Raw genomic sequence first — 70,987 nt, 5'->3', positions numbered from 1 at the left:
CGGTGGAGGGTGTTTGTGCTGTGTCCCATTGGTGTTGTGGTGGTGGCTATGCTTGGGGGGAGGGGACACAAAAAATGGGGGTTTGAGAAGGGTCAGTTTGGGGGAGTGAGAAATGTCCCTCTTTTCATCTGAGGAATGTCGGGTATAGAATTCTGGGAGCTGAAGTTTGTTAAGGGCGCTGTGATGGCCTGGGAATCCGATTCAGAGGCTGAACCGGAGGAATCCCAGCCTGCACAGGAGTCCCCGCCTCCAGGGCCGGCTGAACTGGGGCAGGGCCTTGATGCTGAAGCGCCTGCACCTGTGCCGGATCCTCAGGAGGAGGCACCAGGTGAATCCACTCTGGCTCCGGAGGTGGTTGAGGACTCAGTGCCTACAGTTGAGTCTCCCCCTGGGTCCAGTAACCCTCCAGCCTCTCCTGAACTGCAGAGGCTCAGGGCAGAGAGGCGAAGGGAACTGGTTTCTCCCAGGAGGAGTGCTCGCCTTAAGGCCAGGAGAGGCAGGTCTCCTGTGGGCCGGGACTGCCCCTGGCCTCAGAGAAGATAAAGGCCAGTCAGCCCGGTCCCAGGTTGCGGGAGCAACGTCGTTGAAGAGCTGTTTCGGCCAGCACCCAGTCCGGTTCCCCCAGAGTTCCTGTCCTTGCCCGGCTCCTCGCTGTGGACCCCGCTTCGCCCGTGGAGGACTGCCTGCCGACCCTCGACTCAGGTCCTGGACCTCGCCCCACGGCAACCTCCCCCCGGGACCAGCACAGGCGCTGCGAGTTGTTAAAAACGCCCCTATTTGCCTTCCAGAGCTACAATTCTCAGAGTTCCCTGGGAAGAAGAATTTATTGTTAAACCGCTCTGGCATTGTAGCTCTCGGAGGGGAATTGGGGACTCCTAACATCCCTCAGCACCTTTAACTACAATTCCCAGGATTCTTTGGGGGAAGCATGATGCTAGTGTCACTTGAAAGGGGCACAGTCTAGACTCTAGAGAGAGGTTTGCTCCCTCAGAGAGGACAGGGAAGTTACATTTACAGTGGTACCTCAGGTTACATACGCTTCAGGTTACATACACTTCAGGTTAAAGACTCCGCTAACCCAGAAATAGTGCTTCAGGTTAAGAACTTTGCTTCAGGATGAGAACAGAAATCGTGTTCCGGCGGCGCGGCAGCAGCAGGAGGCCCCATTAGCTAAAGTGGTGCTTCAGGTTAAGAACAGTTTCAGGTTAAGAACGAATTAAATACTTAACCCGAGGTACCACTGTATTTCCAAAGAACCTCTTTAGGATCAGCGGGTGAATTAGCATCCTTTCATGGAGCCCTACAGTCCGCGGAAGGCTGTAGTCCTGATGACATGTGTGTGCTAACTTAAGGCAATGGCTGTGGTGTGCAGCTCATGCCTGCAGCCTTCCTTCCACCGAGCCCCATATTATGAATTTCCCCCAAACCCCAGGACACTATCATAGAGCAGTTGCAATAATCCTACTTATGAGCTACTAGTTTATGGGCCTCCAGCTATAAAGCAATACGGGGTCTGTAATTGTGGTGTGGAGTAGAGGCCTCATTACTGTAAACATTGCTACAATTTAGTTGATGCTCTTGGCTTTGTTCCTGGGTGGTTATTAAACTAGCAGACAAACTGCTACGTCCTTGACAAAGTGTTTTAAAAATGGGGTCATGCAATAATAGCAAGGAGGATGGGCAATGGCTCCCTTTTGCGTAACTCATTTCCATGTCAAAGGTTTGTATTTGGTTCCCTGGATTTGTAAGGAAGAGGAGCAAACCTGTGAGAGGAGTCTCTTCCCATCATTCTGGCAGCAACTGCAAAAGCAGCACAATCTGAAGATGTTTTATAAATCATTTTAAAATGACGGCCTAAAGGAGGATGACCAACCTTCTTGAGACAATAAAGGCACATAGGGCAGGGTGTTGAATTTACAAATTCATTTTTCAAATATATTTTTCATTATTATATATATATAATAACATGAGATATGCAACAAAATGTTGCAGTACACCATCATCTGCAAACAGGAGTGTTCCAGCTTTGATGCCGTCCTCAAGGCTAGTTTAGCACAGTGATTCCCAAACTCCTCTGCCACAGACCACTTGAAAATTGCTGAGGCTCTTGAAGGACCACTTAATAATTCCACACATACACCGCATGTAATGTGCCGTGCTGGATGCTGTACGATTTTTTTGTTTATTTTTTGTTTATTTCTTATATATTGTATTTTATTGTATTACAAATTGAATTCCATAGAATTCCAATTGTAATGCAGTTCAGTGCAATGCAATGCAATAGGCAAGAAAAATACAAGAACAATCAGGTTAAGAACAGTTTCAGGTTAAGAATGGACCTCCAGAACGAAATAAGCTCTTAACCCAAGGTATCACTGCATTGTTGTTTTCTGCTAGCTAACACATGAGTGTTTAACCTTAGATCAAGTGATTAAGGTATTGAATGGCAAGTTGCCATTTTGAAGGGAGTTGCCTTTGGTTCTTTGTTCCCAGGCTCCATGGAATAAGGGCATGTAAATGGCTCTCCAGGAGCTCAACAGCCTGGGGGGCTGGAATGCAGGCAATGAAGCCTGTGTGTGTGTGTGTGTGTGTGTGTGTGTGTGTGTGTGTGTGAGAGAGAGAGAGAGAGAGAGAGAGAGAGAGAGAGAGAGAGAGCGCTATGTTTGTAAGCTCTGATAATAAGTTATTTTATTTCTGAGATGATGCTGAGCCAATGCTTGGATAAGCATATGTTATTTGGATGTATCTTTGATGTTTCTGTTATGTTTTGAAGAAAGTTCTTCAAGTAAAAAGTTGAACAATTGAATGGGTCTGGACAATGCTTCATTTCCAAAAGGAGTCAGTTTTCATGCATCCAGTCTCTTTAAACTGCAATATTAATATCTGCAATAGGAACTTGGCTCACAAAAAGGCTTTATCTAGCCACCGCACCAAATCAGCTAAAGCAACTACAGAATGTACTGTTTTCCTTTCCCCAGGCAGCTGTGCTGAGGAATGTTGACATTCCCAGCTTCCTTCAGCAAGGACACATTCCGGTGGCTTAGGAGGCAGCTGCATCCCAAGACCTTGAGGGAAGGGAGCATCCTAGAGGAGCAAGATAGAAAGAAAGGGGGGGTCATATTTGTGCAGTTTCTACAGACATGTGTTTAGTTTTGGAGCTGAAAAGTGGTTGAGAATGTGTAGGTCAGCCTGTACAAAGAGTGAGAACCACTTGCAGAGCTGATGAGAGATCTGCTGGCAAGGACTGTAGCTCATGCCTTCCATGAGATGGTCCCAGGTTCAGTCCCTGGCATCTCTTGGTAGGGCTGGGAATGTCCCTTGTCTGAAAACCAGGAGACAGTACTGAACTAGATGGACCAGTGCCTTTTTCTCTGGGGGGACACAGGGGTACGCATACCCCTAAACATTTGTGAATCTTTGTACTTTTGCCCATTTACTGTATTTATTGCCCCTGATTTGAACTATAAAATGGTGTTTTTCATGAGTCAAAATGAGAGTACCCGTAAACATTTTTTTAGAAAAAAAAGCACTGCGAAGGACCAATGGTCTGACTCAGTAGGAGACAGCTTCCTATGTTCCTAACACCCCCACTCCACAATCACTTTGCCCCCAGATGTCAAATGCATCCATAGTGGCTGATAGGAGTCAGTGTGAGGAATGACGGACAGGCCTAGGCAAGCTGTTTAGCGGAGAGGGAGACAAGGTGAAGTGCCTCCTGCCTCCACTAGGGGCAGTGTGGATTAACGGAGGGGGAGGCACCTCACACAGCGGTTGAGGTCCCCCCCCTTAAATGTGGCTGCAGCAAGGTTGAACAGAGAGGGGAAAGGAGCGTCACAGAGCCCTTTAGCAACCTGCTCTGTGAAGTGCAGGCGTAGCCATCAATTCCTACAAAAATGGCTGGGCTCTGAGGCTGTTGCTGCGTAACCTCAGCCCCCACTGGGCCACGTCCTCCTGGGCCCAAAGCCCACCTGGGGCTCACAGGCAGGCTCTGCAGAGAAGCTCCTCCCCAAGATTGTCTGCAGTGGGGTTTCATGGAGGGGGGAAGAGGAGCTTCACGCTGCTCTGGGAAGCCCCTTCTCTCTTTTAAATGAGGGAGGGGCTTGGGACCAGCTTTTGGGGGAGAAGTGGGGGGCAGGAGGTGTCAAGCGGGTTGGTTGGCAAAAGGATAGGCAGGAGTAGCAAGTGGAGCTAGAATATAAATATATTCTAGAGTACACAAAAATATAATATTCTAGTATGGTGTAGTGGTTTGAGTGTCAAGTTAAGTCTGCTGAGACCCAGGTTTAAGTTCCTGCTGAAAGTGGGTTTGTTGCCCTAGGACAGGGGTCAGCAACCTTTTTCAGCCATGGGCTGGTCCACCGTCCCCCAGACCATGTGATAGGCTGGACTATATTTTGGGAAAAAATAATGAACGAATTCCTATGCCCCACAAATAACCCAGAGATGCATTTTAAATAAAAGGACACATTCTACTCATGTAAAAACACGCTGATTCCCAGACCACCTGCAGGCCAGATTTAGAAGGTGATTGGGCTGCATCCGGCCCCCGGGCCTTAGGTTGCCTACCCCTGCCTAGGACAACAGAGCACTTTAGCCAACTTCATTTCTGCTGACTCTAAGGCCCCCTCTGCACTCTGCATCAGAAGGACTGTGATACCACCATAAACAGCTTGTTGAGGGTGCTTAGAGTTGTCAGGAGACTCCTATTCCCATCTCAGCACTACAATTTTCAGAGTTCCCTGGGAAGAATGATTAATTGTCAAGCCACTCTGAAAATTGTAGCTCTATGGGGAGAACAGGGGTCTCCTGACAACTCTCAGCACTCTTAAAAACTACAGTTCCCAGGATTCTTTGTGATAAGCCATGGCTGTTTAAAGTGGTGTGATACTGCTTTAGATGTATAGTGCAGATTTCCAGTATGCACCTGAATCCCTCTTGCAAGACTCTGACAGTCTGGAGGTGCCCTGAGATAAAGTAGGAGAAGAAGCACTTTTTTTAGCACGGCATTAATGCAAATAATTATTATTAACAGGTAAACAAGAGTTTACGACATATCTTCTGAGTCTTGGTTGGTCTCTGGCAGCTGCAGAAAGTAGGCCTGGGGCAGGGTCTGCAAACTTTAAGACAAAAAGAGCCACTTGGACCCGTTTCCAAAGGAAAAAAAACTGGGAGCCGCAAAACTCGTCATTATAAAAATAACTTTTTTGTCACTTTTTTATTATTTCTTTGTTTGACCCCTCAGAATTACTCCTCCTCATAGAAATAAATGTTAAATTAACAAGTTACCTTTTTGTGTGTGTGTGTGTTCTTCACTCCCCTTCAATGCAGTGACCAGCGTACATGCCCCCTTTCAATGCAGTGACCAGCGTACATGCCCCTTACAATGTAGCGGGCGCGTGGGCATGAAGGTGACGCCGGGACGGTGCGTGGCTAATGCACGCACCGCCCCCATGCGACGTCACAGCCAGTACAGCACCCGCCACAGTGGGGAGTGTCGGGGCGCACAATGCGCCTCCTCCCCTCACTAGTATCCGCCCCGGAGCCGCGGCAGAGGTGTAAAAGAGCCACATGCGGCTCCGGAGCCGCGGGTTGCAGACCCCTGGCCTGGGGGCTTAGCCTTGTGCCAAAAGCTGAGAATGTCTTTTTGCTTGGAACAACCTTTGCACTTGGCACCTGGGACACCAGTCCTTGAGGAAGCGAAGCCAGCTCTCTCGCTTCCTCACCCCACTGCTGCTTTGCTGCCCTTCCTTCCTGCCTCCCTCAGCCAGCTGCTGTCATGAGGAACACACATCTATCTTGTAAGGAAAGGAGCTGGGGTGGGTGCGTGAGTGTGTCACAGCTGAGCACAACAGGAGACCACCTCCAGCGTCAGCAGCAGGCTCTTTACCTCATCAGCTCCAGGATTTGTGGCAGTGGCGGCAAAAACAAAGGCCCCTTCCTTCTCCTAAGCCACCTGCAACCCACATCCTGTCAGCTTCAAGGCCAGGGCAGCTGGCTGGGAGGAAGGACTTACTAGGCCAAAGTCATGGGCCGGGAGAGGGTGACTCATCCACAGAAGCCAAACACTTATGCTCCAAGCATGATTCTTCCTATGGCATTGTCTGCCTCTGAGGTTCAGAGACAAAGAAGCATGGTGGCTGTGATTTGGAAAGAAGAAGCTGGATGTGGAACAGGTTATGGAGCCAGGCAGGGGATGAGGAGGAATACTCTCATACTCTAGAAAGGAGGGGCTGTAACTCACCATGAATGTCTCCCTTCTTCTCACATAATGACAATGGTGCCGCCCCGGCAGGTGTCAGAACTCGTAGAATCATAGAATCATAGAGTTGGAAGAGACCACAAGGGCCATCGAGTCCAACCCCCTGCCAAGCAGGAAACACCATCAGAGCACTCCTGACATATGGTTGTCAAGCCTCTGCTTAAAGACCTCCAAAGAAGGAGACTCCACCACACTCCTTGGCAGCAAATTCCACTGTCGAACAGCTCTTACTGTCAGGAAGTTCTTCCTAATGTTTAGGTGGAATCTTCTTTCTTGTAGTTTGGATCCATTGCTCCGTGTCCGCTTCTCTGGAGCAGCAGAAAACAACCTTTCTCCCTCCTCTATGTGACATCCTTTTATATATTTGAACATGGCTATCATATCACCCCTTAACCTCCTCTTCTCCAGGCTAAACATGCCCAGCTCCCTTAGCCGTTCCTCATAGGGCATCGTTTCCAGGCCTTTGACCATTTTGGTTGCCCTCCTCTGGACACGTTCCAGTTTGTCAGTGTCCTTCGTGAACTGTGGTGCCCAGAACTGGACACAGTACTCCAGGTGAGGCCTGACCAGAGCAGAATACAGTGGCACTATTACTTCCCTTGATCTGGTACTTCTCCTTCTTTCCATTTCTGGGCTAGTAGCATTCTCCCTGCCGTCGTTGCATACATAAAAAGTCTTTTGTCCTCTCTCACCTATTATACCTACAAAAAGTCTTCTGGTTTATTAACAAATGTATTTTTAAATATTTTCTTTAATTTATTATATATCATTTCCCAGAAAGCCTTTACCAGTGTACATGTCCACCACATATGATAAAAAGTATCTCCCTTCCCTTTGCATTTCCAACACAGATTTGAACTCGTTTTGTACATTTTTGCAATTTTACTCGGTGTTAGATACCAACGATACATCATTTTCATATAGTTTTCTTTCAACAAACAGCATGCAGTAAATTTTATTTCCTCTTTCCATAACTTTTCCCAAGATGAAAGTTGGATATTATACCCAAAATCTCTAGCCCAATGTATCATCACTGCCTTAACTTCTTCATCTTTTGTATACCGTTCCAAAAGTAATTTGTACATTTTTTATAACACTATTGTTTTCAAACAGATCTATTTCAAACCTCGATCTCACTGTATCAAAACCATTTTTTTCTCTACCTTAAAAACATCATTTAATTGGTGATGCTGTAACCACTCCGTTAATAACGCTCTTACATCTTCAAATTTCCTCAATTTTAGTTGGTCTTCTGCCTCTATTAACAAATCTGGTCCAATTCCCTCTCATATTTAATTTTTTAACTGAAATTGCTTCCAATGGAGAGAGCCACCATGGTGTTATGCGTTCTAGTAAGTTTTTATATCTATCTCATACCTCGTAGATTGATTTTCTTACCAAGTGGTTCAGGAATCCTTTATGTGCTTTCGTTTTATCATACCATAAATATGTGTGCCACCCAAACCTGTTACCATGACCTTCCAAATCTAGTAAATCTTTATAATATAACTTCAAATCAAGCAAGGAGAAGCCTCCTCTTTCTTTAGGATCAATTAGTAACTTTTATTTTATTCTTGGTTTCTTTGCGACAGGGGACTCTTTTGTCCAAAAAAGGGACGATCCCGTTTTTCTAGGGACAAGTGGCAACCCTACTCAAACTGGACATTTGAGGAGATGGGACCTAAGTTACTGAGCAACTGTGGACTGTCCATGCTCAGGCAAAAAGATTACTGCATTGCAGGCGGTTGGACTAAATGATTCTTGTGGTCCCTTCCAACTCTACAATTATATGATTCTCTGGTCCTCTCCTCCCCACCATGTGCCCCAAAAATGGGCTAGGGCCATCTTTAAGAACCCCCGGAACAGTGCAGGGGATGGCAGAGTGGGATTGTTCCATCTGGCAAGCCAAAATGCTTGCCCTGGTGAAACAATTGCCTCAGTGCAATGTTGCATTCCTCCCACTGAAATTAATATAACTGGCTAACTGAGGTCATCTCTGAACTGAGATTGTGAAGCTGAGGCTCCAATACTTTGGCCACCTCAGGAGAAGAGAAGACCCCCTGGAAAAGACCCTGATGCTGGGAAAGATGGAGGGCGCAAGGAGAAGGGGACGACAGAGGACGAGATAGTTGGATGGTGTTCTCGAAGCTATAAACATGAGTCTGACCAAACTGTGGGAGGCAGTGGAAGACAGAAGGGCCTGGCGTGCTCTGGTCCAGGGGGTCACGAAGAGGCGGACACGACTGAATGACTAAACAACAAACAACAAACTGAGGTCAATTAATTTCAATGGGTCTACTCTGAGTAGAAGTCAGTTGGCTACAACTGCATATCCTCCGAGTGCCTCTGTTTTCCAGGGACAGTCCTGGGATTACAAAAACCACCCCAGCTTCTGATTTGATCCAGGAATGTCCCTCTTTCCCCCACCAGTGCTGCCACCACTGAGCTCGGGGAGGAGGAGGAGCCGGTGCTTGTCCTGAGCGATGGCAGTGGTGGCTGCTGCTGCTGTTGCTGCTACAAGGGCCTCGAAATGCTGCTGCCGGCTTCCTCCCTCGGGCAGCTGGGCAGCTCGTAAGGGCTGCTGGAGAGCAGACAAGAAGGAGGAGACATCTACTGCTCCCTCAAAGGCCCTTTCTCCTCTCCTGCCCCTCCATTATTTATTTAATTGTTTAATTTCATATATTTATATACCACTTAATACTGAAGATACTCCAGGTGGTTCACAAAACAACAAATAAAACATGTACATATACAAACAATTAAATGGAAAGGCTATAATACAATATTACAGTCTTTAGACAACTTACGGTCTTCAAACAAAAACATCTTGGAGGTCCCGGTCCACAGAGAGGTTAGGCTGGCCTCAACCAGAGCCAGGGCTTTTTCAGCTGTGGCCCCGATCTGGTGGAACGCTCTGTCACAAGAGACTAGGGCCCTGCGGGACTTGACATCTTTCCGCAGGGCCTGCAAGACAGAGCTGTTCCACCAGGCCTTTGGCCAAGGCACAGTCTGACCCCCTCCTTTGGCAATCCTCACAGAACCCTAGCCCAATTGGTTGCCATTAATCTGATTTGAATTCATTTTATAATGAAATTTTAGAGCAGGTTATTCTGTATAGCCTATGGAACAGCCTTCCTATTGCTATACTTCAGGGGAATTCCATGGCTGGGAGCCAGGCCTCTTCTCCCTCAGCCATTGGGGGCATCAGCCATTCTGTCCAAAAGACCAGCTCCATCTGGCACCTTCTCCCCCTGAACAATACAAGCCAGTCCTTACAAAGAACAACTGCTTAAGAATTGGTCCCCGAGTTTGATTTTCCCTCTTCTCCCCCTACCCCTTTTCCCTTGTGTGTCTCTCTTTTTTATTTACTGTACTGTAAGACCATCTTGTTTTAACTGATTGTGTGTAAGACACTCTGGGAGCCCTTTTGGCTGAGGAGCAAGGTACAAACACTCTAAATAATAATTATATCTGCATTTTCTGGAAAGAGTTGAAGACATTTTTTGTTCCCACAGGGTTTCCCAGGTGGATAAATGGGTCATGGCTTCAGTGTGGTTTTAAATTGATTTGTTTTTGTTTTTTACTGTTTTCAATTCTCTGATGTGCAAATTGCCTTCAAGTGGTGGTTTAGAAGGTGATTAATAAATCATTTGCAATAATAAAAGCAATAATAGTAGCAGTAAAAATAATAATAAGGCACTTGTTTTTTCCATCTAACATAGCATGGTCTGCTCTGACTGAAGGCTGGCCAGAGGGTTTATGGTGCATGTGCAGAGTTGGCCTGCAGAATCCCCACAGACCACCTGCAAGAAATCAAAATCTCAGCTCTTCCTTGCCCTGGAAACAAGAGGGCTTTATCATTAGAAAGGCAGATTGGCAGAGCTTGCCTCAGAGGCAAGCTAACACTCAGCACACGAACTGTTTATTAAACTCATGCCGCAAAGTTAAGAAATGAAGAATGGAACACTCTTGCCACTGGGCAGTGTGGCAGAAAAGAAATATGGCACACTTGCAAGTTTGGGTTGGTGGGAGCTCAGACACGATTGGATCTCTTTTGAAGATGCCCCCAGGGACTGGATCGTTAGGTAACATTTCCTGAAGCCCCAAATCAGATCCAGACCCCAGATCAGTAGCTTCATTTTCGCCCCTCCCTCATCTGGTGCCATATCCACGTCAGCTTGCACCTCCAAAGCACCACACGGGGTGTCAAATTCTCCAGCTGCAGTGCTGGCTTGCTTTGTGACATGTTCACCATCAGAGTATTCAGGGCTTTTTTCCGCTGGAACTCACTGGAACTCAGATGTATTCAAGTCTCCAGGGCCAGATGAACTGCATCCAAGAGTATTAAAAGAACTGGCAGATGTGATCTCAGAACCACTGGCAGTCATCTTTGAGAATTCCTGGAGAACAGGCGAAGTCCCGGCAGACTGGAGGAGGGCAAATGTTGTCCCTATTTTCAAAAGGGGGGAAAGAGAGGACCCAAATAATTACCGCCCAGTCAGTCTGACATCAATACCAGGGAAGATTCTGGAGCAGATCATTAAGCAAACAGTCTGTGAGCACCTAGAAAGGAATGCTGTGATCACAAATAGTCAGCATGGATTTCTGAAAAATAAGTCATGTCAGACTAACCTGATCTCGTTTTTTGACAGAATTACAAGCCTGGTAGATGAAGGGAACGCAGTGGATGTAGCCTACCTTGATTTCAGCAAGGCATTTGACAAGGTGCCCCATGATATTCTTGTAAAGAAGCTGGTAAAATGCGGTCTTGACTATGCTACCACTCAGTGGATTTGTAACTGGCTGACTGACCGAACCCAAAGGGTGCTCATCAATGGTTCCTCTTCATCCTGGAGAAGAGTGACTAGTGGGGTGCCACAGGGTTCTGTCTTGGGCCCGGTCTTATTCAACATCTTTATCAACGACTTGGATGATGGACTCAAGGGCATCCTGATCAAATTTGCAGATGACACCAAACTGGGAGGGGTGGCTAACACCCCAGAGGACAGGATCACACTTCAAAACGACCTTGACAGATTAGAGAACTGGGCCAAAACAAACAAGATGAATTTTAACAGGGAGAAATGTAAAGTATTGCACTTGGGCAAAAAAAATGAGAGGCACAAATACAAGATGGGTGACACCTGGCTTGAGAGAACTACATGTGAAAAGGATCTAGGAGTCTTGGTTGACCACAAACTTGACATGAGCCAACAGTGTGACGCGGCAGCTAAAAAAGCCAATGCAATTCTGGGCTGCATCAATAGGAGTATAGCATCTAGATCAAGGGAAGTAATAGTGCCACTGTATTCTGCTCTGGTCAGACCTCACCTGGAGTACTGTGTCCAGTTCTGGGCACCACAGTTCACGAAGGACACTGACAAACTGGAACGTGTCCAGAGGAGGGCAACCAAAATGGTCAAAGGCCTGGAAACGATGCCCTATGAGGAACGGCTAAGGGAGCTGGGCATGTTTAGCCTGGAGAAGAGGAGGTTAAGGGGTGATATGATAGCCATGTTCAAATATATAAGGATGTCACATTGAGGAGGGAGAAAGGTTGTTTTCTGCTGCTCCAGAGAAGCGGACACGGAGCAATGGATCCAAACTACAAGAAAGAAGATTCCACCTAAACATTAGGAAGAACTTCCTGACAGTAAGAGCTGTTCGACAGTGGAATTTGCTGCCAAGGAGTGTGGTGGAGTCTCCTTCTTTGGAGGTCTTTAAGCAGAGGCTTGACAACCATATGTCAGGAGTGCTCTGATGGTGTTTCCTGCTTGGCAGGGGGTTGGACTCGATGGCCCTTGTGGTCTCTTCCAACTCTATGATTCTATGATTCTACCAACAAAAGAAGAATAGCAGACGAAACTGATGGAGTAGGCAGAGATGGCGAAACAGACGGGGAAGATCTGAAACCAGGAAGATCAAGTATTTTTAAAAGACTAGAGCAAATTCTTAATTTATTTAAAAGACCACTGTAAACAGTTAAAATCATTGGCAGGGATGTAATGACACTTGTAATATAAAGCGGTATAGAAATGAAATAAATAATAATAATAATGTGGAACTGACTGCGGTAACTAGGGATATATAATAGATGGAGAAAAGATGCAGAAAATTTAATCTTAAATATGGAACCCATGGAGGGAGGGAGGGAGGGAGGGAGGGAGGGAGGAAGGTCCGAAGGTTCAAAAGAACCTTTTATTTTAATGTTTGAAATGGTTAAAGTTAAAATGCATACAATTGTGTAAAACCAATAAAAATATTATTAATAAAAGAGTCCCCAGTCCCATTTGGATTTCAAACGGGATGCCTGCCTGCCCCCCCCCCCGTATTTAAACTCCTCCTCCTCAAAACTGCATGGGCAGAGGGTGGCTGGGAGAGAGCGAGAGTTTGTGCAGGCAGGGCAGAGGGTGGGTCCAGTTCATTGGTTGGTGTTATAAGAAAAAACAGTTCCTTTATCCCTTATGGGTATCCAAGAGCCCATATAGAGTCCTTATGCAAGTTCTCTATTAGTAGGAGAAAATAACAGAGGCCAACCAGAGAATATTGAGAAGCAAAGCAGCTAATAAGTCTGATCTTTATTGAACTGTTGCAACAGAATCCCCCCTCTCCCCCCACGCAGGGAGGGAGGAGAAGAACCGAGAACAATGGTGTGCAAGCTCTTATATAGACTTTTGAAATTGCCTCCCCTGTAGCTCAAGGACCCCCCCCCAAAACATAATATATACGTAACAGAAAGAGGGGGTCCCCAGCAGAAATAAATCACAGGGGGCAGTCTGCAGCAGAAAACCTGTCAATGGTCAATCATTGCTATATCTGGGCAGCCTGGTCATTCTTTGTTGTTGTTTAGTCATTTAGTCGTGTCCACCTCTTCGTGACCCCCTGGGCCAGAGCACGCCAGGCACTCCTGTCTTCCACTGCCTCCCGCAGTTTAGTCAAACTCATGCTGGTAGCTTCCAGAACACTGTCCAAGCCAGGTCACAGGCTCACCCTTAAGACAGGATTTGTGAGCAATGGGGAGAACATTTGAGGTTACTGGAAGAGTCAAAATGGCTTCAGGATTGTTCTCCTGTACTATTTCAGACACATGGCTTATATACTTATGTATGTGTTTGCCACGTACATTTTTATGAACGTTTATTTTATATATATAAGACCTTAGAATTCTTATAACAGTTGATGTTGCCCACCACCTCTCTTCTCCCCACTCTCTGTCACTGTCCCTGCAACTGCTGTATTATCCTCCCCAACCCCAAGAGAAGCCCTTTCCTCCTTGACACCAGTGGGCATGAGAGGGTGGCAGCTGGCCCAAAATGGCGGCTGCATTACTGTAGGTGCGGCTGACAAGCGACAATAGAAAGAAGGGGGAAGGAGCAACCTCCTTTGCCTCCCTCGCCCTCTCCTTCCTCACCCCCATTGGGGCATCTCTTCAGCCACCACTGCCGCCCCCAGTCCAGCATGGTGTGGGTCTGCCACCACTTGGACTCCTCCGCCACCCTGACCTGACTTTCCCTCCTCTTTGGTGCTGGAGTCTCTTCTGACACCAGCTTGGGAGAGAGGCTACAGCTGTGGCTCAAGCCCCCTGTGGGAGCCGTCCCATGTCGACTGCTGGCCCCAGCCCATCTACGTGACTTGAGGCCGGGGTGGTGAGGGAGGCAGCAGGCCAAATGCGAGGAACCCCCCTCCACAAAGGGGGGTTGGTGTCTTGAGAGTGTGCGTGTGCCCCTCAGTCCCCACCCTCCGACCTGTCCCATAAGTTTGAGTGCTCCTTGGCACACCCTGCCCAAGCCCACACACCAAAGGAGAGACACAACAAAGCCAAAGAAAAGACAGTTGGGATTTTGTAACTGCAGCATGTTTTATTCTTTCCTAGCAGGGTTTTTTTTTTGGGGGGGGAGCCATATAATACAACCAGTTTTATGGCACATACCCCCTCCCTGGAATATAATTGGATTACTGTTATTATAGTTCAAGCAAAACAGAAGAAGAAGTCTATTTCACAGACCAAATGAGCCTCTGCACAGTTAAAGGGCACATCTACACTACAGAGCCAAACTGCTTCAGAAGTCAGAACTTTGCTTCATGGGAGGCTGGGAACTGTAGCTACCAGCACTCTCACAAAACTACAGATCCCAGGATTCTTTGAGGGCGGAGGGAGGATCTTGATGATTAAACTGATATAGAACTATCAGATTTGCTGTGTGGTCTGACAGTTTGCATGGGGATATCTTTTTAACTGACTGTGACATAAATATACTCTCCAAGTTAGTTTCAAGGAGAAAAACACTTGTTGTATAAAAAAGAGGCTAGCAATGTTTTTCTAGCCCTTCTGTTGCAAAGAAAAATGTCCCTTGTTGTCCTGCTTGCTTGCCCTAAAACAACCATCTTGTGACCAGAGAGCCAAACTCTCACCTAAACATCTTCAGCAACTATAGTTTCCAAGATTCTTCAGGATGAAGCCAAGACAGTTAAATGGTTTAGAAATGATATAAAATTGTAGTGTAGCCACTATATTTCTGAGGAATTCTGGGTCAGAAAAAGGCTGGCCTCCACTGCCAGTTAGGGACAGTTTCTATCTCACCCCAGTGATTTTGAACTTGGCATCAAACCTGGAGGAGTTTCAATAAAGAACCTGAACTTTTACACTGCTTTAGTGAGTCCCTGTTCCTGTCAGTTCCTGCCAGGCTTAGAGGGAGACCACGGAACTCCTCCTTCCACAGGCTGGTGCCCTCCAGATGTTTCAAACTGCAACTTCCATCTGCTGTGTTGGCAAAGGGGCAGCTGGGAGTTGAAGTCCAAGACGTCTGCACCAGGTTGTGGAGGGCCAGTCTACATCAGGTTTTTTCTCTCCACATGTTCTGGTTCACTGGAGAAAAGCATATCTGAACATGGGCAAAGTTTTTTCCTGTCCTCAGTAAGCAAGCTTGCTCACAGCTAACCCAGGAACATGGACACACACCTTGCTTTTCATGTGCAGCCTCAAGTTTATTTAAAGGACATTGCTCATGTATTAGGTAAAGGAAGTGGCAGGAAAACAGACTTTCTTCTTCTCACAAAGTAGACCCATGCCTATGCAGTTAAATAAAGTACATTTTTCAAAACTGGTTGAAAACACAAGCACTGTTTGCCCGCAAGTTCCTAGATCTAGGAGTCAGCAGACATCACCATATTAAGAGATCAGGCATTAGGATACATTCAACATCAGTTGAAAGGTTGGAAGAACACAGTTAGCTTAGACAAATATTCTAGAATGTTTGCTCTATGCTTGTAAATATCAGAGTGTGTCCAACTAACTTTTGCTCAGAGTGGACCCATTGAAATCAATCTACCTAAGTTAGCCATGACTGTGAATCTCAAAAAATTGACTCTATGGCTAGCATTAGATACGACCTTGTATGTCTTTCCTATGAATGTTATGAAAAAATCCTCTGGCTTGATCTGTGCATCCCAAACATCGCAGCATTTTTGCCAGGGCATGAGACTCAGTTAATAAATGGTCTAGAAATGGACCAGGGTAGGGAGTGAGATAGCTCAAAGCTATCTCCATAAAAGTTAGCCCCAGGAAGTCTAGTGGAATTTTACCTGTGAAAAAGTTTGCGAAATGTCTTAGTCACCTTCTGAAGGTTTAGTCTGAGGTCCAGATTTTTATTTTTATTTTTACAACAGTAACATATTTGCTAGCAATAACACTTTCTTTTGCATTATGGATTTTCTGATCAGAGTGAAAACCCAGAAATGTCCCACGTCAAATCAGTCTTCGTTCAAGCCACAAACCAAAATGGAAAAATGTTCTAGACTGCAGTAGTCCATGAAACTTTATGCCATAATAATAATATTTTTTAGCTTTTGAGGTGCCACAAGACACTTCACGGTTTTTACTGATTGAAAACATAATGTTAAGGAAAGCATGGCAGAAAGATCAATTACAACTAATTTATGAAACAGAACAACTCATAAGAGCACTCACACTGGTCAGGAATTCTGGGTGATTTTGAAAGAAATGTGAGCCAATGTAGAAGATGATTAAAAAGTGACTCCTCACTAATACAAGGAAATGCCATCTTTACTATTTTCTTTTTAATTCATTGTTACAATCATGCACTCAAACCTAATGACATTTTTAAACACACATACACACATACACACTTGTGCCATTTGGTTTTGGCCCAGGTGATGAATGAGTTAAAGCTTTAGACCTGCTTGCCAAAAGCGTTGTGCCTCCAAATGTTTGGGGCTGAGACTGCCACTATCCTGACTATTGGTCATGCTGCCTGGGAATTATGGGACTCTCTGTTTCTTACAAGATGGCAACTTTTTCTTTAGCCTGATGAGGGAAACTGATTACATCCTCATGTGACTGACATTTGCTCAGGCCATCTGATGAAAAGGTGCCCTCTGAAGGCCAGCTCCTGTCCATTCCTGATTTAAATATTAAGGCTAAAATGATAATACCGTTCTGAAGAGTCTCCCTGTGTTAGAAAAAAAGGGGACAGTAAGCTACACATCACTGTCCTCAGCTGGATTATGCAGTGCCAGCACTCATTGACTCATCCTTTTAATGCAGTGCATTTTGCATCCAGAGAGTTTTAGGAATGAAGTATTTCTCACCCCCTTCTCCCCAGTAAATGTGCAATAAATGAGAATTGCTGATCATATACGGTAGTTCCAATAGGCAAATGAAGTCAGAGCTCTCAAAGCCAAAACCCTTCAAGCTCCAAGTCTTAATACACATTCCAAACTCATAAGTCCTTTATATTAAATGGACTAATTTTCATGGAAATAAAAGGGCAGAACCAATCAGAACAATATATCATCTTTCTCAGTTTCTATTATGGAAACGCTTGCTTTATTATTATTCAAAAGAAAGAGAGAAGATCAAACAATGTTTCAATTGATGCAATTATATTGACAGGACATGATAGCAAGTTTTTGAGTGGGGCAAAACATTTATTCAGGTGGGGAAATGCAGACTAAACCATCCAAGGTGGGGTAGGGGAAGGCCGTTAAAGTTTTCTGCCTTGGCCGTTGGGATGACTGGGAGGCTCTCTCAAAATCTTGATGTATTACCCAGACATTTCATACTAAGGATTTCAGCTGAACCAGTTTGGATCTTACCAGTTCTATTTTTTAAAGCTCTTCTTCAACCAGGATAATTCCATTTGCATGGAGATGGAGACTCACTTAGGGCAGAAACTCACTTCCAGGTTCCTACCTTCAAAAAATGCTTTTCAAGGGACACATCTACCGTGGATTCCCAGAGCACTGCATACGTTTCTAGAACACAGGACATCAGCCCATTGGTTCATCCAGCTCTGTGCTGCCTATATTGACTGGCAGTGGTGGGTCTCCATGATGTGAGACAGGAGTCTCCTTCCAGTCCAGCCTGGAGATTGAACCTGGGACCTTCTGCATGCAAAGCAGATGCTCTACCACCGAGCTTCAGTCCTTGTACCAGGGAACACATTTAGTTCATGGAGGACAATGACCAGGCCTGTCAAGCCCAAGTTGGTCCATCTGAATGGAGAATACAACCTAGGACACACCCAATGTTCTCCTGAAGTTCAGTCTAGCACAAAAAAATGCTAGGGTGCTGGGGAAGCTTTCTTTCGGGAAATGTTTCTTTGCCATGATCAATCTTCTCTTTGAAGGACCATTTGTGAAGATCTGCTTCTAAGTTGCCCAATGCTGATGAATGCAACTCTGAACAGAGTTGGATGATTTATTTAGGGGCCCTTGGATCTTCTTGAGAGGCTAAGCAGACAGTAAGTTGCTTAGTTATTGTCCCAGGACTCACAGTTTCCATCCGTTTTAGTGGAGTACAACCATATTCTCAAGGAAGTTTTCAAGCTCCAAGTGTTAAGATGGGTTAAGGATCAAAGAGAACAACTGATGGGCAAGCTTGGATTTGAACTCAAGACACACTGTTCCCCAATCCTCTGGGTCATTCCCTCCCCACCTCAGTACATATTCTTTGTACCCCAGATAATTGCAGATGATCCCTGATACAAGTTTGGTATGAGATGGGTTGGGGGGTGGGGTAACCAGAGAACTGGAAATATGCAGACAGCGGAGATACTTCCAGCTTGGCTCAGCTGAGAAAGGGACTGGTTGCTGTTGGAAGGCACTGCATGGGATCTTGGCAGTCACGCGTGGGTACTGGTGCCAGCCCCGCTATGGAGCGAGGCCTTGGAGATCTCCGTGCTGACTGTGGAAAGGGGGAAGCTTTCATACTTGTCCTTCTCACTGCTGCAGCTGCAGCGATACAGCAATGCCTTGACTTCCTTTTGGAAATTGCTGTTGAGGAAACCATACATGATGGGGTTGATGCAAGTGGAAGCCATGGCCATAAGGTGGCAGAGGGAGAAGATGAAGTTGTGGTAGCACACTGAGATCTTCTCATGGTCCCAGTCATAGAGGGCATTGAAGACAGTGAGTGGAAACCAACAGGCAGCAAAAGCAACGACGATGCAAGCCAACATAATGTTGACCTTCCTGTGGCTAGTGGCCCGGGAGCCACCCTTGGAGCGCTCCACCATGTCCTTGCGACGCTGAAGGCGCAGGAAGATGCGGAAATAGCAGGCCATGATGAGGAGCAGGGGCAGGCAGTACTGGAAAAGCAAGAGGAAGGTCGTGTAAGCTAGGCGATGCTGCTCCGATGGCCAGTGCTCAATGCAGGCCACGTGGTTGGCAAACGGGTCAAAGGGAAGGCTTAAGTTTTGAAAGGGCTCATTGGTCAGGATGGTGAAGGAGAGGAAGGGCAGGGAAATGAAGCAGGCCACCACCCAGGTAATGGCCACAGCCAGGTACGCATGGTTAGCTCCTGGCTTCCGCCCAGTCGGATTGATGATGAGCTGATGCCTTTCCAGGGCAATCCATACGAGGGAAAGGATGGAGACAGTGACGGAGATGCACTGGACAAAGGGGCTGGCCTTGCAGAGCACTTCTCCTAAGATCCAGCGGTCCATCAAGGTGTAAATGACCGTGACAGGCATGCAAACAAGTGACATGAGGATGTCAGAGCAGGAGAGGTTGGCGATGAAGATGTTGGTGACGTTTCTCATCTCCTTCTGCTGGATGATGACACACACCAAGCAGAGGTTGCCAATCAACCCCACTGCAATGACTGCGCTGTAAGCTACGATCAGGAAAGTGCCGTTCCCCACAGAGTCGCTGCAGGACATGTCGTTTTCCTCTAGCAGGCTCAGCTGCTCTGAGAAGTTGAGGTAGAGGAGATTCATCAGCTGGTCCATGGCCCGTCCCAACTCTACCTTAGAGATGGAAGGATAGAGAGCTCTCTAGTGCAGGTGGCAAAAAAGGCTGCGGCAGCGGCAGCAGCAGCTGTCCCTCCTCATGAGATGCTGCACTCACTTGCCCTGTGCCAAGGAAGAAGACATCCAGTCATTAGGAGGCACTTACTTATTGACTACATTTATATATTGCCTTTCTTCCATGGAGCTCAAGGTGGCATATAGAAGTGCCCAGGGGGCTCCTAGGATTGCTTCAGGCATTCTCTGCTGCTTTCCCCAGCCACTCTGGGTGGCTTACAACATATCTAAACAAAAAAATTTTTTCCTTCCAGTAGCACCTTAAAGACCAACTAAGTTAGTTCTTTAGTTTGGTCTTTAAGGTGCTACTGGAAGGAAAATTTTGTTTTGTTTTGACTATGGCAGACCAACACGGCTACCTTTCTGTATCTGGAACATATCTAAAAACATCCTTAAAAACTTCCCTAAACAGAACTGCCTTCAGATGTCTTCTAAAAGTCAGATAGTTGTTTATTTCCTTGACATCTGAAGGGAGGGTGGGCGCCACTACTGAGAAGGCCCTCTGCCTGGTTCCCTGTAGCTTCACTTCGCGCAGTGAGGAAACCAGCAGAAGACCCTTGGAGGAGGACCTAAGTGTCCAACTGTCCGGGTTGAGTGATGGGAGTGGAGAAGCTCCTTCAGGTATACAGGGCCGAGGCTGTTTAGGGCTTTAAAGATCAGCACCAACACTTTGAATTGTACTTGGAAACATACTGGGAGCCAGAAGATCCTTTAGGACCAGTTTTTCAGTATATGGTCTGGGCAGTCACTCCCAGACCCAAGTCTTGTTAGCTTCACCAAGTGGTTGGCTGTATCAGGAGTCTTCAGAGCATGCCCTACTGCAGCCTTCCCCAATCTGGCACCTTCCATATGTTCCCATTAATCCCAGCCAACTGATGGGAGTTGTAGTCCAAAACATCTGGAGGGTGCTAGTCTGGATCAGCTGTCCAAGGACTACTCATCTTCTGCCCCACATAGTTTAGTCTTACGGCCCATCCATACCTTGGCTTAATGCCCATTGGGAACCCCTTGTGCCCCCTTTAATTCCCCCTCATCCTGGTGACATTCTCCTCCAACTACCACCCCAAATTTTCTCCTCCCCAAATCAGATATTCCCTATGCAATGAATGTTGCTGTGGGTTAAACCACAGAGCCTAGGACTTGCCGATCAGAAGGTTGGCAATTCGAATCCCCGCGACAGGGTGAGCTCCTGTTGCTCGGTCCCTGCTCCTGCCAATCTAGCAGTTCAAAAGCACGTCAAAGTGCCAGTAGATAAATAGGTACCACTCCGGGGGGGAGGTAAACAGCATTTCCGTGCACTGCTCTGGTTCTCCAGAAGTGGCTTAGTCATGCTGGCCACATGACCCGGAAGTTGTATGCCGGCTCCCTCGGCCAATAAAGTGAGATGAGAGTTGGTCACAACTGGACCTAATGGTCAGGGGTCCCTTTACCTTTACCTTTAAGGAATCTCCAGATCTAGGGAGAAGAAAATGTGAGGCTGCAGTAGATGGAGGAGAACACCAAGTGGGCTAAGGAGCCACAGGAAGCATGGGGAGATCACAAGACACACTAAGCTGAGGTATGGATGGGCCACACTCTGCAGTGACCCCACCTTATCCTAGAAGCTTCTATTGGGTAAGAACACGCTCACTGAAAGTATTAAAAATGTGTTATTTGTCTTGAGACAGCCCTCTCCTGTGGTTGCCATTTACTGTGAAGACAGACATGAGATCTTAAGAGTGAGTTATCCACCTGCTGTAAAGCAGAGTTCCTATTCATTGCAATGGAGGCAGAGGAAATGAGAACACCCCCCTCCGCCCTTTCTCTGCATGGCCTGGTACTCTCTACATTTTTCCAGACTATCCCCGCCCTGTTGTTCAGGAAAGTCATGGCCATCACTTATTGTCTTTTCCTGCCCTCTGTTCCCATCTAGCCCATCAGCTATGATAATGCAGCCTTACGAATGAAGTCCACAGAAGTTACAAGCCTGCAAAAAAATTGTTCACAAGTCCCTGTCTAGTGATAGTTGTTTTTAGCGTGTCTAAGGCCTGCAAAAAGGAAAATGAAATTGAGAGGGAGAAGACAGACTCTTCCAACCTAGAAAAACATTCTTGCCAGAGGCAATTTTTACTTGCCCCAGGCAAGCAGCTATTTTCAAGCCTACATAGTAACTGCTGAGTATCAGTATCGGAATCAAAGTTTATTTCAGTCACAGACCAGCATAAGATAAAACATATGGATAAACTGAACACATAAGACTTAAAACAGGTGAGGAGTAACTGCTGAGTAGGATATGGCCAGGCAACTATCACAAGCACCTGTTGGCCAGTGTCAGAGCAGGAAGGCAACTTCCACCATTTATATCTGCAACATCCTCTGAAATGTTAAAAAGAAATATTATTTCCAACTTCTTTCAATGCAGAGATCTTGCCTACAATACTGTTTCCAATGCAGGACACCCAGGTAGTCTCTTAAACGGTAAAATGGGAGGAAATGCAAGCAAGTCTGCTTCCGCTGGTGTCCACATCAACATCCCATTTCATGGACACTTTGCTTTATTTGTAAAATGTTTGTCAATTGGAGCTTGTGTGCTTAGGTCCTCCCCTTCAGCGCTGCAATGCACAACCTGCCCTCTTTCAGAAAAAGCTGCACAGGGCTGCCCCCCCAGCCCCCCTCATCATTTCCTTTCGATTCCAAGACCAGCATTTAATGGTAGGAAGGGATAGAGGAAGGAAGGCAGAGTACCCTTCCCCTCTTGGAACTCGGTCTGCAGGCTAGCCTCGGAATGCCAGCGCTAGCTGGGGAGCAGGTGCCCCCCCATGCCTCCCAGCCGCCCCCAGCCCAGCAGGCCAGCCGCCGACCACTGCCCAGACAGATGCGCACGCGGCCGAGCGGTAGATTGCTGCAGCTTTTGACGGGAGACGCTGTGGTTGTCATCCCTCCACTCTGCCCCAGCTTTGGAGAATTAGCTCTGAGGCTGGTAGAGGCTGGCAAGCCCAGCAGAAAATGCAGCTTCGGACTATTACACAAGTTCTAGTGCTGTTGCTGCTACAGGGTCAGGGGAGTGAGGACGGTACTCCTGGGGCACCCAGCCCAAAGTGCAGCCCCCAGGTCTATGAAGAATACACAAGCAAGCGCGCGTACACACACACACACACACACACACACACACACACACGCCCCTCACTCACCTGATGCTGAACTAGTTCTCGTGTCAGCTCAGCCTCTTCTTAAACCCGGGCAGATCTGCTCTGAAATATGCTGCAACACCCTCCCGGTACACGTGAATGCGTCTCCCAGCTCAGGGGTCCTCCTCTTCTTCTTTTCCCTCCCCCAAATGATGGGCTCCAGGGTTTTCTGGGAGGGGGAAGCAAGGAGACACCCAGAGAAAAGGCTGCCTTAAGAAGAACTAGGGAAGCCCCCCCCCGACCCATATAAAAAACTCCACCCCTGGGAGGAGCGTGGCTTGGCCCCACCCGGGACTCTGGCTTCCAGGCGGAGAGGGGATGCTTCTTCCACGTGGGTACCACTCCTCTCCCCCGCCCAGCCGCGCGCTCCAGTCTCTCAGTGTGAGAGCACGTGAAGGGGGGGGGCTGCTGTTGCTGCTGCATGCGGGGGCGGAGGTGCCCCAGATCCAGCTCTGGCAAAGGTCCAGCTCCCTGGCAGGCTGGCAGGCAGGCGAGCGAGCGGGGGTTTTACTCAGGCGAGCATTGATGGGCGGAAGGTAGGGAGGTCAGGCGCTCCTGGGAGATCTCTGGGCGCTGGGAAGTAGATGGGCGAGGATTCCTGGCTCCCAAAACGGTTTTGCAACTGGCGACACCACCGCTAAAATAAAGAAAGCTAAGGTGGGGTGAGCAAGAGTGGATTTTTGTGCAGAAAGACTGCGAGCTCTGCTCATCTCTGGGATTCCAAACAAGCCCCTTCTGCGCCAGGTTTCGGTGGGTGGTTTCTAGTAGGAAGGCAGTGAGTCGATCCTGCAAGCCAGAGGTCTTCCCTCTCCTGACAGCCAGGTAGTGGACAGCCATGCCAACTGGTTAGGAGGAAGGAAGGGGCTTGGCTTTAAATCACCCATCAAGGGACGGCTGGGCAAGGCAAACTAGCAGGCACCTGCACTGTCTATGGTGAAGGACAGTCTTCTCCAACCTGGTGCCCTCCAGATGTTTGGCTACAACTCCCATCAACCCCAGCCAGAATGGCTGTAGGACTCCAGGGCTGATCATACTGGCTGGGGCTCAAGGGACTTGGGATTAAAATCTATTAAATAATAACTCACATGACCACAAAGAAGGCATGAAGGTAAAAGACCCTCCCTGTTCTTTTATCCCAGCACTGCATAGAATATCGGAACAGGTATTAGGGACCTGAGTTCAAATCCTGATGTGGCTCATCTCAAGATGGAGACACAGCATAAGAACATAAGAAGAGCCAGTGGCCCAGTTTCCTTCTCTCATAACGGCCAACCAGATGCCTCTAGGAAGCCTTGCAAGCAGGATTTGAGCACAAGAGCACTTTGCCTCCTGCGGCTTCCAGCAACTGGGATTCAGAAGCATCACTGTGGAGGCAGAGCAGAGCCATCGACAGCCCTGTGACTTCCATGAATCTGTCCAATCTTAAAGCCATCCAAGCTGATGGGCATTGCTGCCTCCTGTGGGAGCAAGTGCATGAGGAAGTCCTTTCTTTCACTGTCCTGAAGCATTCAGCTCCATTAAATATCTGCAAGTTGTAGTGTTATGAGAGAGGGAGAAAAACTTTTTTCTATCCACTCCTTCTATGCCATGCATAAACCTCTGGTATGTTCCCTCTTACTCGCCTATTCTCTAAACTAAAGAGTTCTAAATGCTGTAAAAGAATTGAAAGGGAGTTTGAAAGAGGCTTGACTTCCTAGGAGAACCTTCCCAATCCCTGAATGCTGTACATGTGTTGGATTGCAAGTTGTAGCCCAAAATATCTAGAGGACACTAGAATGGGGGAGGCTGAGACAGACAAGAATTTGCTTCGGAGAGCTTTGAAAGAGGGAGTGAAACTATGATGCCTGCGTTCCATCCCACTACTGCCTCTGGTAAACAGGTTTTGCAGGGGTGGGTTGAACGGTTTCAGAAACCTGCAGAACCTCTTGTACCAAACGGCAGCAATAGAAGCACATCTGCACAGGCTCTCCAGCCCCTTCCTCTCTCTTAGGAGCTGCTTTCTCCTTTCTGTCTAAAGACACTTTGTGGCAGAAACCGAGAACTTTCTGATTCATCACCATTAAGGTTGCTCTTAGTGCAGCTTCAGACATCACAATGCAAAAAACTGTTAGCTTGCCCATTGCTATGGCACTATGACTGTTCCAATCTCTTTGATGGGTATGCTTGGATAACGATTGCGTTTCCAAGCACCTGTTTGTTGTGTTCACACTTCTGCACATTTCAGAAGAATGTACAGTAGTTGAATATGTAAAACCATGGTGCGTGTAGCTGCAGTTCCACAGGAGGCCTCTGGGCGGCCTCACCTTCCACCTTCACTTCCTGATGGCACAACAACAGCCAGTTTCCTGGGAAGCTAATGAGATACTTTGGCGCCAGTGATGCCAATATTGCCACTGGGATTCATCAGCACAAATGCTCCTGCTTATCTGGAGAGTCAATCTATATTGATATTCACCTCAGTAAAAGACAGAGCCTGGTGTTGATTTAATTTTCTGAAGCAGTAAGTGCTTTTGCTAGGAGAGAGAAAAGCAGCCTTGTGTTCCAGGAGCACGTTTTTCAGGGCTTTCTCCTCTTATCCATGCACCAACCCATCTTCCTGCCTGCCTGCTTGCAGTAGTCAGTTGAGTGCATGTATGAATCAGCAAAGTTGAGTTAGGAACAATTTACACCTTGCAAACTTGCAAAATTAATTTAAATCAACACTCATCATAGTTTTGAACACCAATCTATGAGACTTCCAGGGGTGCCTGCACTTTCTCAGGATTTAGTTTTCATGGAATAAAGGTTAGTGGGCACTATGGTGTCTTTCAGATCTATGGTTTTCTTTCTGCAGGTCTACAACCTGAGCTTCCCATTAGGGTTCCAGGGAAGGGCTCAGCGGCCACAGCCTGGGTTCCTAGGATGATGTGGCCTCCAGCCTGGAAGCTGGAGGCACAGCAGCATGTCTTTTTTGGGGGGGGGATTTGATATCCTGCTTTATCACTACCCGAAGGAGTCTCAAAGCGGCTCACATTCTCCTTTCCCTTCCTCCCCCACAACAAACACCCTGTGAGGTGAGTGGGGCTGAGAGACTTCAGAAAAGTGTGACTGGCCCAAGGTCACCCAGCAGCTGCATGTGGAGGAGCGGAGACGCGAACCCGGTCCACCAGATTAGGAGTCTACCGCTCTTAACCACTACACCACACCGGCTCTTGCTCCAGTGTCAGCCAAACACTGACACTGTTTGCACATAACTTACGCATCTGCAGCTTGCCTTGGCCTCATGTTCTCCATCCCAGGATGATGTGGCCTCCAGCCAGGTAACGTAGGAAAAGGCCACTTATTTGTCTCTGTGGCAACAAGATGCAGGTGGTGGGTACCTAGTTGAGTGGCTAAGGTTGACAGAGAAACTGATCAGACAGGTCTCCTGCTATAGAGTCCACCCTCACAGATACAGGATCCTCTGTTGCAAGGGACCCACAGTATCCTCTGGAACTCCAACGTACCTTAGCCCTGAAACTCAGAGCATAATGATAAAGAGGGAGATGCATCTGGGACTGTGCAAAGTTCTTGTCCCTAGCCATCTGGGATGAGGGGCAGGGGTTTTGGTTCAGGTAGAGGATTGGGACTTCATGGCACATTGGACAATTGGTTCCTCTTTGTTATGGTTTGTTGTTGTTTGTTTGTTTGTTGTTGTTTAAAAAACCAGTTTTCCTATCCCTGGTGCCCTCTAATTGTTTTGAACTACATCTCCCATGCTGGCTGAGGCTGATGGGAGTTGTAGCCCAAACATCAGAAAGACACTAGGATGGGAAAGGCTCTTTCCAACATTCACAGCCAGGCTTTGGGTTCTGCTGGTGTCTGTGCTAAACTGCGCAGCCACCTGAAGCCAATCAGGGCTCTGGACAGTGTAGGCCGGCATGGCCAGAAAACTCCAGGAACCGCTTGCTGGAAAGTCAAAGCCTCAGAAGCATGAGGTTGATATCTCTGCTCAAGAAAGTGGAAGCAAAGGAGTTCCCAGGTCTTGGGGCTTGACCTGGAATGCCAGGGTTTTAGCTTCCAGGAGAAGTAAAGTCCAAGAGAAGGGACCCTGCGTCTTGGAGGCGGAAGGCTATTTTCTGCTTGGCTTAAGAGGTTTTGCCATTTTCTCCATTCCTTATCCTTCACCATGAGACACCTGGTCAACCAGGCTCTTCCCTGGCCACCGTGTCCAGGTCTCATCCATGGAGATGAGCTCACCACACTAAAAGCATGGCCTCTATCCACAGGGAACCACTAATCGTCACTCCCCACGCCCAGGGTTCCGGTGATCGACTTTGAGTCTAGAGGGTAGGGCAGTCCATAAGGTATTCTGGGCCTAAGCTATTCAGGGCTTTGTACGCAAGTGCAAGGGATGCGGATGGCGCTGTGGGTTAAATCACAGAGCCTAGGACTTGCTGATCGAAAGGTCATAGAATCATAGAATCATAGAGTTGGAAGAGACCACAAGGGCCATCGAGTCCAACCCCCTGCCAAGCAGGAAACACCATCAGAGCACTCCTGACATATGGTTGTCAAGCCTCTGCTTAAAGACCTCCAAAGAAGGAGACTCCACCACACTCCTTGGCAGCAAATTCCACTGTCCAACAGCTCTTACTGTCAGGAAGTTCTTCCTAATGTTTAGGTGGAATCTTCTTTCTTGTAGTTTGGATCCATTGCTCCGTGTCCGCTTCTCTGGAGCAGCAGAAAACAACCTTTCTCCCTCCTCTATGTGACATCCTTTTATATATTAGAACATGGCTATCATATCACCCCTTAACCTCCTCTTCTCCAGGCTAAACATGCCCAGCTCCCTTAGCCGTTCCTCATAAGGCATCGTTTCCAGGCCTTTGACCATTCTGGTTGCCCTCCTCTGGACACGTTCCAGTTTGTCAGTGTCCTTCGTGAACTGTGGTGCCCAGAACTGGACACAGTACTCCAGGTGAGGTCTGACCAGAGCAGAATACAGTGGCACTATTACTTCCCTTGATCTAGATGCTATACTCCTATTGATGCAGCCCAGAATTGCACTGGCTTTTTTAGCTGCCGCGTCACACTGTTGGCTCATGTCAAGTTTGTGGTCAACCAAGACTCCTAGATCCTTTTCACATGTAGTGCTCTCAAGCCAGGTGTCACCCATCTTGTATTTGTGCCTCTCATTTTTTTTGCCCAAGTGCAATACTTTACATTTCTCCCTGTTAAAATTCATCTTGTTTGTTTTGGCCCAGTTCTCTAATCTGTCAAGGTCGTTTTGAAGTGTGATCCTGTCCTCTGGGGTGTTAGCCATGCCTCCCAGTTTGGTGTCATCTGCAAATTTGATCAGGATGCCCTTGAGTCCATCATCCAAGTCGTTGATAAAGATGTTCGGTGGTTTGAATCCCCGTGGCATGGTGAGCTCCCGTCGTTCGGTCCCAGCTCCTGCCTACCTAGCAGTTTGAAAGCACCCCTAAGTGCAAGTAGATAAATAGGGACCGCTCTCCAGCGGGAAGGTAAACGGCATTTCCGTGTGCGGCGCTGGTGCTGGCTCGCCAGATGCTGCCTAGTCACGCTGGCCACGTGACCCGGAAGTGTCTTCGGACAGCGCCGGCTCCCGGCCTCTTGAGCGAGATGAGCGCGCAACCCCAGAGTCGGTCACGACTGGACCTGTTGGTCAGGGGTACCTTTACGCAAGTGCAAGAACACTGGACTTGGCCCAGTAGCAAACAGGCAGCCAGTGCAGTTGAAAGAAGGTCATGTGAGCCCCAGACTGAGAAAACTGGCTTTGCCTAAGCACTGAAGCTCTCAGGGACCAGGGAGTGTGGGGGGGGGGGGGGATAAATGGGGATGGAAGCTCCAGGCACCTGGCTGGCATGGAGCCAGTGATGTCAATGGAACTTCCTGCCATTCTGTGAACTAGGGGAAGCCTGGCGGGTGAAGGATGCAGCTTGTCCAGGAAATGCCTTCCCTGCTGTAGACCTGAGGGATTTCTGCAGTGGCCGGGGGGGGTGGGGTGGCGGCATTCAAGGGACCCCCTGGAATGTGGGAGAAAGAGCAAGCAGAATGTTGATAGGAAGCCAAAAGAAGTTCTCATTTATTTATTTTGTTAAAAAAGGAGGAAGTGGCCTCTGCTAGTTTGAGAAGGGAAAGCAGAGAATTTGATGCTACTCAGAAATTCCTCATTAACACCTATAGCATAAAGGCGGCTAGGCTTAATTAATAGATGCAGCAAATAAAGCTTTGGCTTATCAATAAAATGTGACCAACTTTGAGGAAAGGCAAATTTTAATAAACTGGACTGAGAGTGGCAAGAGAGGCCTCTGAGGGGCGTGGTGCCTGCTTCTCTCCAGCCTCCTTTTACTCCCCCACCAACCTGGGCACAGTGGGGGCTGGGGGTTATACAGGAGGCAATGGCAGCAGTGGAGGGGAGGCTGCAGAGGAGGAGGAGGAGGAGGGGGGGGGGAGGTGGCTTTTCTGTTTTGCCTCAAGCGGCAAAACATCCTGAGCTGGCCCTGCCCACCCCCCCTGGCCACTGGCCGTATTGGCTGGGGCTGATGAGAGCAGGAGTCCAAGAGGATATGGCAGGACCCAGGTTCTCCATCCCAGATATAGTGGGTGAGCTGCCACTCAGTGGGTGGCAACAGGTCCAGTGCGGTCAGGATGTGATCCAACCCAGACCTTGGAGAGAGCTCTTTGGAGCAAGAGGCTTCAGAGAACTTCACTGCAACTGAAGACCTGGAAGAACCTCTATGGGTGCCAAGACAGCCAGGAGAGCCCCATCTCAGGAATGCCTTTGCCCTGTCTTGATCCCAAATTCTCTCCCTTCCCCCCTCTGGGCCTAAGGAGTGAAGGTGACTGGAGCCCAATGAGCTCACAGAAGGCTCTGTCACAGGAGAAAGGGTCTCCATGAGCAGAGGGGAATCTCCAGCTTGTGGTCGTCTTGGCCACTAGGCAATCTTTCCCAAACCACACTCTCATGGGTGACATCAGTTGATGGACCAGGTTGAGAGGTTCGAATCTCTGCAGGCTGCGCATGCCAATTCCCCACAGCCAAAGCAGAAGGATTTTGCAGCACACATTTGATGAGTGGCCAAGGTGTGTTTTAAATCCCGCTTAGTCCCTTGCAGAGAGCAGGAGTGAACTTTCCACTCACCAAATGATGCGTGGAGACTTCAGTGCTGCTTCAAAGTGCAGTGTGGGACTGTTTGAAAGCCCTTTTGCAAACAGCCCCACATTGCTCTTTCAACCTCCAGTTTTTGTAGAGAAATTATTCAGCCAGACCTAGTCCAGACTGTTTCCCTAACTAAGCTAACAGTTAAAACACTTTGCACCTCTCAGTTAAACTTATTCTGGGTCCCTCTGCAGCCTTCTCCTCACTCCTTTCTGCCACAGTTTCCCAACTGTGCTCTTCAACACTTTCCCATGTTCCAGCTCTCTTAAAGTGTTCCAGCCCTTTCTCTTCCTTGCAGCTCTTCAACTTCTCTAATTACCCTATTGCCCAGCTTGACTTTTATACAGCCTTTTCACTCTTCCTCCCAGTGTTTCAGCCCTGGTTATGTTTCTCTTTTATTGCTGGATTCCTAGGCTGAACCTTTCACCCTCCTGTGTATTTTCTACCTTCCTGTGAACTTTTGACCCTCCTGTGCAGAAGAGCCTCATCTAAAACTAAAAGCAGCCTATGGCTTCCAACCCCAAACCAAATACAATAGGGCTGAAAGTCCTATGTTGCAGTGCGGGGACCAAGAGCTGCTGCACATCCCTGTATGTTCAGAGCCATAGCTGTCAACTTACAGATTTGAAAATAAGGGGCCAGCAGCCTTGAAAATAAGGGACCAGCAGCCAAAATAAGGGACCTCCAGGCACTCCAGTCTTCCTGTCCTCCTGCAGTCTGGTCAAACTCATGCTGGTAGCTTCGAGAACACTGTCCAACCAACTTTGTAACCAGAGGTTCAACTGAATAGAATCTGAATCACATCCACCACAAGGCCTATGCAGCCTCAACTTAAGATGGCTCCCCGGCCTGGCTTTGCACTGCAAAGTTTGCAGCAGCACGTGCAACAAAATGGCGTCCAGCATTCAAAAACCCCCTCAGCTTACATTAACTAGCCACACACAAGGCATGCAAGCTCCACCCCGCAGTCGTTCTTAGACTTCTTATTGGGTGAGCAACACAGCCAAGCAACACAGTTGGAGCCTCCCTCCTCCCTGGCCGGCAGGGAGGGAGGGAGAGGAGCTGCTTCCTCTGAAATTTAAGGGACATCGTTTAAGGGACATTTAAGGGACATCCATCAATAAGGGACAGCAGCGGGACATGGCGCTGGAATAAGGGACTGTCCCTTCAAATAAGGGACACTTGACAGCTATGTTCAGAGCACACACAATAGCCCTGTGAGCTGGGTGGCATGTTGCTCATTTATGATAAATACAGGCTATATAACAGGGTTGTGTGCCAGAGAGGAAAGTGCTGCTGTGCTGGAATAAAAAATGTTAATGCATCTGCAACATGAAACAATAGAGTGTAACTTAATTTCATCCCCAACCATGAGCAAAACAACCAAATACGAGTCAGATTCATTAGCTGGAGACGTCATGAATTGGCTGATTTAGCATGTAAGAGTTTTTCATCCTCTTAATTGAGGGAAATTGGTGTGTTTTCTCCCTTTGATGGAATGAGTCACTCTGGATTTATTTCCTCTTCATTCCTTTATTTGTCTCATTAAAATTATTCATGTAGTTTTCAAAGCACCCTAGCCAGATTGGATCGATGATCTCCACAGCCTTGCCCCCTTCTCCATTTTGGCTCTGGCTTAATGTAGTAACATACGAAGATGTGTTATATACCATACCCTCCAACATTTCTACGATGAAAATAGGGACGTCCTATTCCTCTGTCACCACCATCCTCATCACCACCACCATCATTTTAAAATTTATACCCGGCCCATCTGACGGGGTTGCTCCAACACACATAAAAATATAATAAAACATTTAAAAAAATCTTTCCCTATGTAGGACTGCCTTCAGATGTTTTTTAAAAGTTGTGCAGTATCTCCTTGACATTTGTTGGGCGGGGGGGTGGGGGATTCACAGGGCAGGCACCACTGCTGGTCTGGTCAGTTCTTGTACTTGCCATGGTGGGAGCGCCATCTTGTCTTTCCCCACAGGTGGCCAAAACTCTTGCTCTGGCTCTGCTCAGTCACCCCCAAAGCTCCTATTCGTTACATGTCTGGTACCCCAAGCTTTGTTCAATGTGCTCCATCAGACACCTAGCAAGTGCCAAGTCATTTCTGTTTGCTGTTACAGTTTACATGGAAACCTGGACTTGCAGGAACATTTTTTTAAGCTGATAGAAATCTCTCTCTCTCTCTCTCTCTCTCTCTCTCTCTCTCTCTCTCTCTCTCACACACACACACACACACACACACACACACGACAGCTCAACACAGGAATCTACCTTATGCTATTATTATCTAGCCCTGAATTTTCTACACTGACTTCCTGTAAAGGGAAGTTTTTAATGGTTGTTTTATTGTGTTTTTAATATTTTGTTGGGAGCTGCCCAGAGTGGATGGGGCAACCTAGTCAAATGGCCAGCATATAAACAATAAAATTATTATAATAATAATTATTATGAAAATAATAAGGGTTTGGCTTCTTCAGTCATGTTTTCTGCTTCCTTGAAGAAGGACAAGAGATGGGCTGCACCTCACAGCGGCTGGCAAGAATGCGTTTGCTAAGAGTCTCCCAGACCTGATCCAGAGAGCTTTAAACTAGATCTTGAGGGGGAGGGAGATGACATTACAGATGTGGGGAGGGGAGCACCAGTAGTAGAGCGGCCCCCACCCACTGGCTGGCCGGCTCTGAGGGCGCACTTGGTGCCCTGTGAGTCCAGCATCGCTTTGCAAGACTCACAAAAACAGGGCTGGACTCGCAGGGGGCCCTGAGCTCTTGCATCCTTCTCAGCCGGGCTCCAGCTGGAGGTTCCCTGAGAAGGATGCAGAAGCTCAGGCGCCCTGCGAGTCCAGCACCACTCTCGTTACTCAGCTCCAAGCAAGTTGGAAACGCTGTAGCCACTTCCCTCTTTGCCGGCAGAAAGCAAGAATTGCTTCCAGGGGGAAAGGTAGGGAAGTTTTTGTGAACTGGATGAGAATGTGATCCCCCCCCTTTTTTTAAAAAAAGCCTGCTTGATGTGCCACAAACAGCTTACCCTGGTATGGTGGGCGAATAACTTACACGGACTGATTTGCAAGGCTGGTGACTAATTTAATGCACTTCACAAATCAAACACGTTGCTGAAGCTGATGAAAAATTGACACCTTTCATAAATGTTAGATTTGCAAAGTGAGTCAGTGGATAGGAGGCTGAACAGGAGAGTCCCCAAGGCCCTGAAATGCAAGTGGCCAGAGAGTCTGTAACCCTCCTTGGCCAGTGTCGGTTTTGAACAGGAATATTGCACAGCCTAGTTCTCCTCATGCCAACTGAGAGTTCATGGGGGGAGGGAGAGGGCGTTAGTCCATGAAACCCTCTGCCAGAATGGATCTGCTAGTTTTTAAGGGGTCAGGACACACTTTTGTTATTTCGCTACTACAGGCCAACACAGCCCGCCCCCACACCCCCAGAATTCATTAGCATCAGCTATATCTTAGGTGTAGAGATTTATTTATTTTGAGCTTGCCCTGGAAAAAACAAGCTGCAGATAGAAGCCATCTGGCCCCCTGCTTTTTTGCAGATTGCCCATGCTTTTTTAGAACATTCCTGTAGGAGGGCATCTGGGATCCCAGATTTGCAGGGAACTCGGGTCCTTGGCACTGCATGATTGCCTGCCTGGAGGGCTGGCCGGAGCAACAAGGGAGAGACTGACAGTGGTCCTGGCACTGTTTGTCTTCTGTCTGTTTGCTTCCACCCCTGCTCCTTTTTCTCTGGAGCTTCTATCCTTTGTTCATTCAGTTTTTACAGATAATCCTGGCAACCTCACTGACATCCCATTGCATTCGGTGTTTTCCATGTTGTTCCCCTGTCTTTTTAAAAATATAATTTTGTAGCACCCTGCTTGTGGTTAACGCTTAGCTGGAATGAAATATTCAACGCAGCAATAGAGAAATTAAAATAATAATTTATTTGTCAGACAAATAAATGAGAGACACAGTGGTATATGGTTACCAAAGCTCTGCCCACTCCAGCCCTGATGGCCAGCACTTATATTCCCTCAGCCCAGCCCCCTTGCTCCTCCTTTGGCTGCCTCTGTCCAATCAGCCTGGTTGAAATTCCTATTGGCTGTTTGCTAGAACCAATCATAAAAGATACACCCATTTCCTATTGCCTTTTATGGGAGACAAAGAGCTATATTTCCTTCTATCTATAAATGGCAAATAAGTAGTCATATATCTTACATTTGCCTCAACAAGGCACCTTAATTACCAGATAACCTTTGGCCCCTGTTGCCCTATTCACTGCAAAACAGATGGCTAAAGCAGATGGTGCATGGTTTTTAATTTCATTTTAAAGAGATCTTGGGTTCACCTTCTCACACACCATCTATGAAATAAGAATCTAACATAAGAATCTAACATTTCTTACTTTCTAAATCCTTTGCATACTTACATTTAAGCCAATATATTTCATACATTAACATATATAGCTTTTTAGAAGGAAAGGAAAGGCCTTTTCAAAGTAAAAAGGAACTTAATAAAAGCTAAGTTCTCTAAGTTCTCTGAAGCTTCAAAGCAGCTTCAGAGAGAAGCCTCTTTCCCTAGCCAGCTGCTGTTTCTAAAAGCAACTTCTTCAATTTACCCTTTAACCTTATGAAAATGTGGCTCAAGTTTAATGGGAGGCACAATAATTCTTACTATTTACCAACTCTTAATTGTGTTTTTGCAGCTTGATTGTATTCTGTAATTTGTATGGTCAGTGTGACCTTTTGCTCCCAGCCTGTAATTTCCTTTTACAACCCTGAGGTACTCGTCTCCTGCAATAAATCAGTGGGGCCCTTGAACAGGAAGATAAACAGCTGCCAGAGTATTCAGCCAACTGCTTTATGCCTGGCATGAGAGATACAAACATTTGCAAATATATTTTTTAAGCTCATTTTAAAATACAGATCTTGATCTGATGCCTCATAATACAGATCTTGATCAGATGCCTCAATTTGTGATTATTTATTTATTGATCTTAAAATGTGGCTGCAGTGGTATCCTGTCCCACATGGACTGGCAAAACATTGTAGAAGCTTTTGGAAGCTATTGTCCCTTTCCTTAATATTGTTGCCTGCCACCCCAATATCTGAGTGGTGCCAGAGTTCAGGGGTTCCAGGCACTTCCCCAGGGTTCATGTTTCCTATTGGAAAGAGGCACAGTAGAGACTGTGGTGTCTTCATGATATATGGTTTATTTACACAGATATACAACCTGAGCCTGCAATGGAGGGGTTCTCCAGCTCGCTTCTTTTCAAATCTACCTTTTTCCTTCTAACTATCTGTGAGTTGAGGGAGGGCCCCCACCCCCACCAATCTGTCATCTCTCTCAGAACCCTTTTCCTTTGTTCCCCTTAATGGGCCATCACACAGGCCATCACCTCATCAGCAAGACAGCCTGCCTTATATTTTAACATTTGCTGGTTAGAAGGGTCTTAGCATACATAACAACTCCAGCTCATAACAATATCGTTCCTCTTGCTCCTTTCTTTTCTTTTCTTTTTTAAAGATATTTATTGAGATTTTCCACCTTAATACATTAAAAAATCAAAAAAGAAAAAACAAAAAAGTTAAAAACACATAAAGTTTACAATCCGTATTTTCAATAACATATTTCCCTGACTTCCCCACACCTCCCCTTCTTATATTCCAATTCAAATTGTTAGTTCAACAAGTTCTTATCCCCAATTTTTGACCTTTTTATATTTAATTCATTTTAGAAAAACCAATTTTAACTTATAAACATCAATATTTGTACATCAGTGCTTATTCTTAAAACTTTTTTCTAAAGTCGACCCAAATTCCCTTCCACGAATTCCCCAATTTTCATCCTAATAACAAAACAAAATAAAAAAACAGATTATAATTGTACACCCTTTGGATTCCCAAACCCCACCCCACCCCCTTTCCCGGTTTCGATCCCCAACAAATGTCCATCAGTCTTAGTCTACTATCAGCCTGGAGACCTCACGTCCGAGGCTCTTAATTCTCTCTCAATTCCTCTCTGCCGGTTTTTTTGGTAGTCCTTAGTATTAGACACCAGATCTCGGAGAAGCTCTGTCCCAATAGGGTCCATGTTTCTTCCAGCCAGACCTCCATACTTAAAAGTGGAGCCCAAATCTTGTTTCTTACTCCTTTTAAGTCCAAATGTCCTGAAAGCTCCAACTTCCACCTTAATCAAATTTGTAATCCATAGGTCTTCAGATCTCCACATAAGGAGATCTCTTCATTCTTCAATCTCCAATTCAGACCAGATTTTCATCATCCAGTACTTATTTTCCTTTGTAACCATCATGTCAGGCCTCTGGCTCTCCTTTGTCATCTGCAACATTACATCTCCTCCTTCCTTTTCCTCAGAAACAACATATATCTCTTTCTCCACACTCTCAAATCTCTCAGGTTTCTCTTCTTGTCCAGCTGCATGAACTTCCTGAGTCAAATCCTTATCAAATTCAATGAATTTGTTTACTGTTAAGTCCAGAGTTGCAACATTGGTAGCCAAAACATCAATTTGGCCTTGTAACTTTCCCAAGAGAAGAAAAACTCTGTCCAATTTAGCTTGAATTTTTCCTCCTTCAGCCATTCTTGTAATGTCCCAAAACCCACTCTAGAGGGATTTTGGTTACTTAATCATCCTTCCAGTTCAAATCCAAAAATCAAGTTAGTTTGTATCAGTTCTTCCTTGTTTTCAACAAAATATAACCAAATTGTAACAAATATATCCAGCAGAGACAGCAGAAACAAAGTTCTCTTTTTCCTTCTTGACAGCTAATTTGACAGCTGTCAAACTCTTCTATATCTCCTCAACAGGCTCTCTCGCGGATCACTCCCGGGTCCGGGGGGGTGGCACTTCAGCTCTCAAAATTAGCTCTTATCCTCCAGTAAAATTACTTATACTGCCAAATCATGAAATTAATGTCTTTTACCCAATAAAGAAGAAGTTCTCTCGACCTTAGTTAACTAGTCCTTGCTTTAAATTATTTACAAGACGGGGAGACGGACTTCCTGTTTGCGCCTTCCCCGATCGTGCCTAATTCAAAAAAAAAATTTCTTTGCAAATCCAATTTCCGTACTACTCACGGGTTGTTGCTTTTAAAGTCCAATTGTTCACAAGAAGAAGTCAGCGCTCTCCGACCATGGCATGCGGCTTCACTCCGCAGGAGAAGCAGTCGACTCTCAGCACCGCGCCGCTCGCCCCGTCCCCCGTTCCGAAGCCTTTAAAAAGGCTCCTTCGCGGGTCGGGGGGGCGCAAATGGTGCCCGCCAAGTCACCAGGTTCACAGGCTTCAGCGCCTGTGATTTCTGAGGGTCCCCGCGTCGCCGCAGCGGCAAGACCCAAATCCTGCGGAGCCGATTCCCTCCGGAGCTCGGAGGGAATCCGCCATTAGTCGATGGCGCTAACCCGGAAGTCCCTTGCTCCTTTCTTTTCAAATAACTCCTGGCCTTTACTGAGTTCCTTCCTGTCCCCACTTGGATTGCCCCTTAATTACTTCCTGTTGCCCCCAGGAGATAGTTATTAAAATGTTATTTATCTAAAACATTTATTATTATTATTATTATTATTATTATTATTATTATTATTTTATTATTATTAGAATTTATATACCACCCTATACTTGGAGGTCTCAGGGCAGTTCACAGAAAATATCACAATGTATATAAAGTAAAACTAAAAACAATAGCCCAATAACACTCCCCCCAAAAAGAGCCACATTTTAAAAGGGTAAAGGATGTAAATCAGGTCAACCAAAGGCCTGGTTAAAAAGGACATTTTTACCTGGTGCCTAAAGGTGTATAATGAAGGCGCCAGGCAAACTTTCCACCCTTTTAGCCTGGAGACCCCTGCAATTGCAGAATTGCTCTCATAAACATGAAACTAAACTGAATTACTGAACAATTGGAAAGAGGAAATCAATAACTGAAGCCCCTAATTAACGAACAATTCAGGAATGTCATGGATATGCATATTAACAGGGAGAAAATAATCACAGGGATTGAAGCTGTTTTAAAGGAATGGGGCAGGCAGAAGCTTACTAATTAAAGGGAGAAAGGCAAGGAAAGCATGGACATTTTTTTGAATGACCTTACTGCTTAGTAAGCATTGTAAAAGGTTCCTTCTTATGACCCCAGAAACTAGCACAGACAAGGACACCAAGTGGGAGGCTCAGCATCGCCTGAGGGCTGAGGAGCTGGACTAGTTTTCTGCCTCCGAGCCTGAAGCTGGTGGCCAGGGGACTCCTGAATGGGAAGCTTGTCTGTGGAACCAGAGCCAAGACCCTCACAGACACCTTCCCCTGGACCCAAGGAACTGTGCTGAGGCTGATGGGAATTGTAGTCAAAAACAGCAGGAGGGCGCCAGGTTGGACAAAGCTGTCCTAGGGTGCCTCCTCCAGATTGTTGCTATTTTATAGCTCTGCATTCCAGAAATTTAGGTTTTTCCAATGTAACAGATTAAAGCTTGCTGTCACCCTGATGCAACAAATGCACTTTATTTATTTTTAAAGGACTTTTTTGCAGTTAGGAAAGCGACAAGGAAATGCACAGAAAGGAGTGGGATGAATAAATTATTAATTGGAAGATGCACCACCTGTTCACAAAAGAACATACTCCAAGCACCATGTAAGCTTTGTGCAAGCAAATCTGGAGGAATGCTGAGTGAACGGGTCATGTGGAGGAATTAGAGCAGGGGTCAGCAACCTTTTTCAGCAGGGGGCCGGTCCACTGTCCCTCAGACCTTGGGGGGGGGGGGACTATATTTTTTTGGGGGGGGGATGAATGAATTCCTAAGCCCCACAAATAACCCAGAGATGCATTTTAAATAAAAGGACACATTCTACTCATGTAAAAAACATGTTGATTCCCAGACCATCCGTGGGCCGGATTGAGAAGGCAATTGGGCCTGATCTGGTCCCTGGGCCTTAGTTTGCCTACCCTTGAATTAGAGAATTGTAGGGTTGGAAGGGATCACCTTAGGGTGCCGTCCAACTCTGCAATTCTATGATTCTATGGATGTCAGGTGATCTATTTTTGGATGGGTGACTTTTTATATTGCTCTCCAGAGGATTCCAATGCATCAGGTGTGCTAGCAGAAACTCTATGTGCAATAGATCACACCATCTATAGTGCAGCAAAGCGTCCTACTTATGCATCCTTTTGAGCAACAACAAACATTCTCCAGCAGAACAGCTGTACCACTAAGTGACTTTAACTTAGCACTATATAATCCTATAATAACCCACCATGAGATGACAGAGTGAAGGGTAGTCTGTAAGTGCAGGCAGGCAGGTAGGTAGGTAGGTAGGTAGGTATGTAGGTGGTGGTGGGGAGAGAGATTTGCTGCAACAGAACTGCTCATGTGCATAAGAAATACACAAACTAAACAATTAGAGGCCCAGCAAAGTCTGAAGTAAGTGCTCTCCTCACTCAACTAGCCACCCCACGGTGCCTCTAGATGCCCTGGGCTCCTTCCAAACAGCGAAATAGAATAGTGACTCACACAGAAACACAGAGCAATTCTGACGCTTTCACACTCAAAAGCCTTTTCAGGTGCAAGGGAGAAATGCGTGTCCAGTTTTAATTTGGGGGGTGGAATAGCATGATTCAAATCCCTGATATTTTGGCAAATTCTGCATTATAGAATAGCATAAGTGAAAAATATAGTTCTCCGCACTTGAGGAGCTTACAGTTTTTTAAATAGATCTGCAAAGGGTCCAGAGTAAAGGAGTCTGGCTCTGGTTTATTTGGAACAGCTTCCACCTCCATGTGCATCTGTCTGTGTCCCTTCCCAGCTAATGAAAACAAAACAGCTCTTTCCAAGGCGTGTGAAGGCACCTCTCAGATCTCTCCTACTCCAGTGGACCAAGGTGGCATAATTCACTTTACTGCTCCGCTCTCTTGGCCTCCAAAGGCCAACTTAAATCAAGAGCAGCCCCTCCCTCCTCTCCCTCCGCTTGCCAATTTTGTGCCTCCCTTGCCAGCTTTTCACAGGTGCGGGAGCTGGGGATGGCCAGTGACATTTCAGTGCTCAAGGCAGAAAACCCAGAGCATCCCTTCCTATGGGGACAGTCCCTCAAGGGCATTCTCCTGTGGCAGCTGCCTTGAAATAAATGGGCAGCAGGGAAGGAAAAGGAACCAAGAAATGATGTTAAAAAAGGATGCTGCGGAGGACTGGGATGGGGGGTGGGCTGGTGGATACGTGTATGGAATGGTGGGCCCCAGGGTGGGGGAAATGATTCAGTCCTGAGCCAGATCACAGGGACTTGTCACTTAGCAACCATGCGGAACTAGGGTGCCCAATGTGGGTTGCACTGCTGGAAGCATCTAAATCAAGCACAAACGAGGAGATGGAATGGGGGGGGGCTACTGGGGGAGTGGCATTGCAAACAGGGCCACCCAATCCCCTTAGACCGGGGGTGGGGAAATGTATGTCCTCCAGATATTGTTCAACTCCGGCTCCCATCAGCCCCAGCCAGCATGACCAATGGTCAGGGAAGACGGGAGCTGAATTGAACAACACCCCCCACCCCATAAATGGCTGGTTGTTGTTCCAAGTTTCCTGGTCAGAAGGCAGGTATGAGAGTCGGATGCAGCAGTCAGGCTTCCCTTCACAGAGGGTTTGCCAATGATGAGTTAATGCAGAGGTGAATTTCAACACTTCAGGAAAAAACATTAAAGCCCCAAGAGTTAAGATAAACCAATAAAGAGTTTTAAAGCAAGTGTAGCAGAGAAAACAGTTGACTGTAACTATCATAAAGCCACCAGAATTCAGGGTTTTCCTAAACGCCAATACACATTTCCTTGGGCAGGGCATTCCAAAATATGAGCCCATCACAAAATATCTGTCTGGAAGAATGCTAGACTCAATGGACCTTAGTTTAATCTAGTCAGGCAATCCTTATGAAAATTGTATCCATAATCCTGCCCACCCCCCAAGCTACCAATTCCACTCCACTGGATAAGAAGAACTCTGTGTAGCTCAAAAGCTCTAAAAGCCCTAAACCACAGAGCCTAGGACTTGCTGATCAGAAGGTCAGCGGTTCGAATTCCCGCAACGGGGTGAGCTCCTGTTGCTCGGTCCCTGCTCCTGCCAATCTAGCAGTTCGAAAGCATGTCAAAGTGCAAGTAGATAAATAGGTACCGCTCCAGCGGGAAGGTAAACGGCCTTTCCATGCCTTGCTCTGGTTTGCCAGAAGTGGCTTAGTCCTGCTGGCCACATGACCCGGAAGCTGTACACCGGCTCCCTCGGCCAGTAAAGCGAGATGAGCGCCGCAACCCCAGAGTTGTCCGCGACTGGACCTAACAGTCAGGGGTTCCTTTACCTTTACTTTACTTGTTCTGTTGGCTGGGTAACATAACCTAACGTGCTTCCAGTTAGGAGCTTAATATGACAAGGGCAACAGGTTTGGTTTTTGCTTTTTGTTTTTATAAAAAAACCTTATTGGATTTTCAGTGGAAAATGTATATCGGATTAAATGGGGCGGGGGGGATTAGAATGCAGGCTGGCATTTTGATGCCCACAATACCACGTGGATGCTAAGAAAAACCTGTATGCGTGAGGAGCACCAATCCCACAATAAACACTTTTCTGGCAGCACCCTTAAACCCAATGATTTGGAAATGTGGGAGAGAAACCTTAGGTGTCATTCCTTAGACCATCAGTACCACCTTGTGGCCAAGTAGGAATGCACTTTTACTATTTTTTAATTAAAGGGTGGATGAGTTCAGCAGGCAAAAGTTGGAGGTTCTCACATGACCCTGGGTTCTATGCCATGGGCTGTTATTCTCAGTGAAGCAGCTTGGCCGTCCATAACCCTCATCATTAATTCAACTATCTTGCTGTCTTATTCATTTAACAAAATTTATATACTGTTTGATTGTAAGAAAACCTCTACCCCTGCGCTTCTGCACCACCCTGATAGACGCTTCTTTCTCATCCTGTCCAAACGCCCCCCCCCCCCATAATCTTGCATCGTCTTCCCCAACCAGATGTTTTGAATGACATAATATGCTGGCTGGGGCTGATGGGAGCCAGAGACCAAAACATCTGGGAGGCACCAGGTTGCGACTCTTAGCAAGATGAAAAAACTGGCAGTTATTTATATGGCATTTATATCCCACCTTTCCACCCAAGGAGTTGAAGGTGGTGTACATGGTTCTGTGCCCTCCCTGTTTTAACTTCAAAACAACCCTGCAAGGTTGGCCAGGCTGAGACGCCCTGATTGGCTCAAAGACCACCCTCACACCATGCATTCAAAGCGCTATGGTGCCACTTTAAACAGTATTGGCTGCTCCCAGAGAATCCTGCCAACTGTGGCCTGTTAAGGGTGCTGAGAATTGTTAGAAGCCCCTCCCCCCCCCCCCGCAAATAGCAGCCAATCCTTCTTCTCAAGGAATTCTGGGTGGGGAAGACCATAGTGGCTCCTTAATGGTATGCCATAAAAAAAAGCTTTGGGCCTCCTCTGGTCTAGTCCCAAGAACAAAAGGTAGAAGATCTGGCCTTCTGTGACAATTGACAGGACCACCTCTAGCGCTGGAGTCCGTAATGCTGGGCTGCCTGCCTGCTTTCTCCTTGCCCTCTTAATTTGTGAATAAATATCAGCTGATAACGTGGGGTGGAGGACCTTTCCCTTCTGTGAACAGCTGGATTCCATGGGGGGGGGTTGTATGCAGTGCCAAAGCCAGCTCCTGCTATGGGCTGCTGGGGCCACTTTTACAGAGGCCAAATGGGACCCTGCCCCACCCACCCCAGCCTGCCCTCGCTTAGCCTCCACTTCCTTTTATTACTTGCAGCCCGGGGGGACGTTGCCAGTCAGCTTCCTCCTCCTTAGTCTCTGGACTCGTCCACCCTTGCCCCAGGCCTGGCAAGTGAGAGCCCAAGCCGTTTCCCACTTGCCCCATGCTTCCTAGGCATGGCCCTGCCGCTTCCCCCCACAAAGTCTGCTATTTTGTGCTTAATCGGAAAGAATGTCAAACTGGAGAAAACCCAACAACGCTTGCTCCAATTCAGCAGTGGGCATTGTCCATTGAGGATGGGCTGGGCATTGTAACTGCCAACTGCAGGTTCTGTGCATCAATCATTCTAGGCTGAGAGGCAGCACTTGCTAGCACAGGGTCTGATCCTGAAATACTTTTTCGCTTGGCACCAATAAGAACTTGCTTCTCTGCAAGGCCTAGAAGGGCTTGGTGCAGGAGGGTCCTTCAGAGCAGACTTGGGGGTGCACGGGGGGAGGAGAGGAAGAGGGAGTCCCCCTGCGCCAGCAGAGCTGCACGTGTGGAGTATTGGACAGACATTCTGGATGACAACTCTCATGAGGGCTGATGGAGCTGGGACTGGGCCAAGTTGGCAAAAAGTAATGCAGAGGGTGGTCTGCTGTACTGGGGTGGGGAGGAGAGAGCATTTCATAATCAGAGAGTTGCATTTCCAAAAAGACCTGAGCTGCACCATCTCTTTGCCCCCCCCCCCCCGGCAGGAGACTGGCTAGCCTTTTCCCCATACCAAGCTGCCTCAGGACAGGGGTCAGGAGAAGTTGCAGCCTTCCAGATGCTGCTGGACCCCTATGTCCCGCCGCCCTGACCCACTGGCTGTGCCAGCTGAGTCCAGGGGGGTTGTAGCCCTGTAGCACCAGGAGGACACTGGGTTGGGGAAGGCTGGGATAAGAAACTAGCAAACCTCTGCATTGTTCTTCAATAAACCAAGTGAAGCAGCAGTAGCAGCAATTCTCCATGGTCACAAAGAGGACACTTACAGCTTGACTCCTTTATTTAACTCCTGGTTTACAAAGAGATCAGAGCACAGTCCCGTGCAAGGGGAGCAACCAGGCAGAAGAGAGTCAAAGAGCCAGACTGCCGATAAACCACCAGCTTAAGAAGAAGCAGACTTTGCCCAGTCCGGCCTAAATAGAGTACCTCTCCCTCTCCGCAAACCACAGCAGCAAAGCCCAGAGTGCTTCCTCTTGGGAGCGGAGTCGACTGGCCTAAAATCCATCCCAGAGAGGAATCCAGTTTCTTTTGAGGAGCTTTGGAGCGGTGTGCGTGTCTCTTGAGCGTGCATGGGTGCCTTTCCTGCCCTAGCTGAGCCCTGCTTCACTGCCGCTGTCCTCATCGAGCTGAGAGGAGTTCCTTTCCATGTCCCCTTTCTCCACAAAGTTGAGGATGCGCCGGTTGGCTTGGATCAGGTACTGCTGCTGGCGAAAGTAGACCTTCAGGGCTCCCTTCAGGGCCACAAAAGCAATGCCTCCCTGGCAGGGAAACAGAGAAAAGGAGGGGTAGGTGAAGTCAAGAGCCTCAAACCACCTCTTTTGCCTTCACCTCCAAGCTGAGCATTGGAGAGGCAGGTGAACCACCACTCGGTATGGGAGGGAGGAGAGAGCAGTTCCCTCAAGCCCCTTCCTGAGAGGAGTCTGATTGACAGAGGGAAGCAGCCAGGTCATCATTATCTGCTCCAGTCCAGGATTTCCTTTTCCTTTAGAACATTTAGACAGGGCTCTTCAGCCAGAAGACTCCAGGGTTAAAGCAATCAGTTAAAACAAAACAGCCCTTTCCCCACAGGCTTACAATCTAAAAGGCGCAGAACAAAAGAAAAAAGGGCCAGGGAGGGAAGAAGAAAAAAGAAAACATGGGTGCCAATTCTTAAAGTAAAATTGTGGTTCTTAGAATGACCAGCTTGAATGGAAACAGTTCAGAGGTGGAAGGTGGCGGGTGCATCTGGTCTTCCATGCGGAGAAGATGCAATGAGCGGGAACGGTGGCTACCAGGTGAGACCTGAGGGAGAGGAAGCCTAGGATCCAGCGCTTTCAGTGGCGCTGTAGGAAGGAGCCCTCTCTCCCACTGAGGCAGCGGACGCATCACCTGAGGGGGATACCAGAGGGAACTGGCCTTCTGTAACAGCCAACATGGTGCCCTCCCAATGCTGTGAGACTCCAGCTCCCACCAGCCCCCATCACCATGGCCACTAGTTGGGGATGACAGGAGCTGGTGTCTCTCCAAAAATATCTGGGGGACGCAAGTTGGTGACTCCTGGCTTAAGACAAAAGGGATCTACAGGCTTCCTCCAGGGTCTCCAGGTTCCCCCCTGCCCCCTCAGACTGAAAACAACTGTGCTAACATATGTTTTCAAGCCACCTAAAAAAAGAGGGAAGACCTAAATGATGGAGAGGCAGGATATAAATCCAGAAAGAAAAGTGGAAATGTGGAGCTCCTTCTATCAAGTCAGACCATTATTGTTACTTATTAAATTTATATACCACCCTTCATCTGAAGATCACAGTATAAAAACAATAAACAAAGCAATAACCCCCCAAAGTTTAAAATGCTGTATATCGTTCAATTGGCCAAAGGCCTGGGAGAAGAGGCATGTTCTTGCCTGGTGCCTAAAGATTTGCAATGAAAGTGCCAGGCAAGCCTTCTTGGGGAGAGCATCACACAAACAGGTCCATCTGGCCCAGCACCTTGGTGGCTGCATGCCTTCCTGATGGACTGAACTGCAACTTTCACCAGCCTCAACCAGCACAGCCATATGGCGCCAGGCTGATGGGAGCTGTAGTCTAAAACTTCTGGAGGGCACCAGGTTGGAGAAGCCGAGTCTAATCCAATGGGCATCATCTCCAACAAAGGTCCTTCCCAGCCTGGCTGTTTGAGATCCTTTTACCCAGAGGTGCCAGTGCACCAAACCTTCTGCATATGAACTATGTGCTGTGCCAGCTAACCCGAGGGCTGTCCCAGCCTTGCCACCATGGCTAGCAGCATTAGGGTGCTGTGGCAGGGATGCTACGACGAACCAAGCATGGGAGTGATTCCTTCAAATACTTGAATTCTGACCCAAGTATTGCACCCCGTTGACTCCAGAGTTCCTTCCCCAGTCTCTCCACTCACCAGGATGGTACGTTGGAGGCTGGAGTTCACCCTGCGGAAGGTGACTCTGCCAACTAGGTTGGCAATGGTGGGGAAGACCAGGGCCCCGCACAGCGTGCGCGAGATGGAGAGGTGGTCACTCTGGTAGCGCGACTCGGCGAGAGGGATGTGCGGAACAGGGCGGCTGATCCCTAAGGATGCAAGAGAGATTAGGAAAAACATGGTGAGAGCTAAAAATCTGTTTAATAAAAATAAGAACAGCTGCAGAATAAAAAAATGCAAACATGACTATTTAGCATGATTTGGACAGACTGCAAACTTTGCTTGGTGCAAATTTGTTGCTGTTGTTGATTATTATTATTATTCTGCACAATGGAGGAACATGCCTTGCCTCTGCTCTTCCTTCCACTGCATCCTGGCCAAATGCACATGGATTAGAGGGATCAGTTCACGCTGCAGCTCATGGCAATTGCAATTACTTGTTGTGTGTGCTGCTGTTGCCAAGCAGAACAGTCCATAACTCCAGATGCCATTCAACTCCCACTGGCAAAGCTAAGTATACAGGTAGGCTCTTGGCTTACAAAAAGGACAAGGAATGGAGGATCTGTTTTTTTGTCCTGCTGCCCCAGATGCAGAGCTGTGCTCTGCCCAGTAACTAGTCCAGAAGTAGGATGGCTGTGAGAACTCCATATTCTTGTGAATTCCATGAATAGTTCAGCTTTGTCCAACCTGGTGCCCTCCCACTGCTTCTGACTACAATTCCCACCAGCAGGCTGAGGCCAATGGGAATTGTAGTCAAAAACAGTGGGAGGGCAGCGGCACCAAGCTGGACAAAGCTGTCCTAGGGTGCTGCCAATTGCCACTGTTTTGTAGGAGGGATTCATCTGCATACCATAAATTTCGGTTGGCCCACCTTTCCTTCCAAATGCAGAGTCCAGGGGAAGCCTGCCTCATGCTGGTCTCCCGGCCCATCAAGGTCAGGCAAATGCCCAGGCCAGGAGGAGCGAGCGGAGGGTGGCACTCACCTGGCACCAAGGCCTGCAGGGCTTGCAGCTTGCTGGAGTATTTCCGCCACACCCGCAGCACGTAGTCTTCCCAGCGGATCATCTTGCCCAGCACCAGCATGACAGGGATGGTGGGGAGCCCCATGAGCAAGAAAAGGGGGTCTGCCCGCTCCATCACATCCAGGCCCTTCTTATGACCAACAACCTGCCAAAGGAGAAGAGACTGATCAGCAGTGCGGTGGGGCGAGCGGGGGGGCTTCTGCCTTCATCAGTGAGGAGAATAAGACTCCATTCACATAACCCAAATGGTCACATTCTTACTGAATGGCTTCAGATTCCTAGCACAGCTCCGTCTGAAGGACTATGACGTCACATCAAACACTCATTGCTTCCCCCAAGGAATTCTGGAAGTTTTAGTTTGTGAAGGGGGCTGAGAGTTGTTAGGGCCTGCGCGCACACACACACACACACGCACGCACACGCACACACACACGCACGCGCACACGCACACACACACGCACACACACGCACACACACGCGCACGCATACACACACGCACACGCGCACACACATGCACGCACACACGCACACACGCACACACACGCACGCGCACACGCACGCGCACACGCACGCACACACACACGCATACACACACACGCACACACGCACGCGCACACACGCACGCGCACGCACGCACACACACACGCATACACACACACACGCACACACGCACACACACACGCACACGCGCACGCACGCACACGCGCACGCACACACACACGCACACACACGCACACACACACGCACACACACACACGCGCACACGCGCACGCACGCGCACGCACACACACACGCGCGCACACACACACACACACGGACACACACGCACACGCACGCACGCACGCACGCGCACACGCGCGCACACACACGCGCGCACACACACACGCGCACACACACGCACACACGCACACACGCACACACACACGCACGCGCACACACGCACACACGCACACACACACGCACACACACACACGCACACGCACACACGCGCGCACACACACACGCACACACGCACACACACGCGCACACACACACACACGCGTACACACATGCAATTTCTCTCACCGAGCTCCAAAGTGGACAGAGTTACATGTGAAGAGGAACTGACTGTTTAACCATGCTAGGAATGGTAGCTCTGGGAACAACTCTTAACAACTGACAGTTCCCAGAATTCTTTGCAGGAAACCATGATTGTTTAAGGTGGTATCATAGTGTGAATGCACCCCCCTTTTTATCCCACTGATTAATCAGTCATAACCTTTGTCAATTCTGATTAAACCGTGAAGCCTCATTAAGCTTTCTTGCATATGATTTTATTTCACAAATTTTCTCCACTGCTTGATTATAATAAAATTTCCAAGTGACTTTCAAAGCTACTGACTGAGCTGAAGGCCATCTGATTCATTCTTTCCCTGCACCCCTTTGCTTTACCTGCATGACAGTGACAGCTCCATACGTCACAGCCGACCAGTAGAGTGTCCCCACGACAATGCCAGCTGCAGCGAAGGGGCTCACTTTGGATAAAATTCGGTCCACTTGTTGCAAGAAATAAACCAAGGGTCCTACAAAGGAAGGACAGCAGAAACTCAATGTTGCAGGCACTCAGCTTGGGCTCTCAACAACCACCAGGATCATGGCCTAGGCATTCAGGCCCCTTCAGAGGTGTCGCATCCCTCAGCCACTGAGATTCCATTGAAAGAGGGGTGTGGGTGTGAAATCCCAAGACAGAAGGAAAAGGGAACAGGAAGGGGTCTATCCGCTTCCTTGGCATTCTGGCCCCTTCTGCTCCTGGCTTCTCAAAGTTCCTGCCCATGAACCCGAATGAGTTGAGTAACCAACAAATGGTGATTGTTTCTTTTTAGTTTTTTTCTTAAAATCTAACTTACTTTATTAAAACTAGCTCATAACATATTAGACTAGGTTTCTGCTATACATTTTAAGCACTATGATACTACTTTAAATCGTCACAGCTTTCCCCAAATAATTTTGGGAGCTGTAGTTTGTTACGGGTGCTGGGAGTTGTCCTAATCAATCCCTCTTCATTAGGAACTCTGGGAATTGTAGCTCTGTGAGGGGAATAAGAAACACCTAACAACTCTTGGTACCCTTAACTACAGCTCCCAGAATTCTCTGGGGAAAGCCATGACGGTTTAAAGTGGTATCATAGTGCTTTAAATGTATGCTATGGATGAGGCCTCAGTGGAGTAGACATCATCATAAAATGCCTGTCTGTGACAGGGGGTGTGCTCCCAATTGTTCCTTTGCAGCCATGGCTCTGCTTATGGCACTGCTTGAATTTGGCACATTTTCCTATCGTGTTGCTCTTGGAAAAGGCTGGATACACCCATTAGTGATGCTCTTGAGTGCATCAGATCCCTTCAGAAAACACTGCAACAGGGAAAGGTGCTAAATTCAAACAGGCCTGAATCTGGCACTTCTTGCAGATGTGCCTTTTGTCAGTTTACATTTCTTAGTACAGAGAGTATTGTGTGTATGCTGTGTAGAGATCTTTCCTAAATAATTCAAGAGGGTTCTGGAAGTTTCTCTGTGTGAAAGAAACAAGCAGAAGGTTCGTGATGTTTGGGTTATTCCTTCAGGGAAGCTGAGTACAGCTGGCCTAAACTGGTTCTGTTATCTTTTCTGTCAAGGTAATGCTGATTATAATAAGAGGCCAGAAGGAACCTGGGCTTCACTTTCTCTTTCTATCTCTTTTCCTTCTGGTGTGGTGTTCTGCACATAGTTTGCTAAGTGTTAAGGTTTAGTCTTATTATAAGTTATTGTAAGTTTAAGTTAAGTCCGCTGCAACTGGATTTCTTATGGACAGGGGCAATCCTGAATGTATTGGGCTTCCGGAGGCGGCGCCAACGGCAATGGCGGTCTCCTTCTAGCTTAGAAGGGGAAGCTCCGCGGAAAACGGGTCTGTCCGCTACGGCGAAGCGGAGACCCTTACAAAAATCACAGGCAGGAGAAGCCTGTGACCGTGGGACTCGGCGGGCACCGGTAGCGCCCCCCGGATCAGCGAAGGGACCCCGTAAGGGGCTCCGGAGCGTAACGGGAGTTTGGCGCGGTGCTGAGAGTCGATCGCTCCTTCCGTGGGGTGAAGCCGCACAGCTGTTGCCGGAGAGCGCTGACCTTTTTCCTGTGACAATTCGGCTGCAAAACAACTACCCGTGAGTAGGTGAAGTTAAAAATTGAGACTTAAAGGAGGGGAAAAAAGGATGAATTTGGCACTGAAGCAGGAAGGCGTAAACAGGAAGTCCGTCTTCCGTTTCTGTATACAGTTCAAAAGCAAAGACTCTTTAAGCTAAAACCTGGAGAGCGGTGTCTTAAAAGCTCCAAATCCGAACATCAAAGTAAAAGAACTCCCCCCCCCAGGCTACAGGAGAGGGGGGGAAGAGGGAAAAAGTGACTCTTCCATTTGTGGATAAAATAGAGACAATTACCTAACTCCTGGGAACGGACTGCCAGGTGGAAAAATCAAAATTGGAAACAGAACTGTTAGATCCCAAAACTAAGATACTTTCAAGAATGTATAACTTGCTGTTAAAATGGAATACGCAGGATGAAACGGTTAAGTCTGCTATGATTAAATGGGCACAAGATGTTGGACATAACATTATGTTTGCTGACTGGGAACAGTTGTGGACCACCAGTATGAAATTTACGGCATGTAATGCCTTAAGAGAGAATATTATGAAAATGATATATAGGTGGTACATGACACCAGTCAAGCTAGCAAAAATCTACCATGTGTCTGATAATAAATGTTAGAAATGTAAAGAAAATGAAGGTACATTCTTTCACCTTTGGTGGACGTGCCCAAAGATTAAGGCGTTCTGGGAGATGATATATAATGAAACGAAAAAGGTATTTAAATATACCTTCCTAAAGAAACCAGAGGCCTTTCTCCTTGGCATAGTCGGCCAATTGGTGCCAAAGAAGGACAGAACTTTCTTTATGTACGCAACAACAGCAGCAAGAATACTGATTGCAAAGTATTGGAAGACACAAGATCTACCCACCCTGGAAGAGTGGCAGATGAAGGTGATGGACTATGTGGAATTGGCGGAAATGACTGGCAGAATCCGAGACCTGGGAGAAGAGTTGGTGGAAGAACATTGGAAGAAATTTAAAGACTATTTGCAGAAATACTGTAAAATTAATGAATGTTAAAACAATGTTGGATTGAAAATAAGTGGTATTAGCAACAAAATTAACAAGAATATGCAAAAATGAATTGATATTGGATGAAAATACAGTGTTATAAAATGTTAAGATACAGAGTTAAGGTAAATGAAAGAGGGTAAGGATTTGCTGACTTGATTATGTAAATGGGAATACAAAAAGGGGAGGTGTGAGGAGGTCAAAGAAATAAGCAAAGGAATTTAAAGTTATGAAAAACGGATTTGTTTTTAATTTTTTCTTATTTTTTCTATGTCTTTTGTATGTTGTATTTTTTACTTTCTATTTTTTTTCTTTTTTCATGTATTTTTTCTTTTTTCATGTATTTCTCTTTTCATGTGTTTTTGTATTAATGATTTTGTAAAACTTTAATAACTTTAATAAATATTTCTTAAAAAATAAAAAAATAAAAGTTGAAACAGAAGGCAAAAAAATAAATAAATCCTGAATGTATTGGATTTGTCAACATTATCCTCACTTGCCTTCAGTAGCAGCAAAGCTCTGCTGGATGAAATGAAATTGCCTCTGGTCTATTTTTTTTTTAAATCCTGCAACATGTTAAAGTTTTTACTCTGCTAACCATATCTTAAAGATTCTGCTCTGGATCACTATGAATACAATACATGACACCATTACCTGTCCTGCAACTGATGCCACACAATGTGGGTGTGATTTGTGCAAACAAACCAACTGGGTCCATTGGGGAAGTCTGGCAGGGGTCTCATTAGACCGACCCATTGGCTGTTCCCCACTGCTGGTCTATGGGACCAAGCGAGCTGTTTTATTTCTTGGAAGTGTTGGGATGCAACTCAGCTTGCATTAATGCTGACCACATTTGCATGGGGAGAAAGTAGACCTCCAAGCTTCTTAAACTTTCTCACTGTCCTCTGCACCTGTGCTGGCCTTCCTTCTGAGGTTAGACTGATTCTTAGGGCTGCTGACCTGACTTCAAGCTTCCTCTCCCGCTTCCTTCTGGAGCAGGAAAGGAGAGGGGACAACCTCCTACTGTCTCTCTGCTGGAGAGATCAAGGGGCAAGGACGGCTCCTTTGGATTCACAACTAGCTAGAATAGGAGCTCTTTCCTATCCAATACGTTTCCCCTATAATTCTATACGCTTTCTCATTTTCCACACTTAGAAGTCTCACTCTGATTGCTTTACCAGCCAAGGGTGCTCATACGACAAGTATTCAGTAGTGGCCTGCTTCCAAGCTGTGTGCTAACTCTCCAAAGCAGCCCAACGTTATTAAACTATGACTCTGCTCCTGCATCTTGATCTCGCTTTGGCTTTTAATGACACTGAGCATGTTATCCTCCTGGACCGGATCCAGGGAATTTTGTGCTGCAGTGGTTTTGGTTCCGCCTCCTGGACTGAGTCCAGAGAGTGGCGTTAGGGGAATGCTTCTCAGTCGCCTGGTGGCTACGTCACAGGGGGCACCATCTCATCTCCAGTGCTATTTAATATCTATAGGAAGGTGCTGGGAGTGGTCATCAGGAGTTTTGGGATAAGACACCATGAGCATGCTGAGGATGCTCAGCTCAATTTCTCCATAGCATCTGAACTGGGAGGGGCTAAGCAGTCCCTGGCCTGGACACAGGGGTGAGATGGAGGAGGAAAAACGTGCTGAGCTTGAATCCTGCCAAGACAAAGGCACTGTGGTTGGTTGGTTGGCTGGCACCCATGTCTGAGAATTGGGGCAGTTCCCTATCCTGGAGGGGGCTGCACTTCCTCTGAAGGAGCAGGTTCACAGTCTGGGGGTGCTTCTGGGTCCAACTTTGCCCCTGGAACCCAAAGCAGCCTCAGGGGCTAGTAGCACCTTTTACCAGCTGCGACAGGCATGGCAGCTTTGACTGTTCCTGGATCAGGAAGGCTCGGTCAGTCATTCATGCAGTGGTTAATTTAAGGTTGGATTGCCGCCATGCGCTCTGCGTGGGGCTTTTGTTACAGGTGCCGTAGGATGCCTGTTCTGCATTTGTAAGAAACTGATCAGTTAGTGTGGCAGCACCCACACTCTGGAACTCCGTAATAAAATTATTAAAATTGTTATTCTTATTATTTGGAGGGCACCAGGTTGGCAAAGGCCCGCCAACATTGTCTGTAAGTTTCCCTTGGGCAGGTGGCTGGCTGTGGTGGGAGATCAGAGTGTTGAAGCACATGGACTTTGGATCTGATCCAGCCAGGCAGCCCTTAGCTCAGGGATGGGGAACCTGGAGCCCTCCAGTCATAGGACCCCACCTCCACCAGCTCCAGCCCACATGGGGAGCCGGGGTGCCCTCCTGCTTCATTAACTTTCAGCATTATCTCTCTCTCATGCTTAAGGCTGGTCTCCAACAAATTGCAAATTCCTCCCCAAAAGTAACACAAACATTGTTTTTTATTGTCCAGGCAATGATACTACTTAGAAGATAAGTGGCTCGTTTTTGTGTGATGGGGGCTTGTATTCTAGTACAATTTTAGAAAAGATGTGTGTGTGCATTTGCACAGGGAAGGGGAAGCCAAAGCAGAGCCACACAGAGATGCTGGGACCAGGGAGACCAGGGCTCAGGAGCTGCAACCCTGAACCAGTCCTGCCGCCCTCTCTCAGCCTAATCTACCTCACAGGGTTGTTCTGAGGATAAAATGGAGAGCTCCTTGGAGGAAAGGTGGAATATAAATGTAATGATCAAGAAAATGATTTGAAGGAACCACTTCTGCTATGGGTAGGAGAGGGATCTCTAAATATTTTGCATACCCCCATTCGTAAAGAAGACTGTGTGTGCCTAAGTGTATGGCAAGGAAGTTGCCACTGACCACCACTGCATTGCTCCCTTTTTGACAGCAGCAATCGGCTGCCAGAGGAAGGGTGAGCAAAAAACCAGTCTGCCAGAGTTTTTCTCATGCTCCCAGCTTGGACCTGGAAGCAGGTGAGACTTCTTTCTCCCAGGACCTCCAAGACCACCCCTACCCAGGAAGTCTGCAGAAGGGGCCTGGATGCTCACCAACCAAAGACCTTCCTTTATTAATAATAATAAAGGCCCTGGCTCTGGTTGAAGCTAATCTAACTTCCTTACGGCCTGGGACCTCTAGGGTGTTGCTATATATGGACCTTAAGGTCCTCTGTGGGGCATATCAGGAGAGGCGGTCCCGTAGGTACGAGGGTCCTAGGCCATGAAGGGCTTTAAAGGTCAAAACCAGCACCTTAAATCTGACCCTGTACTCCACCGGGAGCCAGTGCAGCTTGAAAAGCACTGGGTGAATATGCTCCCATGGCAGAGACCCCGTGAGGAGCCTCGCTGCAGCATTCTGCACCTGCTGGAGTTTCTGGGCCAGCTTCAAGGGCAGCCCCGCCTAGAGCGAATTACAGTAGTCAAGGCTGGAGGTGACCGTCGCATGGATCACTGTGGCCAGGTCGGGACGGGAAAGGTAAGGGACCAACTGCTTGATGCGTCGAAGGCGGAAAAATGTCGCCTTGGCTGTTGCTGTAACCTGCACCTATTACCCCCCAAGATCCCAGGAACACAGGAAGTAGCAAGGCCAAGTTGATGGCCAAACGAAATGCCAGAATGTATGTATGTGGCAGTACAACAAGGCCTCCCATCACTGGGCTCAATAACTGGATGTGCACCTTTGGATCAGGACCCTGCTGACACTCCAGGAAGGCTGTAGGAACAGCTACACAACTGCTATGTTGCTGCCTGGCTATTTTGTCGTTGGCATCCATCTCTCTCAAAAGAAAATGAAATGCGCTTCCAGAGGCAAAGTCAACCATTGTAGCATCACAGCACCTGCTGTGGCTGAAGACGACAAGACCCCCCTCTTGGCCTTGCTGATGTGCTCCAAAGGAAAGCAGAGCAGTCCATTTGGCCTCAAGGATTTGAGACCCATTGGCTCCCCTCACCTGCTTTAGCCAGCCAGTGGAAGCCATTCCTGGGGTGTGGCTGCTGTTGCCTGCTAGGAGCCAAAGGTGAGAGCTGATCACAGGGTGGGGACCAAGGGTGGGCAAACTACCGTATTTTTTGCTCTATAAGACTCACTTTTCCCTTCTAAAAAGTAAGGGGAAATGTGTGTGCGTCTTACGGAGCGAATGCAGGCTGCGCAGCTATCCCAGAAGCCAGAACAGCAAGAGGGATCGCTGCATTCACTGCGCAGCGATCCCTCTTGCTGTTCTGGCTTCTGAGATTCAGAATATTTTTTTTCTTGTTTTCCTCCTCCAAAAACTAGGTGTGTCTTGTGGTCTGGTGCGTCTTATAGAGCGAAAAATATGGTACTTCAGAAAGAGTACTGTGTGTCCCCTAGCCCAGTGGAAATCCTTGGCTGGACAGCTCACCTGCTGCTTAAACACACCTTGCCTTGGACCTGGCTTTGCTGGGCAGCTCCACAACTTTGCTAGGGACTCAATCTAGCCACACCAGGGAATGGGGCTGGCCAGGCTACCCCTACAACTCACCTAGTTTGGGGAAGACAATGCGATACTCCGTTCCACACTGTGGGCAGCTCACACTGCCTGTGCTGTTGCCTTTCTGCTTCTCATCCAGCCACCGCTGGAGGCAGGCCTGGTGGATCCATTTGGTGGAGCCTTTGCAGCGGCAGGGGCAGACCCACTCAGCTGAGCGGTCATCGCTCTCAGTGCCAAAACAGACCCAGCAGTGCCTGGAGGGGGGGGGGAGAGAGAGAGCATAGCTGTCACTTGTTCCACCAGTTTGAAGGTGCATAAGAAGCCGGGCAAGGTAAGGTTTTAAACTCCCTAAGTCATAAGACTGATATGTGATAGGATTGAGGTAGTATGGAAGGAGGATAAAATTATAAAGGAATTAAATAATTTTAAAAAGTTGAAATCTGTGTTACAAGTAAATGAAAGTTGGAAGATGAAGGTTGTCTTTGCAAGAGTACCATGAGAGCATGTAAGCAAGAGATTGTTATAACTGTTGTAGCCACAGAGATAAGAAAGTTGCAATGCCCCATGGTTAAACCAGTAGAAGCCAGTCTTGCCATATACTGACGTAACTGCCGCCATTGCTTGTGTGTAAATCAGTGGCTCTGAAAGGGTGTGGCAGGAGATGGCAGGTGTGGCAGGAAGATTCAAGAACAAAGAAAATTTAAACATTTCAGAATAGTATAGGATACTATTAGTGCAACGTAGTGCGCACGCGCGCACGCGCGCGCACACACACACACACAGTGGTACCTCGGCTTACATACGCTTCCGGTTACATACACTTCAGGTTACAGACTCCGCTAACCCAGAAATAATACCTTGGGTTAAGAACTTTGCTTCAGGATGACAACAGAAATCCCGTGGCAGCAGCAGGAGGCCCCATTAGCTAAAGTGGTTCTTCAGGTTAAGAACGGTTTCAGGTTAAGAACGGACCTCCGGAACAAATTAAGTACATAACCAGAGGTACCACTGTATATGAATATGGGTAGATATGAGAGCAAGAGCATCAAACAGCTCACACCTCTCATTCAGTTTGTATACATACTTAAGGTACATTTGTAAGAGGCTTGCTTATAATTCTACTTTGGGAATGATTTGTGCTCTTATGTAGCTGCACTATTTTATAATTTCTGGATCATACAGTATTATAAAGTGGATGTCTTCTATGTTATAAATCAAGCACTGCCAGGAGTTGCTTTTTTTGTTTTCCAATATATTTCTTATCAATAAAAGAATTGGTGCAGTGTGAGCATGTTTTTATTCTGAAAGTCTGGCCCAGAGAAAAGAGCTTGAGAACCACTGGAATACAGGGTAGGCCAGCTTGTGTTTTCCAGGCTCAAGACCAGGACAGAGAACCTTCCCCCGACTTTTCTTTCCCTGGGAGAAGTGGGTGGGCCAGGGCTACCTATCAGTAGTGGACAGGGCCAAAACTCACAAGCACCATCCATACCACCAGCATGGGCACAGACATGCCCTCTCCTTGCACAGCCCACAACCCACATTCTTCCTCCTTGGGTACTTGGAGACAGGGCTCAGCCACACACACCCAGTTTCCACTGCAGAGATGTTTTCCAGGGCTCAGCTGAGCAGCTTGAGAGCAGGACACAGGATGGGGAGCTTTAACCACACTGCTCACCTGATTTGAAAGAAAGGTGAGCATCAAGAAGAAATGGCCGGGGCCTGGGAAGAGGCCAGGGGGTCAGATCAGGAGACGCATTGGGACCCATCCCTGCTCTAAAAGGAAAGCCATGGGGAGACAAAAGGGATTTCCCAGAGTCCAGCAGGTACTTGGGCTACAGGATGCTTTTCACATCGTTCAGGAATGTCTCCCTCTGACCGCAGCCTGGACAGGAGCCTGTGGTCCCTGTTGGTTCCCCAGTGGTTTCCAATACTATACCATCAGCCACGGTAATCCTTCTGCACTAGCGCTGAAAACAGGTCCCGAGACATGCCTGAGGCACAGGTGTAGTGCAGGTCGGCACACCCAGCGTGTCCCAGTTACAGCACACAGAGTTTGAGTGCGTAAAGTGCTTTGATAAGGCTTCTAGTGGCCCCGTAATGTGATACTGCAGATGAAAGCATGAGGCTTGGGAAAGAACAGGAGCAAATATAGGAGTACGCAAGATCTAAATGTGGGACTTCCTGATTTGTGGCTCCTTGTCCTCAATCACCTTGACATGATAGCTCACAAGACTCGTTCCCCACAGCCTGGCCATCAACCCCACGATCCTATGCATTTCTGCTCCGACATCCCTGGGATTTCCTCCAGCCCAGGTATGTTTATAGCAGGGATGGGGAAACAGTAGGCCTCAAGATGTTGCTGGACTACAACTCCCATCATCCATGGCAACATCCGTATAATAAAGGGTTACAGCTGAAGGGTTGTATGCAATGCTAGTTCATCTTGGACCCACTGAAATCAGTGGATTCACGGCCATTGGTTGCAATGTGTTTACTCTGAGCAGAACTCACAATGGAGACAACCCTTATCGATCTGGATTTCTGCTGCTTTTCCTGAGTGAGACTGTGGGACTTCAGACATCTTTTATATAAGAGGTGCTCAATTGACAACATTTTCTGGGATGGGAAGCTTGCTTTAGACTCACCCTGATGTCTTCCCTCAGCACCAGGCAGCTGAAGGGAATTTCATTTCATTTCATTTCACCAATTTAGATTTAACATAGGATTGCTTTGATGTGGCTCTTACACCCTACTGTTTAATTACTCTAGTCTTTTATTTATTCTGTTTCTTTTCATTTATTTTATTGTAAGCCACATTTGGTATCTATCAGAGGGCAGCATTACCATTCTATTAATATAAATACAGACAATCAAGTCGGTTTTTCTAAATGTGTGGAAAACCGGTTAGAGAGAGGCCTGGGTTCCTAAAAGAGCCTTCCCCAACCTGGCGCCCTCCAGATGTTTTGGACTACAACACTCACCGGCACATGCGGTGGCAGTTGGGGGAGAAACTTGGGAAAGGCTGTCCTACGATTTGCTGTAGAGACGCTCATTCTGTCTTTCTGGACAAAAAAGCGCTGCGAGGCTTTAAAGAAAATTGGGAGTTTAAATTTCAGTTTCACCCGAGGCAAGAAGAGCGAGCCCTTTGCGCCCAAGAAGCGCCCGTGGGGCGTCGCGGCTGCCGGGGGCCGAAGCCCACGAAGGGGCCCTTGGAGCAGCCCCTCTCTCGGCCGAGCCGGCTTCCCGGGGCTGCGGCGAAGCGAAGATGGAGGGGCGGAGGAGGAGGAGGAGAGAGCAAGGCCCCTTTCGGCTCTCGGGAAACGAAACCCGAAGCCGCCGCGGAGCCTCTTGGGGGCTTCGGAAGCGGCAGCCCGGCGGCGCCGCCACCTTCGCGCCCGGAGGCAAGAAGGGCAAGAGAGGCTTGACATCCAAGATGCCCCCCCCCGGGCTATCCCTAGAAGGGGCTGAGGCGGGGGGGGGGAGGGGCGGCCATGGGCACGAGCCCCCCCCGGCCTGGCGCGCCCAGCCCAGCCTACCTCTCCGAGGCTTCCCCGGGGGCCGCCGCGTCTGCCATCGCCCGCCGTCAGCCCGGAGATGCGACCCAGCGGCCGAGGCCTGGCCCGGCTTCCCGCTCCTGCTGGCCTCCGCCTGTGGCCGCGGCTGCACACGGCTCTTCTCGCTCGCCAGGAGGAGCTTCGCCTGCCGGAAGGCCGCCTCGCCGCTGGCAGGAGCAACCCGAGACGCGCCCAAGGCCGGCTGAAGGCGGCGGGGCTCGCTCCCCGGTGAGGGAACGGGGCGAGGAACACAGGGATTGCGCGGCTCCTTTGAGTTTCTCCAGGAAAGTCCCCGCTCGGCCTTGGTGCTCCAGGGGATGGACTAGCCCAAGCCTCCTCCTGGAAGGCTTAAAACTGGGCCACGGGGCGTAGTACTTCCCCATTTTTCTGTCTTTTTGTTTCGTGCATCCCTCTAGTCACCTCAAAATAGGCTTCCCAGGTCTCCTGCTTTGACTCAGGATAGTCCTCTTTTGAAGGGCTGCCAGAGGACAGTCCTCTAGGTACTTTCTCCAGCACCTGAAGAGCAGACCTTGCAGCACTCAGCTCTCCTGGCCACTCTTTCCCCTCTAGGGAGAGAGCTATTGTATTTAAGATTACTTTTTTCTAATTCTAATTAAAGGTAAAGGGACCCCTGACCATTAGGTCCAGTCGTGGCCGACTCTGGGGTTGCGGCACTCATCTCGCTTTATTGGCCGAGGGAGCCAGCATACAGCTTCCGGGTCATGTGGCCAGCAGGACTGAGCCGCTTCCGCACGGAAACACCATTTACCTTCCCGACGGAGCGGTACCTATTTATCTACTTGCACTTTGAGGTGCTTTCGAACTGCTAGGTGGGCAGGAGCAGGGACCGAGCAACTTTTATGCAAAGCATGCTCTCCCTTTTGGATGTGTAAGTGGGGCACCCTACCTCAAAAGCCCCCTAGAGCAGGCATGGGGAACCTGTTACCCTCCAGAGGTTACTGATGTTTTAATCTGTTGGACGCCACCCAGAGTGACTGGGGCAACCTAGTCAGATGGGTGGCATATAAATAATAATTTAGTATTAGTATTAGTAGTATTGGGCTGCAGCACTCATCTTCCCTGATCATTAGCCACTCTATCTTTGCCCCCAAAAGAGAGCCTTCCAGTAAGCCAGGGCCGGCGGCTTTTGGCCCTCCAGATGTTGCTGAACGACTCCTCCAATCAGCTCCAGCATAGCTAACAGCCAGGAAGAAGAGAAGAGTTTGGATTTGATATCCCGCTTTATCACTGCCCTAAGAAGTCTCAAAGTGGCTCACATTCTCCTTTTCCTTCCTCCCCCACAACAAACACTCTGTGAGGTGAATGGGGCTGAGAGGCTTCAGAGAAGTGTGACTAGTCCAAGGTCACCCAGCAGCTGCATGTGGAGGAGCGGAGACGCGAACCCGGTCCACCAGATTACAAGACTACCACTCTTAACCACACTGGAAGAATGGGAGTTGTCCTTCAGCAACATCTGGAGGACCAAAGTTCACTAGCACCTGCAATAAACCTACCTGGGAATCAAATGAACATTGCAACTCTTATTCCAACCTTGCTTCCTTATTCCTTCTATTGACATTTTATTTGGTTGGAGTTTCTTCCTGGCCCCTCCTTTTTTGTGGATACACATAAATTAAATGGCATTGTTGCACATTCAGAATAGAAAGATGAAAGGTCAGAAGGAATCACAAGCTATCTAAATGTAGAGTGCTGAGATCCAGTGCAGAGTATTGCTCTTGGGCTGGAGAGGCCTAGATTTAAATCCTTGCTCCCAAATTCACTGGTGATTTTGCATGGATCACCATCAATCTGCTGAACCTCCTACACAGAGTTGTTGTGAAGGTGGAATGTGGGGAAAGGACATTTAGGCTGCCCTGAACTGTTGGGAGGAGTGCCAGCCTGCAAATGTAGGGAACTCCCTTGCTCCACAGGGCCACCCACCACTGTGGGAAAGATCCCAGGAGAAGACACCCGTGGGCTAGCTCCTCTCCTCTCTCTACCATCAGCTGCCCAGAGGGAAAGATCCTGATGAGTTTTAGAGTGGATACTGTGAAATGTGGCTATAAAACACACACATTTTAATGTTATTTTTCCATTGCCTGGGAAATATTCATATCCTAAAAGAAGGGATATCAATGACTATACTAGATAAGTATGCTGAGTAAAATGGATTCTGGAAGACATGATGGTGATTATTATTTATTATGTTTGTTCACAACTTTTTACAAGACATCTCATAGCAACTTACCATGGTTTGCCAGGTTTGAAGTGGACTTTGGTCCCCAAAGGCTTATGCCAAAAGAAATTTAGTAATAACTGGTCCATACAGAAACGCCGTTTGCCTTCCCACCGCAGTGGTACCTATTTATCTATTTGCGCCAGTGTGCTTTCGAGTGTGCAGGAGCTGGGACAGAGTAACGGGAGCTCACCCTGTCGTGGGGATTCGAACCGCCGACCTTCCGATCGGCAAGCCCAAGAGGCTCAGTGGTTTAGACCACAGCGCCACATGCGTCCCAGGTGAAGCAGAGGCTGTCCCTGCACTCCTGCTGATCTTTGCAGCGCCAATGATCAAGATGGCACTGACTTGTGAGGCCTGGCACAAAGACTGCACTTTATTTACTTGTGATCAGTGAAGAGGCCTCATCAACACTTTGGCGTCACAGGCTGCTAGCATTTTCATCCCCCTGCTCAGTTTTGCCAGGATCCAACTGCCCCCTCGCCCTCCACCCCTCACCCAAAGCTTCACATCTCCTGTTTCCACCTCCAGTCTCTGGGAGAGGCAGAGAGAAGGCCCCAGGTTCAGTTCCTCCATAGCATCCCCAAGTAAGGATCCCCTCCCCCAAAAAACCAGTCTGAAACCCTGGAGGGTTAAAGCACACTGCCAGAGGAGAAGCCCATTTGCTGAGTTGGTGCGCACTTCCAGCTTGATCAGACGATGAGTCCGGTGAGTCCGGGAGGCTGCAACCAAGAGAAAAAAAGAGAGACCAAGCGATGAGAGACTGTGCACATTTCTGCTGCGTTAGCCAGTTTCCCCACAGGAATCTGGTTGGTCACTGGGAGAAGAGAACGCTGGATGAGACGGCCCTTCGGTCCAATCCAGCAGGGCTCTCCTTAGGGACACCCGCTGTAATAGCAGAACCTCCTTGCCCAGGAGCAGTCTACCTCTGAATACCGGGTGATGGCGAACAGCAACTGTAGAGTTGCACTCGTGCCCTGCCTCCAACCTTCCCGCAAGCACAGGACGCTGGATTCGATGGGCCACTGGTCAGATCAAGCTGAAGGCACTTATTACAATATGATACGATAATCTTTGTTGTCATTGTCCCATACAGAACAACAAAATTGAAAAATCTACATAAGACATTCAAAACCCAACAAGCCTGCTATCCCAGCTATCCCAACCTGGTAAGCCTGGCATTTTATAAGACATCTGAAGGCAGCCCTGTTTAGGGAAGTTTTTAATAATTTGTTGGGAGCCGCCCAGAGTGGCTGGGGAAACCCAGCCAGATGGGCAAGGTATAAATAAATTTAGTAGTAGTAGTAGTAGTAGTAGTAGGCAAGAGACTGGCCCCATGGGGGTGAGAGCATTCTGTCCCAGCAGGAGGTGGTCCAGATTCCTGCATTGCCGGGGGGGGGGGGGGGGTTGAATTAGATGACTCTTGGGGTCCCTTCCTACTTCACAGTTCTACGAATCTGTGATTATAATACTCCCTCACTATGCTGTGCAGAGACTTATCATCATCATCATCGAATTGTAGAGTTGTAAAGGATCCCAAAGGGTCATCCAGCCTGACCCCCTACAAGACAGGAATCACAGCTCAGGAATCCCCAAAAGATGGCCATCCAACAACAGTTTCAAAACCTCTGATGAAGGAGAGTCCGCCACCTACCAAGGGACTGTTCCCCTGTTGAATGGCTCTTATTAAGCCTAACTAAAATCAATCATAAGCTAAAATCACCTGTCAACATTTTTACACGTCTGGATAAGCAGTTGCCTTTAAAAAAATGTTTTTAGCAGGAGCCAAATAGAGTACAGTGAAGGCACCCAGCTGATGTCTGTAGGTAGGGGGTTGCAAAGTGTCGGTGCTGCCACACTCAAAGACGGGATTTCTGACAAAGTAAAATGTGGCACCTGAGAAGCAGTACCAGTTCCTTAGCAGTTCAGGGGCTTCTCTCCCTCTATGGGATGAACCCCCCACTGATGCCTAGGGGGGCCATCTCCCAAGGAATGGAGAAGGTGAGAAACAACGCTCTGGTTTCTGTCACAGGAGGAAGGAGAGAGCGCCAAAGCGAAGGACTTCATCAGCCTCGGGCTGAAGGACGGGCACCTGGTGTTCAGGTGAGGGAAGGCCGCATAAGAGCTCACGCTATTGGTCGCTCTGCATTGAGGCTCCGGGGTGGCCAGTGTGGTGTAGTGGTTAAGAGCGGTGGACTTGTAATCTGGGGATCCAGGCTCGCGTCTCCGCTCCTCCACATGCAGCTGCTGGGTGACCTTGGGCCAGTCACACTTCTCTGAAGTCTCTCAGCCCCACTCACCTCACAGAGTGTTTGTTGTGGAGGAGGAAGGGAAAGGAGAATGTTAGCCGCTTTGAGACTCCTTCGGGTAGTGATAAAGAGGGATATCAAATCCAAACTCTTCTTCTTCTCTAACACTGACCGTGTGTTTTCTGCAGTTACCAGCTAGGAAGCGGAGAAGTGAACATCCTGTCCGAAGACCCAGTTGATGATGGAGAATGGCACAGAGTGACAGCCATCCGGTGAGACAAGTGTGGAGAGATGTGGCTTGGGACACCCCTAGTTTGACAAGCCCAAGCGTTGTCAAGGCCCTGTTTCTTGAACAAGGCGGGTTGAGGAACAATTTGTTTGCTTCTGGGGCTGGAGATGCTTTCCCAGCCCTTGAAGCTGGCCCAGAAACTCCAGTGGGTACAGAATGCCGCGGCGAGGCTCCTTACGGGGTCCTTGCCATGGGATCACATTCATCCAGTGCTTTACCAGCTGCACTGGCTCCCGGTGGAGTACAGGGTCAGGTTTAAGGTGCTGGTTTTGACCTTTAAATCCCTACATGGCCTAGGACCCACATACCTACAGGACCGCCTCTCCTGGTATGTCCCTCGGAGGACCTTACGGTCTTCAAATAAAAACATCTTGAAGGTCCCAGGCCACAGAGAGGTTAGGCTGGCCTCAACCAGAGCCAGGGCTTTTTCGGCTGTGGTTCTGATCTGGTGGAACGCTCTGCCACAAGAGACTAGGGCCTTGCGGGACTTAACATCTTTCCGCAGGGCCTGCAAGACAGAGCTGTTCCAGCTGGCCTTTGGTTTGGACTCAGTCTGACCCTTATGTTTCCCTCCCCTTATGGTTTTGATCCATGGGCTATTTTTAAAATGAGGCTGCATTTTAAATTGCATTTTAACCTGTATTTTAAATTGTTCCCCCCCGCATTATGTTTTTATTGTAATTTTACTAGTGTTAGCCGCCCTGAGCCCGGCTCAGGCCGGGGAGGGTGGGGTATAAATAAATTATTATTATTATTATTATTATTATTATTATTATTATTATTATTATTATTTTGATCCACGTGAGGATTCCCCTGTGGAATATCCTTGGACCACATTTCCAATTCTGTTCTCACAGGCAGATGACAAGCACTTCCTTATCCATGCTCATCCTCTCCAATCGAACCAACCTCACTCACCTTAGTCCTTCTGACACACTTTCCCGTTCCTCCCCCAGGGAAGGGAAAAGAGGCTTCCTTCAAGTTGACGGCGAGGAGATGGTAGCTGGGGAATCTCCTGGCAAGAAAGTCATGGTGAATACCAAAGGTCGAATTTATATAGGTAAGCGCCTTCGTCTCAACAAAGCCGGACCACTTTCAGGGCACTTTGGGTGTATGGGCTCATGAGGGATTCACACTTCCCCTTTTCGTTTAGTTTTCGGCAGCCCTCATCAACTGAGTAGGTCTTCTTCTTCTTCTTCTTCTTCTTCTTCTTCTTCTTCTTCTTCTTCTTCTTCTTCTGTTATGTTTCACTCGGGGGTACAGCCATGAGGTGGGAACAGGCCAGAGAATCATAGAATTGTAGAGTTGGAAGGGACCACAAGGAACATCTAGTCCAGCGGTTCTCAACCAGTGGGTCCCCAGATGTTGTTGGACTACAACTCCCATGATCCCTGAGCTCTGGCCTTGTTAGCTAGGGGTGATGGGAGTTGTAGTTCAACAACATCTGGGGACCCACAGGTTGAGAAAGGCTGGTCTAGTCCAACCCCATACAATGCAGGACCCGTTTGCCTCAATGTAAGACTCGAACTTGTGACTCTCATGCTCTACTGAGTGGTGATGGCCACGGCAGCAGCTTCTGGCAAGATCTTGCTGGAACCCACTGTCGGCACCACCACTTTGCAGGTGCTGCCGCAGAACCCAGGTCAGGGCGCCAGCAGTGCGAAAGCACCTTCTCATTTCGCCTAAGGCAACAGAACAGGATGTGTCCTCCATGCAGGAGGGCATTGCTTTTCATGTTTCCTTTCAACGCTGATTGCCACACTGGTTGCTGCCTGACTTCTAGAGCCTTTCCATTCACAGGTGCCGCATGACAACTTTGTGGCATCAGCCCTCCTGAATTTGGGAAGGCTGTTCAAAGGACCCTCATCCTCAAAGCTTTACACTTCAGTCTGGACTGTGTCAATGTCTTGTCACTTTCAGAGCACCCTCAGGGCCACCCCTCCCTACAAGATGTTCCTGGGTGGACATTATCGATTTGCTAAGCAATGCTTCTTCAGGAGTGCCTCCTACAAATGGTTTATTGAATATTTACAGATGAATCATAAACAGATAAGAACATTGGCGGGATTATTGTAATAACCTGCAGTTTCATAAGAGTATATATTTAAAGAAGATAAATAAATTAAAGTTACTGTCAAATTAAGTTACCGTATTGGCCCAAATATAAGCCGCACCCAAATATAAGCCACACCTTTAAACTTCAAGGAGGGGAAAGAAAAAAAGGCAATACCCAAATATAGGCCGCTCCATTAAAATTCTGCAGGCAGTCACACCTGTTCCATTTTACCATATGTCTGTTTCAGCAGCGTTATCGTAAAAGCCAATTTTTGTAAGGTCACGAATTTAAGCCGCACTTTAACTTTTCATGGTCGGAATTTGGGGGGGAAAGTGAGGCTTATATTCAAGCCAATATAGTAATTTGGATATGCAGAAGATATTAAAAATAAATAAAGGAACTGCAGAAACAGGGGGTAGGAAGTCAAGTTTTGAAATGTTAAAATGATTGCAAAATCAGTGAAATATCTAAATCTGAAAAGTATATATATATATATATTTAAAGAACACCTACAAAAAAACCCCAGGAGAAACACAACAAAAGGATTTTAATTCATTTCCCTAATCGTGTTTCTACATTTTCCTTTAAGAAAACATAGAAAGCAGCTTGCATGAATTTCATTTTAAAAACGTGGTCCACGTGGCAGTGAGAATAGCAGTAGGAGAACCTTGAAAAGTCTACACGCCTCTCTGAAGGATGCTGTGCAATTGAATCCCACGGCCCAAATGAGGCAGCATCAGTGATGATGCTGGAAATCAAAATCTTAGGATGGAGGCTGCGGTCCCTGCCAGCCTCCCGAATCCTCCCAGTGACTTGAAGAGGAGAAAGAGGACAACAGCCTCTCCCCTTCAGGGAACGCACTTGCTGACGGATGGCTCTTCCTTTCCCTCTGCGCAGGTGGAGCACCTGACATCCAAACCCTGACCGCAGGAAAGTACATCTCAGGGATCACGGGCTGCATCAAGAATGTGGTGCTGATCAACGACCGGCCCAGCCAGCAGCCTCAGCAGCCCATTGACCTGGACCATCACTCTGAGGCCGTTCTCAACATCCAGGAGTGCTCCTCATAGGCCGGGCTTGCCTCTTAACCACACTCTTCGCTGTATTATTTTTTTTGTCATCAGACCAATTGAGAGACATCTATTATTATTGTTGTTATATTATTATTATTATTATTGTGAATTTTTTTAAAAAAAGAGAAACACACACACACACACACACACACAAATGGTGCTTTGCTGCTACCAAAAGAAAATGGGGGTGGGGTGGGGAGACGTGGAAGGGAGTTGGTTTGTGAGGGGTTTTTTTGTGGAAGTGACAGACCGATGGGGGCCACGCAGGGCCTGTCATTGTCCCACCACCTTCCCCAGCACTCACATGGAAGGACAGAGAGAGAGAGAGAGAGGGCACAGTGGACACTTAAAGGACTGGAGAGCGGCATTCGTGAGAGGCGCTTGGACAGTGCCGTGCCCGAGGTTTTCCAGGGATGAGCATCTCAGGCAGGGCCCAACATGCCGCCTTGCCCTGAAGAGGCTGCTCTGAGGCCGAGGGGTGGGCAGTGGGGTGACCGCGTGGCTTCTCTTGCTTCCGCTGCTGGGCTGGGCTGGGCCAGGCAGGTTGTGACCAAAGATACTGTCCTGCCTTGCCCTTCCCCTGGGTGGGCGTGGGCTGGGTGGGTCTCTGTATCGTGGTGCCCCATGCCCAACTCTGTAGCAGCATCCAGCACTTCAGCCAGGGCAGGATTCGCAGGAGCACCGAGGAGGGAGGGAGGTCCTTTGCCCTCGTCCTCCAGCATGAGCCAAGCTTTTCAACTTGGACAAGTTTGAGCTTCCTGCGTTTTGTCGCGGTGCCCCATGTGGCACTGCCCACCTGGCACAATCGAGTTTGCTCCCGCCCCTCGCTCATCCGGCTAGGCTGTGGTCAGTGTTATTTTTCTAGAAAAAGAGGTGCTGGAACTCACCATGAATGCCTCGCTGGTTCTCTTTTTAGTGGCAATGGCGCCGGCCCGAGAGGTGCTGGAACCGAGTTCTGGCGAGTTCCAGCCGGGAACGGCTGCGGAGCCTCAGAGCGTCCTCTCCACCTGGTCCTCAGTGACACATGCAAAGCCATACGGAGTTCCCCTGTGCTCTGGCTGGCGTGGAAAGCAGCCGAGAGCCCAACACCAAAAAGCAGGCAATGGTTCCCATGCCTTAAGAAGAAGAAGAAATACTACTTTACTTAGTGCATAGTTAAACTATGGAACTCCCTCCCACAGAAGGCAGTGATGGCCACCAGTCTAGAAGGCTTTGAAAGAGGATCAGATCAGGCAAATTCATGGAGGTCAGAGGCAGTGAATGCTTAAGAATTCCAGTTGCTCTTGTGCTCTGGTTGCAGGTTTCCCACAGGCATCTTGGCGGCCACTGTGAGAACAGGATGATGGACTAGATGGGCCATTGGCCTGATCCAGCAGGCTATTCTTGTGTTCTTAAATGCATGGTGTGGATGTGAGCATATCTCAAGGCCTGGTGCCAAATGCCTTAGTTTGAAACCACTGAGGAAAGAAGCAGGCATCTCCTGCCACCTTGTGGGAAATCAGCCAGTATACATCTGCCTGATTAGCCCAGGAGTCAGCAACCTTTTTCAGCCGTGGGCCAGTCCACCATCCCTCAGACCATGTGGTGGGCCGGACTATATTTGGGGGCGGGGAGGAAGAAGAACGAATTCCTTTGCCCCACAAATAACCCAGAGATGCATTTTAAATAAAAGGCAACATTCTACAGTGGTACCTCGGGTTACATACACTAAGGTTACATATGCTTCAGGTTACAGACTCTGCTAACCCAGAAATATTACCTCGGGTTAAGAACTTTGCTTCAGGATGAGAACAGAAATCATGCGGTGGCAGCAGGAGGCCCCATTAGCTAAAGTGGTGCTTCTGGTTAAGAACAGTTTCAGATTAAGAACGGATCTCCAGAACGAATTAAGTTCTTAACCCGAGGTACCACTGTACTCATGTAAAAACACCAGGCAGGCCCCACAAATAACCCAGAGATGCATTTTAAATAAAAGGACACATTCTACTCATGAACAAGGGGCATCTAGTCCAATTGCCTGCAAAACAGGAATCCAATTCAAGAATCCCTTGCAAATGGCCACCCAACCTCTGTGTATAAAAAACCTCCAAAGAAGGAGAGTCCACTGTTACGATATAGAAGCAACGCAGCTGCAAACTGATAGCTTGAAAACATCACATGGTGGGAATGGTGGGACTGACTGTGGGAAACAGTGGGACAGTCAGTTCACAGGGCAATGCACCGGAATTTGCTCAGAATGTAATTTGAGACCTTCCTCTTGCGTATGCACAGGAAGTATTTGTCACTTGCTGGAAGGAGTTTGAAGTAAACGGACATGTTTTCTGTAGTGCTGAAAAGTCTAAATAAAAGCATGTAAAATAGACATTTCTGTCTATCTCCTTTCCCTGCCAGGGAGCAGGAGGGAGGGGGTGTGCATCTCCCACGCTGGGAGGTGTCACCTATTGAGACCTAGCCTGGATCCTGCGAGAATTGCAGACAGGGAGGTCACCGTAGACCAAGCCGGGAGCACGGGAGAGTTGCCAGCTTCTCCCGAAGAAGGCTTGATTTTCAACATCCACCACCTTCTGAGGGCATTTGAATTGATATCCCATCTTTTACTCTAAGGAGCTCAAGACAACATACATAGTTCTCGCCTTCTCATTTAATCCCCACAACCTGGCCCCAGGTCACCCTGTGAGCTGCATAGCTGAGTAAGGAGGTATTTGAACCCTAGTCTCTAGAGCCAGTGTGGTGTAGTGGTTAAGAGCGGTAGTCACCTAATCTGGGGAACCGGGTTCGTGTCTCCGCTCCTCCACATGCAGCTGCTGGGTGACCTTGGGCTAGTCGCACTTCTTTGTTGTTTTTTTTTTTTAAATAATTTTTATTACAGATTTTTATAACAGCACAAACATATAACAAATACATAACCAAACAAAAAAAAAAAACAAAAACAAAAACAGAACAAAAAACATGTACCATTTCGTATCTTAGTTTCTTATACCTTACTTCCCCGACTTCCTCATGCCTCCCTTTTCTGTATTCCAAGTTCTTATCAATTACTCAGCAAATCTTCCCTTATTTTAATTAAAATTTGAACTAATTTTCCTTATTCTCCTTGTCTTAACCATTGCTAATAGTAACCATTTGCTTTCCAATCCAACATCATTCTAACTTTCATTAATTTTATAATATTTCTTTAAATAGTCCTTGAACTTTTTCCATTCTTCTTGCGCTGCTTCTCTTCCCTGGTTTCGGATTCTGCTCGTCATTTCTGCCAAGCCCATGTAGTCTATCACCTTCATCTGCCATTCTTCCAGTGTGGGTAAATCTTGCGTCTTCCAGTACTTCGCAATGAGTATTCTAGCTGCTGTTGTGGCGTACATAAAGAAAGTTGTATCTATCTTTGAAACCCCCTGGCCGACAATACCCAAGAGAAAGGCCTCTGGTTTCTTGGGGAAAGTATATTTAAATACCTTTTTCAGTTCATTATAGATCATTTCCCAGAATGCCTTAATCTTCGGGCACGTCCACCAGAGGTGAAAGAATGTACCTTCCTTTTCCTTACATTTCCAACATTTGTTGTCAGGCAAATGGTAAATCTTTGCAAGCTTGACTGGGGTTATGTACCACCTATAGATCATTTTCATAATATTCTCTCTTAAGGCATTACATGCCGTAAACTTCATCCCGGTGGTCCACAACTTTTCCCAATCAGCAAACAAAATATTATGACCAATGTCCTGAGCCCATTTAATCATAGCTGATTTAACCGTTTCATCTTGTGTATTCCATTTCAGCAGAAGATTATACATTTTTGACAAATTCTTAGTACTGGGTTCTAACAATTCAGTCTCCAATTTTGATTTTTCCACCTGGAAGCCAATTTTACTGTCCAATTTAAACACTTCATTTATTTGATGATAGTGCAACCAATCTCTCACCTTGTCTTTTAATTTCTCAAAACTCTGCAGTCTCAGTTTATCCCCTTCCTTTTCCAAAATTTCCCAATATCTTGGCCACTTCGGCTCCATATTTAACTTTTTAACTGCCTTAGCTTCCATTGGCGACAACCACCTTGGGGTTTTGTTTTCCAGCAAATCTTTATATCTGACCCAGACATTTAATAGTGCTTTTCTGACAATATGGTTTTTAAAACTTTTATGTGCTTTA

At 47.7% G+C, this 70,987-nt stretch overlaps 2 protein-coding genes and 1 long non-coding RNA gene across 4 annotated transcripts; 1 reads left to right on the top strand and 2 right to left on the bottom strand.

Moving 5' to 3' along the window:
- Positions 1-14,092: 14,092 nt before the first annotated feature.
- On the bottom strand, positions 14,093-23,076 carry LOC128420116 (neuropeptide Y receptor type 4-2-like). The gene is made up of 2 exons (XM_053401567.1): positions 22,755-23,076; positions 14,093-19,632 (listed from the first exon to the last, which is right to left on the bottom strand). The coding sequence occupies exon 2, from the start codon at positions 19,507-19,509 to the stop codon at positions 18,403-18,405; it is 1,107 nt and encodes a 368-aa protein (XP_053257542.1). The 5' UTR covers positions 19,510-19,632; positions 22,755-23,076; the 3' UTR covers positions 14,093-18,402.
- A 20,577-nt stretch (positions 23,077-43,653) lies between these two features.
- LOC128420113 (E3 ubiquitin-protein ligase MARCHF5-like) lies at positions 43,654-59,059 on the bottom strand. The gene is made up of 6 exons (XM_053401565.1): positions 58,918-59,059; positions 55,433-55,635; positions 48,257-48,387; positions 46,787-46,970; positions 45,783-45,952; positions 43,654-44,149 (listed from the first exon to the last, which is right to left on the bottom strand). The coding sequence occupies exons 1-6, from the start codon at positions 58,953-58,955 to the stop codon at positions 43,979-43,981; spliced, it is 897 nt and encodes a 298-aa protein (XP_053257540.1). The 5' UTR covers positions 58,956-59,059; the 3' UTR covers positions 43,654-43,978.
- Positions 59,060-62,558: 3,499 nt separating this feature from the next.
- LOC128420114 (uncharacterized) lies at positions 62,559-66,918 on the top strand. Of its 2 annotated transcripts, none has more exons than XR_008331972.1 (4): positions 62,559-63,274; positions 63,609-63,692; positions 64,666-64,769; positions 66,355-66,422. It is a non-coding gene; the product is annotated as an uncharacterized LOC128420114 (long non-coding RNA). The 2 variants fall into 2 exon arrangements; XR_008331971.1 differs by lacking the exon at positions 66,355-66,422 and adding an exon at positions 66,663-66,918 and having other exon boundaries at positions 62,562-63,274.
- The last annotated feature ends 4,069 nt before the right edge of the window (positions 66,919-70,987 follow it).

This window comes from Podarcis raffonei, chromosome 8 (assembly GCF_027172205.1).
Source record: "Podarcis raffonei isolate rPodRaf1 chromosome 8, rPodRaf1.pri, whole genome shotgun sequence".
In the NCBI taxonomy this organism is placed as follows: domain Eukaryota; kingdom Metazoa; phylum Chordata; class Lepidosauria; order Squamata; family Lacertidae; genus Podarcis; species Podarcis raffonei.
This window is presented reverse-complemented; position numbering and strand designations above follow the sequence as displayed.

Coding starts and splice junctions, on each gene's coding strand:
- LOC128420116 (XM_053401567.1), bottom strand. CDS start 19,509: ATGGACCAGCTGATGAATCTCCTCTACCTCAACTTCTCAGAGCAGCTG.
- LOC128420113 (XM_053401565.1), bottom strand. CDS start 58,955: ATGGCAGACGCGGCGGCCCCCGGGGAAGCCTCGGAGAG. Junction 48,388..55,432: donor CATTGTCTTCCCCAAACTAG/GTGAGTTGTAGG, acceptor CTTCCTTTGTAG/GACCCTTGGTTTATTTCTTG. Junction 46,971..48,256: donor GAGCTGTCACTGTCATGCAG/GTAAAGCAAAGG, acceptor CTCCTTTGGCAG/GTTGTTGGTCATAAGAAGGG.